The 53,573-nt window shown below is 38.3% G+C and overlaps 1 protein-coding gene across 1 annotated transcript; it reads left to right on the forward strand.

Annotated features, from left to right (window-relative positions):
* The first annotated feature begins 18,257 nt into the window (after positions 1-18,257).
* LOC145777891 (alpha-1,6-mannosylglycoprotein 6-beta-N-acetylglucosaminyltransferase A-like) lies at positions 18,258-48,173 on the forward strand. Its single transcript, XM_082589248.1, has 17 exons — positions 18,258-18,466; positions 20,265-20,378; positions 23,487-23,618; positions 24,195-24,268; positions 24,900-25,070; positions 32,086-32,247; positions 35,810-35,979; positions 36,781-36,918; positions 38,103-38,236; positions 39,091-39,212; positions 40,161-40,316; positions 40,556-40,687; positions 41,471-41,528; positions 41,962-42,044; positions 44,599-44,721; positions 46,664-46,854; positions 47,905-48,173. The coding sequence occupies exons 1-17, from the start codon at positions 18,340-18,342 to the stop codon at positions 48,032-48,034; spliced, it is 2,217 nt and encodes a 738-aa protein (XP_082445374.1). The 5' UTR covers positions 18,258-18,339; the 3' UTR covers positions 48,035-48,173.
* Positions 48,174-53,573: the final 5,400 nt, after the last annotated feature.

Genomic DNA, 53,573 nt, shown 5'->3' on the forward strand with positions numbered 1-53,573 from the left:
ATGCATTGGGCAAAAGCTTCGTTGGGGGGCTGTCTTCGAACAACGATTGCGCGCATATTGAATAAGATATAAAAATGAAAGTTAGCACTTCAATAAACAGCAACATGTTCTTTTAATTGGCTGTCTTTTAATGTTTTTATCATTGCAAATAAACTTTTGATAATGGTTTGAATTTGGTCAAGTTTAGGTGACCACCAGATGGAGCTAGTAGTATTTTGGGACTTGGTATTAACTTAGTTGGTTAGATCTATGCTTGTGCTTTTCAACGATAGCAAATCTTTTGAAATTGAGCAAGAAATGAATAAATGGGAGACGAATAATTATCGTGATCACGCAGGGCTTGAACTGGAAGACGATCGATTCGCAATTGATCACGCAGGGCGTGAACTGGAAGACGATCGATTCGCCATTGAAATGCATTGGGCAAAAGCTTCGTTGGGGGGCTGTCTTCGAACAACGATTGCGCGCATATTGAATAAGATATAAAAATGAAAGTTGGCACTTCAATAAACAGCAACATGTTCTTTTAATTGGCTGTCTTTTAATGTTTTTATCATTGCAAATAAACTTTTGATAATGGTTTGAATTTGGTCAAGTTTAGGTGATCACCAGATGGAGCTAGTAGTATTTTGGGACTTGGTATTAACTTAGTTGGTTAGATCTATGCTTGTGCTTTTCAACGATAGCAAATCTTTTGAAATTGAGCAAGAAATGAATAAATGGGAGACGAATAATTATCGTGATCACGCAGGGCTTGAACTGGAAGACGATCGATTCGCAATTGATCACGCAGGGCGTGAACTGGAAGACGATCGATTCGCCATTGAAATGCATTGGGCAAAAGCTTCGTTGGGGGGCTGTCTTCGAACAACGATTGCGCGCATATTGAATAAGATATAAAAATGAAAGTTAGCACTTCAATAAACAGCAACATGTTCTTTTAATTGGCTGTCTTTTAATGTTTTTATCATTGCAAATAAACTTTTGATAATGGTTTGAATTTGGTCAAGTTTAGTTAGCCACCAGATGGAGCTAGTAGTATTTTGGGACTTGGTATTAACTTAGTTGGTTAGATCTATGCTTGTGCTTTTCAACGATAGCAAATCTTTTGAAATTGAGCAAGAAATGAATAAATGGGAGACGAATAATTATCGTGATCACGCAGGGCTTGAACTGGAAGACGATCGATTCGCAATTGATCACGCAGGGCGTGAACTGGAAGACGATCGATTCGCCATTGAAATGCATTGGGCAAAAGCTTCGTTGGGGGGCTGTCTTCGAACAACGATTGCGCGCATATTGAATAAGATATAAAAATGAAAGTTAGCACTTCAATAAACAGCAACATGTTCTTTTAATTGGCTGTCGTTTAATGTTTTTATCATTGCAAATAAACTTTTGATAATGGTTTGAATTTGGTCAAGTTTAGGTGGCCACCAGGTGGAGCTAGTAGTATTTTGGGACTTGGTATTAACTTAGTTGGTTAGATCTATGCTTGTGCTTTTCAACGATAGCAAATCTGTTGAAATTGAGCAAGAAATGAATAAATGGGAGACGAATAATTATCGTGATCACGCAGGGCTTGAACTGGAAGACGATCGATTCGCCATTGATCACGCAGGGCGTGAACTGGAAGACGATCGATTCGCCATTGAAATGCATTGGGCAAAAGCTTCGTTGGGGGGCTGTCTTCGAACAACGATTGCGCGCATATTGAATAAGATATAAAAATGAAAGTTAGCACTTCAATAAACAGCAACATGTTCTTTTAATTGGCTGTCGTTTAATGTTTTTATCATTGCAAATAAACTTTTGATAATGGTTTGAATTTGGTCAAGTTTAGGTAGCCACCAGATGGAGCTAGTAGTATTTTGGGACTTGGTATTAACTTAGTTGGTTAGATCTATGCTTGTGCTTTTCAACGATAGCAAATCTTTTGAAATTGAGCAAGAAATGAATAAATGGGAGACGAATAATTATCGTGATCACGCAGGGCTTGAACTGGAAGACGATCGATTCGCAATTGATCACGCAGGGCGTGAACTGGAAGACGATCGATTCGCCATTGAAATGCATTGGGCAAAAGCTTCGTTGGGGGGCTGTCTTCGAACAACGATTGCGCGCATATTGAATAAGATATAAAAATGAAAGTTAGCACTTCAATAAACAGCAACATGTTCTTTTAATTGGCTGTCGTTTAATGTTTTTATCATTGCAAATAAACTTTTGATAATGGTTTGAATTTGGTCAAGTTTAGGTGGCCACCAGGTGGAGCTAGTAGTATTTTGGGACTTGGTATTAACTTAGTTGGTTAGATCTATGCTTGTGCTTTTCAACGATAGCAAATCTGTTGAAATTGAGCAAGAAATGAATAAATGGGAGACGAATAATTATCGTGATCACGCAGGGCTTGAACAGGGGCGCCGGAACGATTTTTGACTGGGGGGGGGCAAGATTACGAAAAAAGGGCACTTTTGTTTACTAAAAGGCCAATTTTTTTTCAAGTTTTAAGATAAGATATAGCGATAATGCTAATCTATCAGCTCACTATGTATTGAGTAATGATACCCTACAAGTGTCCGGTATACAAAGAAGGGCATCGTGTTATTTTATAATGATGTAACCTACTGTCAAGCCTTAAAGCAGCCTGCGGCCATGGCCGCTAAGTAGTGCTTGAATGAACCGCCGGTGCTACCTCCTCAATCGGCCAAGTTTGGCCGCCGGTCTCTCCTAGCCAATTATTTAATTTCGCAATACAATGATCGTGGATTAACTGTCGAAAACATGCAGTATCAAAGAGTGACGCAAAGTTAGATCAGCGCGTCATAATCGCCACTGTTGCATTGTGTGGGGAATATTTGTTATTGATGGAATATCCATCTGCGATCGCCAGCGCTGTAGGCTAAGTCTTGTTTGTAATTCCCGACGTTTATTTTAACAAAGTCTTAATCCGAATTGCTAATTTACATCGGCTGGCAATATTGTCGTTTTTATGTCGATTCGATGTTGTCGGACATTGAACCGTTGTTAAAAAGGAGAACAAAGTTAGTTGACATCAATGGGAAAACATTTTTTGATCATATTTTGCAAAAATTATGCTTCTTTTAGTAATGTCTTTTAGTAATGTACATCATTGAAATAGCTAAAACCTCAATTGCTAAGGCAACAGGATCAGATGTCAGTAGATTTAACAGAAAAAATATTTCGCACTTGCTAGTGCTTCGTCAGTTCTGATAAAGGGCAGTTGAAGCCTACAAGTAATGTTTTAATCATTGAAATACTTATTTTATTACCTTGCCGTCATCGTCAACACATGTCGAACGTTGTTTTTCGTTGCTAAAAAGAATTCTAGGGGAGTAGCGAACTTTTATAAAATCAGCCACATTGGAGACACTCGTGCGAGTGTCGTTTGAATAGTATTGGATTACAATCCCGATAAAGCAATTATTGCGTGGTGCAGCGATTCTATTGTAGGACGTCGCCCAGGCCCAGACTTCAACAACGCTAAGTGATCATTTTAGCATTGTTGCAAGTTTAATTCTATTTATTTGTGCTATCGTTATTTTTATTTTGTATTTTGGCCTCCAAGCACGCAGATTTGGCCGCCGAAAAGGAGCTCCCGTTAGGCCACGATGGCTGTCGAAAAAAAAACGAGTTTTAGGGCCTGTACTGTGTTGCAAAATTTTGTGCCGTAAATATTATTTTGAGGCAAAAATGAAAGATTATAATTAGGCTAAAAGCGAATAGCAAAAATTGTTATATTGCAAAATGTGCAGTAGCTTACATGACTTTAAAAGGGCACCATTGCCCCCCCTGCCCCTCCATCTGCAGAAAATTTGTGGGCAGGGGGGGCATTCGCCCCCCCTGCCCCCCCGCTTCCGGCGCCCCTGGGCTTGAACTGGAAGACGATCGATTGGCCATTGATCACGCAGGGCGTGAACTGGAAGACGATCGATTCGCCATTGAAATGCATTGGGCAAAAGCTTCGTTGGGGGGCTGTCTTCGAACAACGATTGCTCATATATTAAATAAGGTATAACAATGAAAGTTATCCCTTCAATAAACAGTAACATGTTCTTTTAATTGGCTGTCGTTTAATGTTTTTATCATTGCAAATAAACTTTTGATAATGGTTTGAATTTGGTCAAGTTTAGGTGGCCACCAGATGGAGCTAGTAGTATTTTGGGACTTGGTATTAACTTAGTTGATTAGATCTATGCTTGTGCTTTTCAACGATCGCAAATTTGTTTAAATTGAAAAACAAATCAGTAAATGGGAGACAATTTCCTTCTGGTGTGTTTCATTGCATTTCCACCCCGCATTTCCTCCTTCATAATAGTCCATTCCAATGTGTGTGACGTTTTATGACGTCATTATTTCGTCGGGTTGACCAACAGGGCGTCTTGTGGAAGAGCACCGAAAATTGAACTTAATTACAAACTGCCTTTTGTTGCCAATGCAATAATGCATCACATTTTTAGCAGTGTTGCCACAACCCACGAATAGATTTCCCAATGGCGGTATGGCCCCATTGAAGTTCCCCCAACACCACCACCAATTTCTTATCATCACTTTTCACCAACTTCTCGGTTCTACCAGACTGATCTTGATTTCTAAAAAGGTCTTCTTCTGTTTTTGGGACAATATTCCCGCTGCTTTTAAAAATATCTCTACAAAAAAGTCTTCGTTTGACCTCGAACCCTCTTCCAGTTATCAGGTGCCATAACTTTTTCCCATTTCAAATTTTTGTCTCCAACGACAATGTTTTGTCCTTTAGTTCCTTCAAAGTTCACAAAATTAGAGACAAAATTCTGAATTTGGCAACACTTTTTTCGAGTCTGGCACAAAAGTAAATATGGGAAAAATCTAGAACATCACATAACTCAGGCGAAAGAGAACTTGAAAAAAGAAAACTAATCGGGAAAAAATGATGGTTTGCGAAAATGAAAGAACTTGTATACCTGGGACTGGTATATAGCCTAAGTCCCCCCCAGCCCCCTTGGTAACTCATGACAAAGACAGGACTCAATGGACATTGGACATGGCTCTTTTGCCTTAATTGTGTGATGTTCTAGACGTTACCGTAAATATGCTGTCTGCTTCTGTGCTGCCATAACAAAAGACACAATCTCTTATAAAACATGTATCATAAAGCAATATTTTCTATCAGTTAAAAATTGTGTTGTTTGAAATCAGCTATACATTGCAATTTCAATTTATGCTCCATTTTGCTTTTGGCTTGATTTGGAGTCGCTGTCCTCTGGCAGTGACGGATTTCGAAAAAATTCTGGGGCACACCTATGTTTCGAAACATCAAAAATGTCGAAAAAACTTTTATACAAATCTGAAAGTTGTACAGTAGGCTCCGGAAACATTATGGTAAGATTGATTTGCCCAAATAAATGGACATTTTTGTCCAAATTCGCAACATTTTTTTTTTCAGTGGGAGAGCAACCGCCCCCATCTCCTACGGCTATGATTGGGGCGTGTCTTACAAGGCTTACAGGCCTTACAGGGAATTGGCATGTTTACGTGACTACTGCGATGCCAGGCATTGTTGGCTTTTTTCAGAAATTGGCAGACATTTTAGATGGTTGTCGAGTGTCGACCGTAATCTTAATTCTCAATTCCTAATCGTAACTCAAACTGTAATTTACAAAACTGGTCCAATTTGAACTGGCAATTCTGACAATGCCGGAAGGAAGGCGCCAATGCCTGACAATGGGTATTTAAAGGTGCCAATAAAATATAAAATATCCGCCTGCAATCCTTTTAATAAGTTCTATTTTGACCAATAGACCTTTTCCGCAGCCAACCAATGAAGCGTGACGTGGAAAACAACCCACTTCAAGAACTGAAATGAAAGGAGAGACTCAGGTATGTTGGCCCAGAAAAATGTAAAATTGGATTTGTGAACTCATCACAAAACATATGTTAAAGCGGATAGTAATGAAGAGTAGAGAATTTATCACTCTAGCAGTTGACATATTTTTGCATCAAATCAACTTTCTTAGGTAAGCTATGTAATTTTTGAAGTTTTCTGAAAAAATTAAAATGTGTCGTCTTGCTCACCTGTGCAGGTAATTTGGCCCACCATGGAAGGTAAGTTGGCCACGTAGCCAACATGCCCATCTCTCGATATCCTAAACAGCGGAAAAGTTCTTTCTCTTCAATTTTACTTTCTAATTATTGCTTGGTTTATACCGTATTCATGTATGGTTTATGTGGCGCCCGAGAGCTAATTTTCTCGGACGCAACGTGCGTCACCGTGACGTCATGTCGAATTCCAGAATCTTCCTTTCTAATCAACAAATACCGCGTATTTTCGGAATGCAGTTTTGGAATCAATCTTTGCATTGTGCCTGAATCGCAGCACCACTGTATTTCATCGACTAGTGAATCCACCGTTGTATTACGTTAGATGATTGCATGTAGAATTGGCAATGCCTGTGGATGCGCCTCTCCAATTTAAAACTAGAGTTCTTTGTAAGAAACTGCAACTATGATCCTGCGCTATACTATTCGAGACGATTCGAGGATTATTCAACTCAGACTCGCTATTACCGTATTCCTTTTTGCAATCAAGTTGGTTGTTTGATTTCTGCGGCTTCTAGAACGTAAAATGGTGAAATGTAATATGCAGAATTCTGTTCTCTGGAAGATGTAGTCGTAGATGCCGTTTCCTTTACCCAAAGTTGAAGTTCTTTTTGTTATGATAGAGTTTGTAATCAAGTACGCCAGCATGCCAGTATTTCGGTGGTGGGATTGTTAATAGTTCGGTGTTCTCGTTTTGTTATGTTTGGATTTCTGTTCTTCTGAAACTAGCAACCAGGTTAATAAACAATGCAGTCTTTAAGAATTCTATCTCGTGGTCAAATTCTGTTCCGTCAAGCCAGTCGATTGATAAGACAGTGAGGAAGACTATCGTGTCTTGGTCATTCCTCGCCAGTTGTGATTTCGGTTCTGCCCAGGAGTGTCGCCGTCAGCACGGACGGCTGTATATGAGCGCGCGAGCTAAACTACCGCGTCCGCTACAAAAATCTACTATTATAATGCAGTATTTCTTCTCAGTAAACTTTTTTTACATGAGTAGCTACACTAAATAAACTTTCGAAAATAACGAAGGCTGTATCAAATATCATGTAGTTTGAATGGCATGCCTTTATTCCTAACGATCTGGTCACCTTAACGACACTGATAGGTAGGACCTTGTTGCCATAATGCTACAAGTAGCCTATGACCAAGCAAATAAAAAGTTTTTACAAAGTTTATTGTAAAAGAACACTTCAAGAGTAATGAACAATGATATGTACCGGCACGATAATATGACGACAGGAGAATACGTACGCCTAGTATCGTAAAACTATCAAAACGCAGTGTTATCATCTCACAGGATGTGTAATATGCATGTACAATTGTACATATGTACAGAGATGTACGTATACGCCACAAATTCTACGCAGCAGACTTGCAGCGTAGACTTTTTGTTTACGCTTACGGCCACATTTTTTGGATAGTTGTCGCTTGAGGCTACGCCGTAAAGTTTTCGCAATTTTTTAACGCATAGCGTCAACGCATACTTTTGAATGTCTTTTTTTCGCTACTGGTCACAGCGGTAAACCATAATCTCTTCGTGGGAAAATTGTAACATAAGATTCCCGAATCCGTTCGTCTGCATGTAATGACCGAAAAAGAAACACTCCTTTGAAACGTCTATTCAAAATTGTATTTCTGTAAAATTAGCCACCTGGCTGTCGAAAATGGGATGCAACGCCGTACACCACTAAAACTTGTCACTACAGAACAGATTACTTGGATAAAAGACGGAAATTTTCGTCCAGCTGACAAGCACTAAGCAAAACAGTTAAATGTGCGACTAACTCTCAAGCAACCATTTCACGAATGACCAGAATAGATATCAATATCTCAAACTCACGTACGCAGTACTGTGACGTAATAGTGAAAGACATTGTCACGCAATTCAAACAGGTGTTCAAAGGTGGTGATGCCATGTTTCATGTTTAAACAGGTTTGATACAAGTCTTACGAACGATGGTGCAATTTTGGCTCATTTTTAGGAAAAATTCCATGACGTAATACGCTAAGATTCAGTAGACCTGAACGGTTTTTATATGACGTTTGATTAGGTGAACCATTGTCGGGAACATAGCGGCCCCTAGTTATGACAGTCTGACATGGCATAACTAAAAAAGAATTGACGACAATTGTGAGCCAATGAATAAAAACACATGATACACAAATTGTTTGAGTCACTCACGTTTAAGTTAATATGCAAATACAAAGGGCATGCAAAGAATCAACAGCAATAAGAATAATACACGACGATACATGAAATTGGTACCATAGGTACACGCTAAAATGACGCTATGTACAATTGTTGCGATAATAACCGACTGTTCTGGGCTCAGACAAGTGTCGGCCACCGCAGACAAAACCAGGCTCAAACCCTAACACTTAGGTGTTCTTTACGGGGGCGAGGCACGAAATATCCCTCAACACGTAGTCTACTTTCACTTTCCCTGTACTCTCATCATAGTTGCAGACGGCAACTTTGGCTCTACGAACCACAGGCTGCCCTTTCCTTGTGGGACCACCTCATGCACCCTCCCAAGTTGATACTTCCCACGTTTACCAATGTCTTGAAGAGAACCCACCACTACAAGTTGACCAGGCTCCAATTGTCGGCCATTTTTAACCATTTTTTCCGGCCCTGAAGCCCTGGCAAGTAAAAATCGATCCATTTACTCCAAAACTGCTGAGAAAGTGACAAATTGAACCGATAATCCCTTCTTAATTGGTCACGATCATGTGGTTGCCCAACAGCACAGTATGGGTCTAAGTATGGGGTCAAAAGTGAGGCAGGGGTGATGACAGTAAAATCCCTAGGGTCGTCACTCAAAGGTACCAAAGAGCGTTCGTTCACGATCCGAACAGCACTGCTTGTGTACGTAAGCAGTTCAATAAAATTGGGCTTGCGTATTGAAGAGTCCAAAATGTGAAAAAAGTACTTGGTCATATCGGCCATGAGACCAAATCTACTCAGCCGAAATCTAGCCAAGAGATCTGCCAGAGGGTTTAACAAATCAGGACACGAAAACATTACATCATTAACACAAGTTCCTCGAAATTCAGACTTGCCATCGTAAACAATACGCTTTTTTAATTGTGACGTCACAAAGTATGGTAAATACCATTCAAGTCCTTTTACATTTTCTGCTTCACCAGCACGCTCAATATAGCCATTAGATTTAAGATCTTTCATGGTGTCAGTAAGGAAATCACGAAGTTCAGGTTGTTTTAAAGCCTTCTTCCTTAAAGCAGCAGCTCTATCTGACGCTAACACAAAATTGTTAGGTAGATCAATATCTTCCTTCAACGGAACAGGTATCTCAAATCGACCATCTTTTAACTCAATATTCGGTTCGACAAGTTCTCTAGCCAAATTGTCATTGCGAGACAATTCACAGGTTTCATTTTGCAAGGTCAAATCCTGAATGACTTTATTCAGGTCTGCTATTTCATATCACGAGACTCAATTTTACGCTGAAAGCCAGAGATGACATCCGACTCTGAAGACGTCTGCACTCTGCACACATTTGCAACGCTTTCATCTAAGGGTGACTTACCACCACAAGCCAACCAACCGAGAGGAGTGAGCAAAGCATGTGGTTCACTACGATTCTCACCAACAGGCTCTTCTTTAGCACACATCAAATAAGCGTTGTCGTTTCCAATCAGTACATCTACAGTACTACAATCATTCAAATGAAACATATTCACGTCATGAAAATGACGGAAACCACTTAAATCTTGTTTATGCGGTAAAGTTTTAACATCGTCAGCCCAAGCTGGGTTAACCACCGAGGTTATATCACAAAACAGTTCATCTGTCTCTAACGACTGGATGTTGAGTTTAACAAGGTTAGCACAAGTAGGTTTCTGACCAGCCAGAGTACCCATTTTAAACGACGCTTTATCATACGGTTTAAGACCAAGTTCGCACACCAAATCACTCGAAACAAACGTCAACTGCGAACCAGGATCATGCTGACAATACACCAACTTCGATTTGCCAGTTATTGGATTCAAAACACGAGCAGCAGTAACGCGGTTAAAAGCTGCTTTAACATTTCCAATCTTAACATTACGCACAGGAACTCTGGCACCAGCATCATCTTTGCCGATCGAATCCAGAGAATCACGTGACGTCACATAAAAATCATGCAGAAGAAAATAGTGTTTCCTATCGTTGTTAGGCCCACACTTACGACAGTTGTTTGCATGAACGCAATCCCTAACCATATGCTGGCGCAAACAATTCAAGCATTTGCCAGCTTTCACAATAACATCTCTCCGATCTTTAGGTGTCAAGCTCAAAAATTCTTTACAATTAGACAAAAAACTATATTCAACTTGACCACGTGACGAACAACAAATGCATGCCGGTAGGTTTTTACGTCTGGCTTCACCACCGCGCGGTGCGCCAACAGCAGTCGAGTACTGCGAACTCCCTGACATCACATTATCATGGGGTTTTACCGACGTCTGCCTAACCGGACATGAAGGCAATTTTCCTTTGCCAAACTTTTTAAAATGCTGCAACTCACCAGAATCGCCCATTAGCATAATGCTAAAATCAGTCGACTTGCGCGTTTCCTCCCGTACTACAAATTCAAACAAACTCTGAAAAGTAGGCTCATCAGTGCCACCATACTGATCACCTAAAAAGTCAAGATAACGCTGCTTAGCGTCAAACGGGAGTCGCTTAGCCAAATCCAAAACAAAACGTCCTTCCAATTTGTCACGCTGACCATAAGCTTGCGCGTAAAGCAGACATTGCGACAATTCATCTTTAAACTCTTTCAAATCACTGGAAAAGATCGAAGTCAATTTGCTACCGTAGCGGTACTTTCTAATTTCCGGTTCGGCGAAAAGACCTCCACGAACTCCAAAACGCTGGGACAAGCGAGCTAACGACATTTCTATCCTGTCTTCCTCTGACAAGCCAGGAGTGTCAGAAACCAAATTAGCAATCGTTTGCGCAGCTGTTCTAACACAAGCTGCTTGTAACAAAGTCAAACGAATCCCTTTAAAGGGCGAAGCTGCCATCAAGGCCGTAATACGATTTTTAAAGAAGACAAATGGCATATTATTACCATGGTAACCAATCAAGGCCGCCTTATCGAAAAACGTCCTACTATTTTGGTATTCAAAAAAGCAATCCTGTTGTTGAGAACTCGATTTAGCGGGAGAAGACAAGCTATATCCCTTAAGGGGCTGATGGGGCTCAGTCACATGCCCAGCCCGATCACGATCCTCACACATGTTAAAATCAGGAGACGCGACACGCCTCTCACAACCACCCAAATTACGTGTAGCTGGGCGATCAAAAACTAGCGGCGCAGAAAACTGTGAAGGGGGCAAAGCATTACTGCTAATGGCGGCCCCGTGACCTGTACGCTCTGGGGGAGGAGTTTGGCTATAATTCGCAGGCCTTGGCTCTACAGCCTTCGGAAGACCCTTAGCCGCGGCCTCGAGACCTCCTGAAACAGCTGGAAAACGTGTGGATTGCACTGGTCCACTCACGGACTGAACAGGCGTCTGGAAAAGGTTATGTAAATTAAACTGCGATTGATGTTCACTTCTGGAATGGCTAGAAGAGCCCTTCTTAGAACTACGCCGGGAGCCCACCTCTGATCGATATTCAGCCAAAGCTACCTCTTTACGTTGTTCAGCCCTCAACTGTGCGTCTTTGAGTGCGAACTCAGCAGCTCTCGCTTCAGCTTTCGCGGCGGCCTCAGCAGCTTTTGCCTCAGCTCGTATGGCCTCAGCTCTCGCGGCGGCCTCAGCAGCTCTCGCTTCGGCCTCAGCTTGGATCTGGAGCTCCTCTCGTCTTAGCTGTAGATTAATTGGTGCAACTATCCGAGACGAAGTCCTAGACATCCTAGTGCTTACATTTGAGGCGCTATCCTCAGGATGTATGTCAGCATCCAACATATCTGAGAACTCACTTTCTTTTTGTTCGAAGTTATTTTTTAACGAGTTAAATTCGGGATCTACCCTATCACGAAGTTCTGCCAAGATTGCAGAGTTAAAGATTTTACTCAAAAGAGCTTGGAAATGCCGTAAATCCTTTTCCAAAGTAGATAAGTGAGATCGAAAAATTAACAGTTCCTACTTATCACTCAAAGAACCTAGGGCTACAGAAAGTTCTCCAATTTGAGTCAAAATATCCCTTCTAAGATGCCGGGCCTCTCGAACTGACTTAGCCTCATTGTTACTGGGTCCCTCCCCAGAATGGCTTGCCCGACCGCAAAGAACATCATCAGGCTTAAACTCAGTCGAGTCTACGGCGGTCGAGTTCCTTTCGCCACCGAGTGTAGACATTTTAATTGTTGGAGCTAAATTTAACAATTAAAAAATTAAGTTACACAAACACACAAAATTAAGTTATAAAAACTTAACTGCAAAGACCGTAAAAAATACAAAAAAGAATTTAAATGCACAATACCGTAGTTGTACGGGTATATGAATGAAGTCCAAAAGTTCCACAAAACTTGCTTGGATTCGTTCACTTGAATCTTCAAGCACAGATCGATTGTCTTTAATCTTTTTTCTTCAAATGAATGTCAATGTTGTTTTTTCTTCAGAACCAACAAAGAAACGCCTTTAATTTTTAACTTGAAGTTCTTCAGTACCAACTGAGAAGAAAAGTCTTTAATTTTCTTTTGCTTTTGTAGACTACCAACCAACAAGATCTTTTTTTATTATTTCTTTGCTTCTGTACCAAACACTAGACAGAGTAACGTCTTTATTCTTTTTGTGCTTCTATTGCTTCTTGCCCTACCAGCTAACAAGTCACGTCTTTTATTTTTTATGTGCTTCTAGTGCTTCTTGGCCTACCAGCTAACAAGTCATGTCTTTTATTTTTTATGTGCTTCTAGTGCTTCTTGGCCTACCAGCTAACAAGTCACGTCTTTTATTTTTTATGGTCACAGCGGTAAACCATAATCTCTTCGTGGGAAAATTGTAACATAGGATTCCCGAATCCGTTCGTCTGCATGTAATGACCGAAAAAGAAACACTCCTTTGAAACGTCTATTCAAAATTGTATTTCTGTAAAATTAGCCACCTGGCTGTCGAAAATGGGATGCAACGGGATGATGGACCACTAAAACTTGTCACTACAGAACAGATTACTTGGATAAAAGACGGAAATTTTCGTCCAGCTGACAAGCACTAAGCAAAACAGTTAAATGTGCGACTAACTCTCAAGCAACCATTTCACGAATGACCAGAATAGATATCAATATCTCAAACTCACGTACGCAGTACTGTGACGTAATAGTGAAAGACATTGTCACGCAATTCAAACAGGTGTTCAAAGGTGGTGACATAGGCGTAGCCAGGGGGGGCGAACGGGGCCATGCCCCCCCCAAAATTTTCAAAGTTTGGATTCCGAAGTTGAACCCTTTGTTGAAAATATAATATAATTTGTATAAATTTATATTGTTTTCCAAGACATCTGGCTATTAACACCCCCCAGGACTTGTTTTAGACACACAAAAAGACACCAATAAATTTTGCAAATCGTAAATCGCGCAAAGTTTACGCGATTTACGCTTCTTTTAACTAATGTTTTGGCTTGTGCTTACCAACTATAGACGAAATTTCCGTCTTTATCTCAGTAATTTGTATTGTGGTGACAAGTTTTCTACTGCGTAGGCTAGTGCATACGCGTTGTACTAATTTTCGACAGCCGGTGGCTATTTTTTGCTGAAATACAATTCTTGAAAAAGGACGTTTCAGAAGAGTATTTTTTCGTTTCGGTGTCATTGCATACAGACAAACGGATCCGGAAAATTTGTGTTACAACTTTCCCACGAAGATATTATAGTTTACCGCTGTGACCATTTGGGACCCCTTCTTTTTTTACTTTATATAAATGACTTACCAAACTCAACAAACATGATTGTTAAACTATTTGCAGACGACACCAATCTTACGATGAGCGACAAATGTGAAATAAATTCGCAGAACAATGTGAATGCCGAAATGCAAAAAGTTTACAACTGGTTGAAGGTTAATAGATTATCGTTAAATTTCTCAAAAACTGAATATATGCTAATAACAAATGAAAAACACATAAAAAATTTTAACATTAACATTGGTAACACAAGCATTCAACAAAAAGATCAAATAAAATACCTTGGTGTTTACATAGATAACAAATTAACATGGAAATATCACATAGATAAATTTTGCTGAAAAGTAGCAAAAGATTCATGGGCGTTGCTAAAACTCAGAAATTATGTCAAGACAGACACTTTAAAAGGTGTGTATCATGCTTTGATTTACTGTCATTTGCAATAGACAATATTGTATATCAAGTTGGGGAAAGGCCTGAGACAGTGTAGCCTACTGGATCCATTTTTAAATTACAAAAAAAGGTTATCAGAATAATTACGAAACAAAATTACTATGCTCACACTAATTTTTTATTTTTCAAAATGAACATCTTGAAACTAAAAGACATAGGCTACATAACATTGAAATAAAAAAAACATATGTACAAAGTTCATATGAATCAGTATCCGTCTACGTATTGTGATTTATTTATAAATGCTTCATCCATTCATCAGCATAACACAAGATATCAAACAAGCAACAACCATTTTATAAATAGATCAAATACAAAATTTGGCAAAAAGTCCATGCAGGTATTGGGACCAATGGTCTGGTCAGAGGTTCCAAGTAGGCTAACAAACTTATCATTTCATTGTTTCAAAAAAGAGATCAAAACGTTAAATTTACAAAGCTACAGTGCATCGTAAGTGATATGTTATGGAAACCAACTTGTCAGTTTCGTATGCAATATAACATGTTCAGTCGGAAACTTAATTGATTAATCTCTGCTTGCTTCTTGGAATTTTGTGTTTAGGCCTACGTTATCTTAAATATGTTTTTTTTTGTGCGTATGTTGAAGTGAGGGAACGTTTTAACGTTTTATTTTTATTTTTCTTTTGTAAGCTTATTTTAAATGGCAAAATCGTCATTTCCGTAGGGTGGCACTTGACTTGTAGACCGTATGGTCGTCTCGTTGTCTCCCTGTCTGTATGAGAACTTGTGTAAATTTTGCATTGTGTATATTATTTGCATTTTTCAAACATGTAGCCTACCTATGTTCCTGTTACTGACAAATAAAACATTGATTGATTGATACTTAGCCTAAGCTACTTATTGTAGCAAATAAGACAGTAATTCTCACTTATTATTATAAAGACACGGTAGGCTACTAACGCAGGAAAAAATTTCAAGTTTATCAGAATTGTAGACCAACAGCATTTTGCTTTCACACTAACACAGTAACACACTACCGTACCAGCAGTTCTTTGAAATGCCATAGCTTAAGCGCAGTTACGAAAGCCCATTAAATTCAATTCAAATAAATGGCTTATCATCAGTGATGTACGCGCATACAAAAAATATTGACGCTGTCAACGTAAACGCAAACGTTCGAAAAACCATACGCCGTATGCGTCAACGTAACTTGTAAAAAAAATTGGCGGCGTCAGCGCATACACTAGCGTAAACTCTCATTTTGTTTGCTAGGTGCCAAACATTCACACGGTAAACAAGTTTTATTTTGAATTTCCACGAAGAAACACAAGCATCTGAAAGTGTTCATCTGACATTTTGCTGCATTTTGGTTTCAATATGTCTTTGCCCATTGAAAACATTCTTTCAATTGCAGCGCTGGAAGGTATTGGCGTGTTGTAGCGAAAAAAAACATTCAAAAGTATGCGTTGACGCTATGCGCTAAAAAACCGCGAAAACCTTACGGCGTAGCCTCAAGCGACAACTATCCAAAAAAAATGTGGCCGTAAAGCGTTAGCGTAAACAAAAAGTCCACACCGCAAGTCTACGGCGTAGAATTTGCGGCGTATACGTAGCCTACATCTCTGCTTATCATTGTATCACTTGGTATGTTTTTTCATATAAAAGTAACTTGAATAAAATATAACAGTCAGTTCCTTGTTTTTTAACGTTAATTCTACGTTTGTACGAAGATTCTAGCCTACTGACTGCTAAAGAAATTGTTTAGTATTTACAAGCAATTTGGTGCTTGCCAATGAAGTACCGGGTAGTCAGTGTGATTGTTTTCCACGTCACGCTTCATAACAAAAAGCTGCCGGAAAGGTGTGCTGTTTGTATACACCAGTGGTTCTCAACGGGGCAGTACCGCCCCCCGGAGGGCGTTTTGATTTTGCAGGGGGCGGTATGATTACCTTGGCTTAAGGGGGCGTTTTGATTATTAGGGGCATGGCTGCCTAAAGATACGGCCAGATTTGTCACATAAATTAAAAATAAAAATTAAAAATCATATTTTCTCCTTCTTTACTGTTTTCCCCAGATGACAGTTTTAACATCATCAGATGTTGAAAAACAAAAACAATTTGATTTCGAAGATTTTAGTCAGACTGTTACTTTTTCAACAACAGTCTGATTGAGCGTTTTTCAACTTATTTTTTCTCATTTGCTTCTGCTTTCCCAAGGCAACAAAGAGCTTTTATATCATTAAGAGACAGTAAAAAGTAAAAACATTTCAAAAAATATCAGTCAAACACTAGCAGTAGCGGTAATCAAAATGTGACAAATCAGGCCACATCTCCAGGTGGCCATGTTAGGAGGCAGTCTGGTATAAGCCATCAATCATCAATCATTTTATTTTTCGTCATTAACGCGTCCGGGACGAAAAACGATTTCGTCACATCATTGTCTGGATAATCTACTCTACATGCTCGCACGATGGCCAAACAATTTCTCTTATACCATCGTCGTATTTGATTGACCAACCGTTTTGTTTACAAACGCTATCTACTTAAAATTTAAATTCGGTGATTTTTCAGTATATTGTATATCACAAAATCTGGTGAGTTCCATTATGACGTAACCAGTAAACCACTACTACTAGTATACTGTTTTCATGCTCGCAAATATAGGCTATATGTTTGCTTTTCTTAGATTTTTATAAATGATTGCTGATGAATTATTTTAGATTTTTCTTAAATTTTAGATTTTTTAGATTTAGCCTTTCGTAATTAATCGTTTTTGTTGGGGGGGGGGCGGTAAAATTTCGCCAGTTTATAAAGGGGGCTTTGGGCCAAAAAAGGTTGAGAAACACTGGTATATACTGTGGGCACAGGCTTGCCAGATTGGCCCTTTTTAGAGGTAGTTGGCCCCCAAAAAAATTGTTTGGCCCCTTGGCCCTTTGTTTTCAATATTTGGCTCTTTTTGGAAGCAGTTGGCACATACTATCAAACTAGCTGTTGTTTTCCGACAAAGAAAAATAAATTGAATTGAATAGCTATTTAAATAAATGTCTTTCGGAAATTGAGACTGACAATGTTTATGCCAATGCCAAAGATTCGAGTGGAAACACTGCAGAAGATGAAGATTTGGAATTGTTCTTGTAGAATGTAGACTGTGTTGTTGTAACGTTATTGACGTTGTTAACGTTATTATGTTTTATTAGCAACGTTATTAACATTATTGAACAATTTGGCTCTTTTTTACCCAGTTTGGCCCTTTTTTCGACATTGTTTGGCTCTTTTTCTCAAAAGCTGTCTGACAACCCTGTGTGGGCAAGTCATTCTTCAATCAATCAAGAATCAATCAATGGTTTATTTGTCAGTAACAGAAACATATACTTTGCCGTTCTCTACATGTTCGCGCCAGGAATGAAAAATAAATTGAATTGAATTGAAAAATTGAATATAGCACATGTTTGAAATATGCAAGTACCGTAATATACACAATTTGTTCTTTGTAGATTATGAGGAATGCTGGTCTGATCTTATTAGGTAAAGGTGAGTCCCATACTTGAATCCAAGCCTTGTTGGGATGAGAAGAAAAGGTTCTCATTATACTACTGTACTGTAAGCCTTCACCACTTACAAGAATAGGGTGACCAGTTTCTTTCTCTCGGCCACCTTTCCTTCAGCAACTTTGCCCCCCAATTTATTACATTCTGGGTAGAGGGGAACAGTCTTCTTCAACAACCAGCTTAAGCCGAGGGTCGAACCAGGAAACCTGATTGGAAAGCGAGAGCCTTATCTGCTGTGCCATCCCACCGCCTGATATTACTGTATGCTTAACAGTACATAAAACATTGACATTACGGTCTTACAACAATTTTAGGTTGGTTGCTTAGTAATTTGTTTTTGTACATTTAACACTGTCAACAATAAAAATGTGTTAAAGAAGAACTGGCTGGCTTTTGTATATGTGTCTGTGGGAGCAAAGTTGATTTGAGGGATGCAGAAGTGCAGTTTATCTTTCGGAAAAACTGTGCGTATCTTCCCTTTACGGCTGGTTTTGATATGTATCGTTGTCATATTGGTCTATATTGGGACATTCATTTCTTCAAATGCATCAGTTAAAGGTATTATATTTGTTTTCTTCAAGAATGCTAAAAAATGTACTTCGAAGTATGTATAGTTTGCAAATTAAGATCTGTTTGTTTAAAGACAGTATGGTATCTTCATTTTTTCGTAAAGGTGCAGAAGTTGTCAAGTGTGATATACGACTTGTGTTTGTCTTTTAAGCATACGGTACATTATACTTTGTAAGCTATTTCATAAATAGGAGGATGTTTAATTACATAATAGCAGTAGCGTACGGTGACCATTTTGTGTGGTGTTTGCATTTTTTAGAAAATTTTAAACACAAGCTTGATTTGCACAGTAACTATATCAATATATCCAGGGCTGGATTTCAGCCGGAACGGTCCGGAACGCTGCTCCGGAAGCTCGATCAAAAAGTTGACTTGTCCGGAACGGTGTTTGGAAGCTTAAATATTTTATGTTCTTATTATGCTTTGCTCTGTTTAGAGAAACGTTAAGATGGTGTTTGTAATTTGTATCATTCATTTGATCCGTTATTGTGCAACCTTGAGGCAGCTTGACTGTCTTAGCGTCACACCCTTACGTTTACACTCCGACGTTTTATTGATCCGGACCCTATTACGTCACAATTAGTTTTTCTGTACTTTTCCACTTTTATTACTAACTGTTTCTCGCTGTTTAACACCACTCAGTACGGAATGGCCCGTTTCGGTGAGTCCGATTCGGTGAGTCCGATCCCTTAACGGGGGATTTTTTCAATTTTTTTTTTAAATTATCGGGTACCGTAGCCTAATTATCATTGCCGTTTTAGGGGTTTGGGGTTAGGGTTAGAGGTTAGGAACTCACCGAATCGGACTCACCGAATAGTATCAGACCCGAGGACACAGTAATAACACACGGAGAAAACAAATCATTGAAGTGACAAAGAGATTGCGCTTAAATGAACGCGAAGCTGTGAGGAGGCTTCTTGAATAATATGTAACTTCGAAAAAAAGATCCTAGAGTCTTCAAAATGTGATAACGTCACTAAAATCCATTCCAATTTCATCGAGCGAGTCTGAGCGCGGATTTTCACAAATGAACCTCATACTGACATCTGACCGTGCTTCTCTACACAGTGTAGGCTAACTGTTTCAAGTTTACCCTTTATACGAATGGTCGGTCCTCCACTGAGAAAGTTTTCACCAGCGAAGTATGTTGGATCCTGGTTGCACCAGGAACGTAACTCTGTAATTGAGACCCAAAGTCGCCAAAGGTTTTATGGTTTTGAATACGATGAATGTCTTGAACCATTGCGGAACTTGTTTTAATTTTTTGTGTTATTGTTTCACTAAATTACGAATATTTGCATTGAACAACGTTATAACATCTATAGATTATGATACGGTACCTACTTTAACAACGTTTTAAACATGTACATCAAGTGTATTTTTCAAGTCTTATAAGGGAATATTTCTGAATCTCTTCTACGGCACCTAGTGGAAAGTAAAAAACTAACGTTCGGGAAGCTAACCTTCTGGAAATCCACCACTGAATATATCATATCAGTTTAATTTGATATGATCTGAACAGCTATTGTCATTGAGTAAACTGCAAACCTATTGTGTGTTTAAAACCTGCTGAAAAAAAGTGAGCACCCAAAAAGATGGTCATTGTACACCACTGCGTAATACATAGTACAGCACTTTTAAAATAAGATTTTTCATGAGATCTTTCATTTTTGGAAACTTAGAAACACCATATTATACTCTGCACTGGGTTTTCTGCATTATTTTTGTATCTGTAAAATGACCATGTTTATAGGCTACAAAATACATGTCCTGATTTTTTGATTAGATAAACTCACCAAGTCAAATCTAATGGAGGATTATGACGTTTTAAAACAAAGTCAAGTTATTATTTCTCTATTAACGGATGACAAAATACAAATAAATGGAACCAACAGATCAGGTATGGACTTATGGATATTCAGTAATGCTGTCTGAGTTGGAGTGCAACCTAATTTGTACCATGAACAATTCGTACCGTCTGTTCGTCCCTTGAAAAGATCGAGAGAAAAAATTAAAAAAAGCCGAAGTCATTGATCGCAGTTTCCGCAAACATTTTAAAGGGGTTAGGGTTGATCGGAGTTTCCGCAAACATTTTAAAAGGGTTAGGGTGCTTCTGCAAACAAACAAACTGAAAAGATCGAGAGAAAAAAATAGAACAAAGCCGAAGTCGCTGATCACAGTTTCTGCAAACATTTAAAAATTTCAGATAATGATCCTAAGAGTTTGCCGAAGTCGATGATCGCAGTTTCCGCAAACATTTTAAAAGGGTTAGGGTTGATCGGAGTGTCTGCAAACATTTAAAAAAGTTAGAGGTTAGGGTTAATCGGAGTTTCCGCAAACTTTTTTAAATTTCTGGTAATGATCCTAAGAGGTTTTGCTTGTTTGCGAAAATTTTTAAAATGTTTGCGGAAACTGCGATCAGTGACTTGGCTTTTTTTAATTTTTCCCTCGATCTTTTCAAGGTACGAACTGACAGTACAAATTGTTCATGGTAGGAATTAGGTTGCATCCTCTGAGTTGCAGAGGCCATAAGATTTAGATATCTGCGTACCAGTGTTTGTTTTCTGGTTGCCATTTTCATAATACAGTTTGCAAGTTTTTAGATAGTCATTAATCATATTTCCATTTTCTGAAAATTTTAGCGATTTGTTTGTATGATAGCCTACTGTAATTGTGGCCTTGAAGACAAGTCCATACTCAACTTTAATCGCACTACCTGAAAGGGAATCAAACAGACAGGCTATTCGAGTACAAAAAATACGCAAATAAGCTCACTAAATTGAAATACATTTCCAAGCAAAATTATATACATTCGGAAATTGAACTGAACAAATCTTCTCCACGTAAAGTTTGGGAAGTCATTAACTCACTGCTGCCAAATAAACAAAAATCAAAGCAAACAATCAATTCCATTAATATTGATGGAGTGTCATCAAACAAACCCATCGAAATGGCGAACCAATTCAATAAATTCTTCTGCAACGTTGGAAAAGAGATCTCTGACAGCGTTCCGCATGCCAACGATAACAACTTCACATCCTACCTTACAAACCACATTCCTTCTTCTATTTTTCTTGAACCAACGACTGGCGAGCTCTAAAACCCAACAAAGCAACTGGCTACGATGACATTTCAGCATATTTCATACAGATCGCCTCCGTGATTATTGCCCTGCCCTTCTCAAATCTTATCAACTATTCCTTTCAGTTCGGTATTTTCCCTGATACATTTAAACTTGCCAAAGTTGTACCCGTCTTCAAATCTGGAGACAAACTTGAGGTAAATAATTATAGACCTATCTCCCTTTTATCGTCTTTCGAAAAATTTTTGGAAAAGATCATATATAAAAGAGTCTCTTCCTTTCTAGAAAAACATTCTGTCCTTGCTCCAACGCAATTTGGATTTCGGTCTGGCTCCTCTACTTCATACGCCGCTATTGATATTATTAGTGCCACCTATGAACACGTAAAAAGCAACCTGTACACAGGATTGGTTCTCTTGGATCTCAAAAAAGCCTTTGACACGGTATACCATCCCATTCTACTATACAAACTCAACCACTATGGAATCCGAGGTACAGCAAACGATTTATTCTCCTCCTACCTAAAAGACAGAATGCAGTATGTCGCGATTAATGAACAGGAATCTGAACAGAGATGCATAACACACGGTGTACCTCAAGGTTCAACGCTGGGTCCATTACTGTTTTTATTGTACGTAAACGACTTACCAAACTGCACGTCTTCTGTTCCAAGACTTTTCGCAGACGATACCTGCCTGGTAATTAACGCTCCTAATCCAACCTACTTAGAAAAGGAAATATCGTCTGAATTACTTAACATCAAGAACTGGATTAATGCCAATAAATTAGTTATCAATCCTTCCAAATCAAATGTCATTGTGATCCCTCCTAAAAAATGCAGCTACCCAGAAGATATCAATGTACTTTATAATTGTGCTCAGATCGAACAAGTTAAGTTTGCCAAATACCTTGGCATTATTTTTGACAGTGGTCTAAATTTTGAACCTCATATTAATATGCTCCACAAGAAACTTTCTATATCTGTAGGGATATTGTCGAAACTCAAATACATTCTTCCAAACAAAACATTATTACAATTATACTACGCACTGGTACATTCTCATATCGTATATGGGATAACGATTTGGGGTTCATGCTGCAAGACACAAATGAACAAGCTTAGCACCTTACAAAATAAGGCTGTCAGAATAGTAGCAGGTGGCAGGTGGTCTGATCATGTCACACCTTTCTATAAGAAACTTAACATACTCAAGCTTAAAGATTTGTACGAACACGAAATTGCTAAATTCATGTTTAAATTTGATACGGATGTATTGCCCCTGCCTTTCGCACACTACTTTGAAAAAACCAAACTCATGTATAATGCACATCTTACTAGACACTCTTCCAATGATTGTTATTTTGTCCCACATTACGCCTCATCCCGACTCCAGCGCAGCATTAAATATGCCGGAGTGAAAGTCTGGAACTCCTTACCAACGAGCTTGCGTAAATTGTCATTTTATTCTTTTAAAAAACAACACAAATATTCACTCATCGCCAAATATTAGCACGATTAATTTTGTATTACCTTTATGCCACCGATAGACTACTAAATATATTTCTCTGTGACCATCTTCTAACACCTTGTCTCAATTTTCGTTATTGAATTATACTTATCGCAATTTTAGAACTTCTATTGAATCTGGGGTATCTGCTTGACTCGAAGATCCATGGTCTCTTCGCAGATTCCCGTTGCTGGAAATTTCTTTTTTATTGCTGTATTTATTGTATTATATTTATCTACAACGAAATAAATCAATCAATCAATCAATAGTTCCACTGTTTTTTTTTTTAAACAATTTTCCTGTATGTTTCATATAAACTAATAGAAAAGCTTGATTCTTTCAAGATTTCAATGTTTTTTGTATGACTGTATTTTATGATGTAGTGATAAATTTAATGTGCTGTTGCTGTACATTCCAGATGTAAAACTTGAACTCACAAAGTTCCTTCAGAATATGAATTCAAGAATAAACAATTTAGAGAGTAAGATAAAAAGTCTCGAAAGTGAAATCCATGACAGGAGTGTTGCTTTACAAAGCTTTTCTAAACCAGGTATTATATCATAGCCTACTATCTAAGTTTCAAGAAATTAACTATAGTTTCCAGTTTTAGTTTGTTTAATGGTTTTGTCTGTGATATTTATATGCATCAAGGTACTCTGATGATTACCATCATCAGCTTATTGTTACAAATTGAAATTGTAGGTTAACTTTCCTAGATTTACATTGCTTCAAACCATGTAGGATGGTCATGGTCATATCCCAGACTACAAAATTCTTCGTTTTTACACTGAGGTTAACTTTTGAAATGTTGACTTGTTTACTCGTAATGTAGGATTTTGCTGTCTGGGGTAGTGCTATTATTTTTGCATATTGTAGTCATTTCTGTAATGAATATGTGTAAATGTTTTGTAGTTTCTATCGTTCATGATAACAAATCTAGTCAATAGGCCTATAGTATGGAATTCATCTTGTTGGTTGACTTAAACTTTTGCACAATTTCATTGCAGTTGTAAACAACTGCATCTTCCTAACTTGTTGCAAATAAATTTAAATGCATGATACGAATTGATTAATTCTCACGCAAACTTGATTCCGCTAGGTTATTTAAAACATGCTTTTTGCTTAGAACCTCCAATATCCAGCTCTGATTGTACTATCCCATCATTTGAAGGCTTTTCGGCATGTAAATCAAAAATTAATGTAAGTGGAAATTGTTTGTTGTATGCTTGTGGAAGATATACGTATTACCGTATGTGCTTTGTTGCACAACACGAAATTGACCATAAATAAAACTTGATTCAGGGAATCACCTATTGTTGTTTAGGAATTTTATTCATGTTTATAGAAGGCAACATTGCTATAGTTTGAGTGTATATATATTAAAGAAATGACTTTGGTCTTGATTAGCATTAGTTTGCTGTGTGTATTTATATGTTTTTGATTCATTCTATCTCTGCAATAAGTACACTTTGTGTTTTATAAACATATTTAGAAATAATAAAAATCATCTTGAACAAAAGAAAGTTCTCACTGTTACATTCTTCCCACTCTGGGATATGGCAGTGAATCTTGCATGTTTAATGCATGTTTAAGAACTACAATATTAGCAATATATTTGACAAAAACTGCTCTTCACATATGAGAAAAAACTTCAACGAGTGATAATTTACAACAAATTTGAAAGGCAAGTGCTTTGAGGAAGCAACCTTTCTTTCATATTAGCTGCTAAGGTAGTGCAATACAATTACAAAGCTATATAAAAAAAAAACTATTTTTTGTTGGAGATTTGGGGTCCTAACCATATTTAAATCTTAATGATTTTAATCAACAGTGGATGCGAGAAAAATGGAACTCTGACCCTTGCTATGCTGGACTTGGGGTCGATGGATCTGATTGCTCCATCATTAGATACTTGGGAGAAATCGAAGGCTTCTGTCCTCTCATTACTGATTACAAAGATGCTCCTGCCACTCCTGTAATCACAGAACCAGAAAAGCCGCTCGTGAGTACCATGTAGCCGGTTTTTACTTTTATGGAATAAACAGGTTACATCTATTCGAATAAAGTGTTCCGAATTTATGTGTTATTACATGATCTTGATATTTAAAAATTGCAAGTTTAATTTTTTGTTGTGGATAACGGATAACTTGACAATAGAAATGTTTGCCCGCTATGACTTTACAATATGCATTCAGTGTTCACTAATCGATAATGTTTTTGCATGTACTTCTAGACTACCTGTACTGGTCACAGGTGACGTATTCATCACGTGACCATACCACAGTGGACCCAAAGGAATTGCGCTTTTTCAGTTTTTCAAAAACTAGACAGAAGAGTGAAGACAGAGAATTCAGTTCATTTAAGTTTTCTTATGAAAAAAAAAATATATTGTTCAGTTTTAAACTTTGAAGGAAATTGTGTGCTTTGTAGAAAGGTAGGCTACTTTTTTTTAATGTTTTGTGTGCGTGACTGTGATGTTAGCACGGCAGTAGCCATGGGAAAGCTTTGTGAGAATGGAACCTATGGTAGGCTACTGTTCGGTACAAAAGTAGCCTATGTACAACTTTATGTACAAAGCATAAAACATTATTAAGAAATACCACGTTTTTGATTGTTGACAGTGAATACAAGAAGGCTTGCCGCTTGCATTGAGTGACATTGATAACAGCACAGCAGTAAGGCATGCAAGTTTGCAAGAAGTCAAGTTTTGGAAATAGGCTAGCCTACATAATAGTAGTAAGCAGTTAGCTATGGTATTTTGTAATTTCCGCAAAACTAAAGCATACAGAGTTGAAATCAGTTAAAAAGTGATGTTTTCAATTCAGCTCTCTTATCACAGCAGTTATATATATGTTAGACTAATTTAGTCATTCAATTTACAAATAAAGACACCTGATGAATTGTTGCAGGTTGTGTAGCTTGGTACAAATTTCGAATTATGGGATGTTGCTCTGCTTATGGCTGTAAAAGTGGCCATGATAGGCATAAAACACCAAAAGGTGTGTCAAAGCACAGTTTTCCTTTTCAAAATCATGAACTGTTAGAAAAATGGATCTGTAAACTTTCTCAAAGAGATTTTGTTCTAAGCAAAAGTTCTAAGGTGTGTTCTTTGCATTTTACTGATGATTGCTTTGGGAGTTTATCAGAAGATTCAAATACAAGTCAAATTAAGAAGAAAGGAACTTCAGATCTCAAAAGAAGGTGAGCCTCAGATTGTACAGAAAAAATGTAATGGTCTTATGTACAAAAGATGTCCGCATTGAACGTGGATGGCTTAAAGTACGCAAGACTCAAAGCTTAGTTTAGTTCAGTTTATTGGTTTTGTTGACGAGAGAGAGGGAAAAAAACAAAACAAATTATTCAAAACACAAATAAATTCGAAGAAATAAATAAATTCTAGTTAATTATCTTTTAAGATTTATGTTGCTGTGCTACCTCATATCTTATTTTCTCCATATAGGACGTTAAAAGTAGTGTTAATCATGTTGGGCCTACCAATTATATGCAGCCCTAGGCTTATTGATTATGAAATTGAGACCTTCCATTGAATGTTTTGACTCATAGAGTACCGGTATGTATTGTTTAGCCTATCATGAAACTCTAATCTTAAAAGAGATGCATAGCTTTTGTATTGTCACTTTTACAGAAAACTAAGGAGTGATGCATTCTGATTGCCAACATTATTTCCCAACTGCCCAACTTACATGTCCAGTGAGTCACCACCCAAACGATTCAAAACTACTTCTGCCAGTGCCAGACACAAACAAGATACTGAAATTGTAGAGAAAATGAGCAAATTATTTTTAGAAAAAGACCAGGTGAGGTCAATTGAAGACATATACAGTATGAGCGAATACAGACAGAACAAGCCATACCATTTGAAATTACTGCGTTGTTGAAAGATGACATTTTATTTCTTTGTACGTATTGTTGACATGACTGCTGAAATTCCATCTTTAAGCATGGGGTTGCGGATTTTTGTTGATTTGTCATACGAGTGCTTTTTGAGTACCGTAGTAAAAAAAAAAAGAACAATGTTAATATTGCAAATGACACAATAAGTCGTTTCAGTGAAGTCACAAACCTGCTTGCTGACCTAAAATGTCAATTACCGTCTTGTCACACAACTAGCTTTGATGATGTTCTTCATGATTTTACAACTTCTTTTGAAGCATTTTTTCTGATTGTAAAAGAATAAATTTCATAACTGCAGTCTTCGAAATTAGCCTCTGCAATCGGCAATTGCTGAGGTGATTGCCGAGGCAGATGCATGAATGGCACATTAGCCTCGGCAATAAAAATGCCGAGGCCACACAAGCGCTTGTAAGGACCACAAGATTACAAAAATAACCCTAATTTTCTTGGACCACACCAGACAAGGAGGTTGATTCAATCTTACTATTGCTTGATGTTTTTATTTGGGTTACTTTCTACTTCGCCGGCGCTTAGACACGTGCCCAGCTGGGAAAATTGAATCTTTCATAGAAATATCACCCTATTTGCATTGATTCAACGCCAGTAGACGTCAAATTATTGTAAGCGTTTACTCCTCATCGCGCTTCGCCTTCCGTTATCTCGTCCAGCTGTATCAGAAACGATCGCGTCGCTTTCACAACGAACCACACAACATCAACAGACGTCGAATACATGTAAGTAATAGGTTAACGCGTTAACCTTTAGATTGAGCTTTGTTAATTGCGGTTTGTGATAGATGTCTGGTCCATGTCTGATTGCATAACAACAACAGGTGCAATTTTATGCGCTAACAATGCTCATGTGAATTATAAAAAAGGTTGGCAACCTTATAAATACTGGCTTAATTGTTACGCAAAAGTTATTGTTTCATTGAATGCTTGTTCTTTACCAGTGTCATTGCCTATATAAATTATGGTAAAGAAAGATACAGTTAAAAAGTGGAATTTACCTGCTATAGGTTATGAAACAGAGGGGACCGAAGGAAAAGTTAGTGTAGTATTTTGCAAAATTTGTAAAGAATTTTATGACGGAAACAAATCGGAATTAGAAAAGCTACGGGGCCCAGTTAAAAAAGTAGTACAAAATTTGCAGCAACGGGACCAACTCATGAAAAAGTTCCAAATGGCCCATTTCTTGGCTTTGAACAATAAATCTTTCAAATTTTACAAAGAACTATATAAATTTGAAAAAAAACGTTTTTAATGCTGACTTGAGAATTGGATACTCTACTGATAAGGCTTGTAGAGAAATGATTCATTTTTTATCCAACGCATTAATGCAAAACGAGGTTACTGTGCCTTTAAACAGTAAAAGCAAGCAATATTTCAGTATTTTGTACGATGGGTCGTCAAATGCCAAAACTATGGACAAAAAGAAGTTTTCGTCATTAAGACGTGTTCTTTGGGAAAACCTACCTGTCACGTGCTATCTGTCGAGGAACCAGAGGACCGTAATGCGAAAGGTTTGAAGGATGCATTCGACGAAGCGTATTGAAGGGGAACTTCGAATTTCCGAAAAACAGCCGACTGATAGGCATTGGGTCCGATAGAGCCAGCGTGAACAAGGCCGCGTTCAACTTGCAAAAGGCAGAAGTAGGCGATCATTTGCTTTTAATGTTATGCATTGACGAGACAACCTCATCCTCCGATGCAGCATCTGATGATTCCGATTCTGACTAGTTCTTTATCAAACAGTATTTGTGTTGCTCGCAGTATTTCAATTGTGCCGAAATTATGTTAGTGTAAACGTAAATCGAGGCAATCTTCTCGCAGGGAGCTATTAATTTGTTACCGGCACCTGGTTGAGGAATTAACGCTAGTTTATGATAATTCAACGTCGCTAGATGTCGAATTAATGTAAAACTAATGTAAATTTCTTATTGGGCGTTGTTGTTACGCAATACGTAAATACAACCGGTCGGGAAAATTAAATCGATTTGTGCTGACTCGAACGTTGAATCAACCCAAAATTAACATATTCCCCCCCCCCCCCCCCCCCGTGAGTTATTTAACATGAATTATCGTAACAGCGTGCGTATCGCGTTGCTCGCTTTATCGCTACTTTTGGTATTATTACATCACAACAAATCAAACAATGCGGTCTTGATAGACTACTTTAGTATATTTTTTGCTTCTCGTTTTACATGTTGTGGTAGCCTACAATTTTTTCGTAATAAACGTTCACAGCAATTGCCGAGGCAATTTCAACTTTTGCCATTTGGCCTCGGCAACGTTTTTGCCGAAGTAAAAATATGCTAATTTCGAAGACTGTAACTGAAGCTTATTGGAGGTTTTACAAACCGACGAAAAAACTCTAGATTAACCACTGTTTTTGCATATCTGGTATGGTCAACAAGTGCAAGTGCTTACAGAATTCTTTTAAAAAATGAAATTTTAATTTTGCCTTCAGAAAGAACACTTCATTTTATCACACACAAACTTGGTGCACCAACTCAAAATGCTTCTGTTAAATATTTAAAAGCACGGCGTTTTGAGTCTAATGTCAACCTCATGCTGGGTGAAATTTACACAGTGAGCAGAATTGAGTATGCATCTGGAAGGTTAACTGGGCCTGACTAATGGAGGGAAAGTTGCTTCCACTATTCTGTGTTTTATGGTGTCTGCTTTATGCGGTAAATTCCAAGATGTGATAGCAAGATACTTATCATTTGGATACACAGAAACTTAAACTTGCCATGTGGGATGTCTTACACTTATTGGCTGAATCTGATTTTTATGTTGTATCACTCTGCTGTGACAATCATCCTGTGAATCGTTCGTTCTTTAAAAACGTCATGTGTGAAAGTGTTCTGAATCCGATTGTTTCTCATCCAAAATCACAAAAAAGCCTTTGTTTTTATCGTTCGACTCAGTGCATAATTTTGCTCTCCCAAACGAGCACCCCCGTCGACTGAAATCAAGACACCCATTCGTGCCAGCCGCTCAACTTCTTATCAACGAAGCTGATGTACAAGACATCTCTGCGGTTGCTTGGGCGGACCATAAATGGAGTTCTGAATGGAAGTCAACCGCAACCGGACTCTATTCGTTCATCGCCGACACACGCCCCATCGGTCTAACACTACCAAGACAGGCATGGGTGCGCCTCAACCGTCTCCGTACGGGCGTCGGGCTTTTCCGCTCAACCATGCACCAATGGGGAATGGGCTCTTCCTCCTGTGAATGTGGTGCCGAGGAACAGACCGCAGACCACATCATCAATGACTGCTCCATCTTCAAGCAACCTAACGGAGCGGAAGGTCTGCGTGTCATGGATGATGAAACCAAAAACTGGCTGCTCTCTAGTAGCCTTCCAGTGTAGTCTGGGAACATCGTGAATCTGGGGTGGTAAAAGGATAGACCCTCGGCCCCAGACGCTCACACGACGACGACGAGTGCATAATTTAAAAAACATTTAGTCCAGAGTTTAGATTTAGTAGAGTCCAGATTTGGTTGGTATCGTCACATGTGTGGGGGCAATTTTTTCATTTCTGTACAGCTGGTTTTACAGAACGAACGAAAGATCAAAGCTATTTCTCTTATAAAGTTTTCTAATATCATTGTGTTATTATATCTGATATCCATGATATCATCAACAATATGATCGGCAAGTTTTTTAATTGTTTTATGTCCAATTATGTTCGTGATCTATCGCAAAGCGGTAGATCAACATCGTGCCGTAAAATTACGAAGTTGCGTGATGGATACTAACAACAACCAGAGAGGCAGAGATGTGACTTTATAATTTTGCTTGACTGCTTACAAATGTGCTATTGAATTGGTTCAATATTGGTAGTCTATGTCTATTAACGGACAAGCGATATTTTGGGCGTCGTCGTCAGTGGAATCGTACTTCGAACATTGAAAAATTAATTAAAGCTATACTAGCACAAAAGTTTCAACCAAGAATGCGATGGGAATAATTCAGTGATAACTTTTTTTAACATTGTTCTGCGTAGCCTACCTTGTTGTTTGTGTTGCATCAATGTCACAGTTGTCACACCTTTCCTTAAGGCTTAAACTCACGTTGCATTGCAATTTTCTGTGCTGCTTAACGTACTAAAATTAATAAACAAACATTTGCAGCTAACTCTTTGCTATATTCTACATGACTCACGCCTAAAACAGTAGCCTACTGCGGTTTTGTTTGTTCGGTAATTACGGTTTTCGTCGCATGGGGCCACTAGCGTATTCAATAAAAACCTGTGTCCAGTACAGGTAGTCTAGACTCTAGAAGTACATGTGTTTTTGAAACGACTTATTACTATTGGAAAATGACCATTTTGCATGCAGAACTTTCTTAAAAATACAAGCTACGATCGCATACCGTAGTTAGTTGCAACAGCTCTCGTGCGGTATAATTAACCTTTTGCAACAGCGCGCAGATGTAGGTTGGCACGAAATACTGCAACGTTTCAAGTAGACTTTCCATAAGAGTGCAGTTATATATTTTTTTATTATTACGACTATCACCAGTTACTAACCACAGACCAGAGTTTTCACACGAATGCGGGATGGCATAACCCAGACAGCAAATCAATCGTTTTTTCATTGAAAAACGGTTGATTTGCTGTCTGGGATACGATTCATGTTATTGAACCCAAGACGTGTTGACATTTGTCATTATTAGCAATCGTGACTGTGTGAAACAGCATCTGCTAGCTTCTGGTTTCTATCGAAGTCTGTATCCAGTTCAACAAGTTCAGTTGAACTAAGCGAGTATAACGCACTTTGCTATAAGTCATGCATTGTCATACTGTGCTGGTTGAAAAGCCAAATGGATCAATTTTAGGTTGAAAATGCTTACATATGGAAAATTGGAAATAGTATCAAAGCTTCCCGGCGGATCTGACGAATTATCACATTGTTCGAATTATCACATTTCCTGCCTTCATATAATTTCTCTCGTAATGGCACCTTTTTTCAGATATTTTAAAAATAGTTTCATTAACTTTTTTGAGGTTGTGTGAGTTTTCTTTCTACTATTTTTGCTTGCATGGGCTATGAAAAGCTCACATGTCTTTATGATTTTGTATCTTTTAGTTGAAAATACGCGAAGATTTCGAAGAATTGTACAGAATGTTTGGAGACGACTTTCATTACAAGTGGATCAGGCAACGGATACATCGAATGGAAACGAAGTGGATTGAAGCCGCAAGAGAATTATCCAGCAAACCTTTTTTCAAGAACTTTAAACAGAAAAAGGTATATTCTATATACTCGCAATTATAGTTTAAGTTTCGTTAAATTTTTAATTTAAGGTTTTATTTAAGTTTTAAACTTTTTGTTAGCCTTGCTTTGAAAGTAATTTTTGCTTCATCTTCATCAACTAGTGGTGCCACCGTTAGTAGATAGCCTCCACATACGTTCCATTCTGTCTTTCACTGTTTTCATCCCAGTGACACCAATCTTTTCTTCACTGCCATCCCGCCATCTTCTTTTCGGTCTCCCTCTGGTTCTTTTCGCGTATGTCCAACTGTTCACTTTGTGGTTATTTTCGGAATGGCCCGATTCGGTGAGTCCGATTCGATGAGTCCGATCCCTTAACGGGGGATTTTTTCAATTTTTTTTAATTTATTGAGTACCGTAGCCTAATTATCATTGCCGTTTTGGGGTTAGGGGTTAGTTGTTAGGGTTAGGGGTTAGAGGTTAGGAACTCACCGAATCGGACTCACCGAATAGTAGCAGACCCGGTTATTTTAGCCCATTTCTTGTCTGTTATTCTTGCTGCATGTCCCGCTCATTGCCACTTTAGACTTGTTGCTGATTTAATGACGTCTTTCATATGTGTTTTGTTTCTGAGAACTTCAGTTCTCCATTTTGTCTTTTATATTTATATACAGTAGAACTTGGATAACTCGTCTTCGGAAAACTCGTCAGTTTGCCCAAGTCGTCAATGATTGCCAGGTCCCGGCAGAAAGCCTATCTTTTGTACACAATCAAGTTCGGTTAAGTGGTCATCGCATAATTCGTCAATTCGATTAAGTCGTCACTGTTTTTCTTCCCCTGGGACGTAAAATTCGTCTAAGTTGTCATCCACCCAAATGCTGGCGTGGCATTTACAGACTCTTTCGAGAAGAAATTACTGTGCTAAGACGTGTGCACGCACACACTCTATCGGGCCAGACGCACATGCGTGGAGTATGTAGGTCTGGTCGATTGCGGGTGTGCGAGCACCGCGCACGTGCTCTGTTGCCGATAAGAGAAGCGCTGTTCACCACGTGCGTGATTCATTTGCGACAATACCGTTTCGTGTAAACAAAAGTTGCAGCAACGCAGGATGACGAAGAGAAAGGTAAAGTGCTTAAACTTACAAGCTAAGTATGAAATTGTAACGAAATTCAAAGAAGGCGAAATTAGGAACAAGACTAAATTTTCTGAAGAACAAGACCTACCAAGGACGACGTTGAACACCCTCCTAAAAAATGCAGAAAAAATTATTGCGAATTATGAATCTGGTAAGAATAGCACCTCAAAAAGGAGAATACCACTATCGCATTTAATTAGGTCGCGGAGCACCATGAAATTAATGCGACACGAAAAAATGGCAAAATTTGGCTGTTTGCATTGGTCGTCAGTTCGCGTAAGTCGTCACTTTTTCTGTTCCCCCTAGAGCAGTGGTTCTCAAACGGTGTGCCCGGGCGCACTGGTGCGCCCCAGAGGTTATCTAGGTGTGCCCAACAGCATTCCTAAAAAAGTATTCTAATAAGAAAAACAAAAAGAATAGTTACCATATTAGATCAATTTTCTTATCTGCTCCTTCCGTTTAACATCATTATTACGATAATTTCAGATAATTTCAGGATAATTTTCATTATTTCGATAACATCATTATTACGATAATTTATGATAATTTTATAAAGAAGAAAAACGAGAATGTTATTGTAACTCACTGCTTTCTGCATAGAGAGGCCTTGATGTCAAAAACCTCAGGAGAGAATTTAAGAGAGGTCTTAGATGAAGTTGTTAAGATGGTAAACTTTATAAAAGTAAGACCTGCAAAATCGCGGCTATTTGAAAAAATCTGTACCAATATGGAATCTCAACACAAACGATTACTTTTACATACCGAGGTGAGGTGGCTATCAAGAGGCAAAGTGCTTACTCGTGTACACGAGTTAAGACAAGAACTTCTTGTATTTTTTGAAGCAATGAAGCAGTCACATTTTTGTGACCTCTTGCAGTGTAAATTTTGGATTGCTAAATTACAATATTTGGCAGATATATTTCAGCATCTCAATATTTTGAACACCAGTATGCAAGGGAAAGGGCAAAACGTTCTTACATCCACTGACAAGATAAAAGCGTTTCAGAAAAAATTACACGTTTGGAAAAGTGCAGCGATTAAAGGTAGTTTAGAAATGTTCCCATTGGTAACTAATACTTGCAAAACTGAAATCCTTCCACTTGTAATTGAACATTTATCAACTTTAGAAGAAAAAATGAATTTTTACTTTCCATCACTTAACACTGCGCAATATGACTGGATTAGAAATCCTTTTTTAGAAAGTACCTCTGCATATAGTTTAACACTGACAGAAGAAGAAGAACTGGCAGCTGTGTCCACAGATCGTGGATTGATGATGAAATACAAAGAGTGGTCTCTTGAAGCTTTTTGGATTTCTATCAGAAAAGAACATGTCGCGATATCTAAAAAAGCACTGACTGTTTTATTGCAATTTTCAACGTCATATTTATGTGAACTTGGCTTTTCTACCCTCGCCACAATTAAGTGTAAAAAGAGAGGAACTCTGCAATGCATCGATGAGGAAATGAGAGTTTGCCTCTCAAACATAAGACCGAACATTGAGAAAATCTCACAGGCTCATCAAGCACATGTTTCCCATTAATAAAAAGATAATTTCTTTATTTTTGAGTTTTTTTTATTTGACTTAATTATGACATTTTAGTGCATTTTTATATAAAGTGTGCCCAGAATTATTTGTAGTATTGTAAGTGCGCTTAGACTGTAAAAAGTTTGAGAACCACTGCCCTAGAGTGACGAGTTATCGAAGTTCTACTGTATGTTTAATATTATTCTTTTCATGTTTCTTTGCACTGCTGCCAGCTTTCTTGTTAAGGTGTTGTTGTGAGTGACCACGTTTTTGCTCCAGTCCATATATTAATGTGGCTCTGTCCATGATTTTAGTTCCAAACTATTTAAAATATTCTTACTCTTTAATAAAGTGCGTATGGTCTGGCAGTTTTGATTATTATTTTGTGTCTTTCGTCTTTAGTTGGTGTGTGAACTGTGTGATGACCCGCCCACAATGCAGCTAGGCTGGCGCACTTCTGCTAACTTCTCATCGACTTTAAATACAGTACAACCAAGAAATCTTTTTCAAGACCTTGCTAACAATATTTTCTAATCTTTAAGCTACTTTTTTTGTCTATTTGCTACTTATAAGGCGAAGCCAAGAATTGCCTAGCACTCACTGGAACGGTGTCATGTGTTGTATGATTGGCGGTTTACAGCTAGCGTTCCAGTTACACTGGTAAGGCTAGTGAAACGTCAATTCTGCCTACACTAGCAAACCTCCAGCCTTTCACTGATAGCTACTTGTGGCTTGCTTTCTCTAAGTTTTTTTTCACTTGGTTTGTACTGCGCTGAGAACAATGCTATCATGGATCCAATCCTGAAAATTATTATTTATTATTAAAATTAGAAAATGAAAACTATTGTTGTTGTTTACTACACATTCGCTTCGTTTTCAACCTTTAACCAACTTCATTTTCAAAACAGAATTTTACCAAGTTTTTTCAACAGATTCTTATCCACCCCGGGTTACTGGCTGACGAGGTGGGCTGGGAGATACCGAAAAATGCCTTCAAAGGCGGCCCGCTCGGCGAACTTGTTCAGTGGTCCGATATCATAGCATCAGCATATGTACTTGGTCATGACATCACCTTAGTGTACTCCAGCATGGAATTGAAAAAGTGAGTTGGCATTTGACAGTGTAAAGAGATTGTAAGGCAAGGTCATGTGGAGGCAAACTACTATTTTCGGCTTTGTCAAAACATGCAACTAGGGCTAATTCGGAATGGCCCGTTTCGGTGAGTCCGATTCGGTGAGTCCGATCCCTTAACGGGAGATTTTTTCAATTTTTTTTCTAAATTATCGGGTATCGTAGCCTAATCATCATTGCCGTTTTAGGGTTAGAGGTTAGGAACTCACCGAATAGTAGCAGACCCGGCTAATTATTGGATTATTCTTTCATAGTGCAATCAACAGCCAATTTTAGGATACTGATGCTAGAAATAATATACACTACAGACATAAAGTATCTTTATTGTGGGAGGCTTTGATATTGCTACAACCGGTTACAACTGCAACTGAGCAGAGGTAATTACAATAAAGATTGCAATAAACCAGAAGCTACATGATAAAAAGCAAACAAAGCTGCACCTTCACAGCCGAAACATCTTAGAGTGCATACTGCATAATAATACTGCATATATATGTCTTGTAGAGTTGGTGAAGATGTGTTTCGTTGTTGAATTTCAAGTCCAAATGTGCATATTGGATCGCCATCCAGCTTTGTTTTAAAACGTAGCTTTTCGATTATAATCAAGAGATCTAAGATTAGTCCTTTTTCATTAACCATTGATCCACTCAAAAAAACATACCGCACTTCGTTCGAAATGATTTAGGCACTGCGCCTAAATGTCGTGGACCTTTGTACCCTTCAAACGTCATCATTGAAAACAGGGACAGTGACTGTGTGATATTACGTTCAGGTTGCTTGATCCTTACCTCGCCACTGTGACGAGCATCAACTGTCCCATCCGCACCAAGCTCTTTGATGTCATGTACTCTGATATCAGTGCTGTCAAGATGTTGAAGCGGATTACGAGTAATAAGTTTCGTCTGTTACAGTAAGTTGATCAGTTGATCTTGCACGGCGCGTTTAACTTTTGCTATTTACATTGAATTGTGGGGGACTAGAGTTGTATATTGCAAATGAATTGTGGGGGAATAGAGTTGTATGAGAGAAGCATTTGATTTTTTTATTGAAATTAAACATGGACATTAAACAACATTTGGTCTACGGTATTAAGATCTACAGCAACAATCTACCGTATTCTACCACAACAATCCAGTTAGATGTGTACCATTATATAGCTAACGGCGATATTGATCAATCAGTTTCGAGATATTTTTAAATATATTTTATCACATTTATCAATAATAAACTAATAATACTCCTTCGGAGAACATAACACAAGGCCTACCAAGCCTCACTTTTAAGCTTTTTGATGATTTCTACGCTCTGGGATTCTCGTGCGTCACCTGAGTCATGGTTGTGTCCCAGGTTTGGTAAATTTTATAAACGTTGTAAAATAGCAGCTTGCCGTCAAAGCACTTCACAAACAACCTTTTTATCGATTTGTCGTGTTAGTTCATTTGCAAATAACTTATTTCCGCAGCATTTAATGACAAACAGGCACTGCACAACCTCGGGCATCATGTAATTTGTAAAGTTAACATCATATAACATTTAAATAGCCTTCTTTTCATGATAAATGTCCTGCGAAGAGATTACTCAAAACTTGACAAAAGTTGTACCTTCATTTACGTTTTTACACTGCTGCCTTGGCTCATGTGTAATTTTTTCTTGGCACCTTTGCTTTTGTGGGAAAATAACGCATTATTTTTTGCTTTGTTGTGTTCCGAGTATGATTGGTATTGTAATACGCTGGACTCATTAAGGAAAAAAACTGCGCTGGTGTTCTATTGTTACAAAAGATTTTTCAAAACAAAATGTTTTCAAATGGTTAACAATTTTCTTCCCAAGTATACTGCAAACGTAGCAGCAAGTAGACATGTCGTGTGTGGTTGTAAAATATGTTTCTTTATTGGTAATTCATCATGTTAAATTTTAAAACTGAAACTTACTTGTTATTTGATGGAAAAATACTGAGAAATGTCACCAAAGCTTGCCCAGTGGTCCATGTCGTAGCGGCACTGATTAACCCAGAACCAACTATAGTAGGCCTATTTACTTACTTTAATGCTGCATAACCACAAGATCATATGTTGGCAATCATGTACGTTGCAGCTGTGAGTTGAGAGTGGTAGACAGCTTTGGAACAGAACCCGAATACAATCACCCTCCTTATGCCGCTCGAAGGAAGAAAGTGTCAGATTGGGGCAAATGGGACCTCTTCCCAAAGCAGTTTAACACAATGTTTCGTGAGTAAGATGTTTTTCAATGTGTCACCGATTCTTTGCATAGCCCGAAATAGCGCATAGCCTGTTCTTTGTCAATTGTCACAGGGTTGTCATGACCTACCGTATTTTCTGGGACCATGTGTTGTGTTTACTCTCAGACAGCAAATCAGTCATGCAGTCGTCTGATTGACACGTTGTATCAACGTAAAAGATGACTGACTTGATGTCTGGGCTTTGACCATTTTGACAGCTGCTTTGTTTTCTCGGAAACAGGTTACGCGCTACATTAACGGCTTTAGGTAAACAAATATATTTGCTGTACCGTTTTCACAAATGACATCATGTCTTCTACACTTGCACTCACAAGCCCACGAATAACAGAACGTTCAAAAGAAAGACGTTTTCCTTGATTTCAGTATTGTTCAGCAAAAATCATGTTTAGTGATTCCCTTTCCCTGTATCTACCCGGCATTTAAAAGTAAATTTCTGCCTTGCCACATCTTGTTGATGTAGTATTAATAGTCGTTTTTTGGGGGGGGGGCCGACTCCACAGCCCTGATTGCAATCGTGTTCCATACGTCATTAAACTTCAAACTTTGGGAAAAAATGAATTGACTCTTGTTTTGGTCATAACAATAATACGGATGTGGCCACTGTTTGTTGATGTTAGTTTTGCTAGGTTCTTGTAGGTTGGCGATTGTAGTAATTTGGTCATGCTTGTGTACAATATTTGCGTATACTGTACCTTAGCGCTTTTAGTGAAATTAGCATTGCTGTGAGTCATACAAATTACAGTAGTGTAGTTGTGTTTATTTAGTAGAAGCAGCAAGCTAAACACTCTTCCGCCTTCTTGTAATCGCCTACTCTTCTCTCAGCTCATACTCCTGACAACACCTTCCTCGGCTTTGTAATCGAGACCATTCCTTCCGCAGAGAATGTTACTTCATCCAAGGAAGATATTGCTTTAGTTTATGGCAAGAGAAATTTATTCTGGAAGGTAAACTACAAACATATGCAAATACTGGAAATGCATGGATACATGTATTTTAGCGGAATGGCCCGTTTCGGCGAGTCCAATTCGGCTAGTCCGATTCGGCGAGTGCCCTATTCGGCGAAAGCCCTTTTCGGCGAGTTCCCTATTCGGCGATTTTTTGAATTTTTTTTTAAATTTTTGGTTACCGTAGCCTAATTATCATTGCCGTTTTAGGGGTTGGGGTTAGAGGTTAGGGTTGGAGTTAGGGGGTTAAGGGTTAGGAGGTTAAGGGTTAGGAGGTTAAAGGTTAGGGGGTTAAGGGTTAGGAGGTTAAGAGTTAGGGGATTAAGGGTTAGGGGGTTAAGGGATAATGGGTTAGGGGGTTAGGGGGTTAAGGGGTTATTTGAACGTTTAGCGACGTTAAAACGATGTAAAAGCGGCAATGATAATTAGGCTATGGTACCCAATAATTAAAAAAAAATTCGAAAAATCGCCGAATAGGGAACTCGCCGAAAAGGACTCTCGCCGAACCGAATTGAACTCGCCGAATCGGAATGGCCGAATAGTAGCAGACCCGTATTTTAGAGAGTTTTGTGTCATTTAATGATTTGTTGAAGTTTTAGATTTGTGATCGCTCATAGAGGAAGTGCCTTAGTGCCTGATCCTTTCTATGACTTTAGCATCTTTTCAATACGTGTATTTCATATATTATTTGTTTCATAGTAAAACACTTGAATTCTCATGATGACACATGCGTTTTATTTGCGTTTCTTACTGTACAGTATTATTAAATATGTTAATACAATGACCAAGTCGAAAAACACAAAAACAACGAAGAAAATAAACGACACTAAAATCGACAATAGCCCGCTTTCGTTTTCACGTGAATATACGTGGATCTCCACCAAGACAACTGCGATCCTTCTCTGTGTTTTCTTCATAAAATTTTCATTTTTTTTCATAAATTTTCAGGATAAAAATGCGTATTTAGACGCTATCCAAGAAGTGATATCATTGCACGGCACTGTAGCCTCTGAGGAAAGCGACACTCCTCTTGTTCCTTCATACGTGGTCAACCATGGTGTCCTTCCAGGGGAAGAACTTCATGCCCTTCTTCGTTCCGCCAAGGTTTGTTGTAAAACGAACCTCAAACAAGTGGACCGATGACATCTAATGTAAAATATTACACGTGTCTCAAAAACATTGGCAGTTGAATAGCTGTGTTGGTTGAGATTGAAGGTTTTTCCTACACCGCGTGTTTAGCAGACTATGTAGGCCGCATTGGCTGTTACGTTATATTAAGTGGCTGTTTTAATCTACTTTCATTCTTCACCACGTGCAAGTGACTTCATTGAACGGTTTTATAGATATTTGTTGGGATGGGTTTTCCTTACGAAGGGCCGGCTCCGCTGGAAGCTATCGCCAATGGAGCAGTTTTTCTCAATCCTGTGTTTGAAAAGAATTCCGTGCAAGCTGAAAAAGTCAACGAATTTTACAAAGTACGCTTGAACTACAAACATGCAACAAATTAGTCGTTTTTTATATTGATTCAACGTCAGCAGCTGCTTTTTTACGTCTTCAAGCTTTCGCCATACAATTTATCTACCTTTGTCTTTGTGTGGATCAAGTTACCTTATATGCTCGATACCTTTGTGTAAAATCACTCAAAGTGCACTGAGTCGTAAGCTAGAAAAAAATTCAGTCTGCTGTGGTTGACTGGTGAGAGCATCTACCCAACAGTCGAAAGGGCGTTGGTTGACATCGCTTGAGAGCACACGGCTGCGTCTTAGCAAGACAGCCAATTACGTTACACAATAGAAGCAGCTGAGTCGACGACAATCCAATCGTACTGCTTCTACCTGTCATTTTGCATCTGTAATAAACTTATGTTGTACTGCATGCAGTTTTACTGCATATAATTATCATAATGGACGCAAAATATATTGAATGCGTTTCGTCATGTTCGAAGCTGCTCAACTTTTCGTCTGACTCTCTTCAGGAGCTTGTCAGAATAAAATCAACCAAAATGTGGTCAGGTATTTATAGATTACAAGGAACCTATTGATACCTTATCACATTTAAGTTGAGTTTATTCTGATGACAAGCTCCCGAAGAAAGTCAGGTGAAAAGCGATGTAGTTTCGAGCAATGACAAACTTTCTTCTCGCCATATTTACGTTCTGTACTACCAATCAACTCTTTGGATGTGTTTTATTATTTCAATTATTTCAACTTTGAAAAAAAAAATGTTGCAGTCAAATAGTTTTTATTTTTTCTCTGCAGAAAAAGCCAACGAGTCGACGACTGTCATCTCAACATCCTTATGCGGAAAATTTCATAGGTACCATCTGAAGTGTTAACTTATTGATTTTGCATTTTTGTCACAACAGCATATCTCGTTACCTAGAAAATATCAATGCCAAATTCCACTGTCATCTGCTGCGAAAACGCTTATCGAAACTGGCACGCAGTATATCATAATCTGGGAACCGTGTAATGTCGCAAAGTTTCGATACGTTGAGATTGTTTTTTTACTGGTTTCATTATATTTTTGAGAAAAAACTTTCAATATCCGTCGGATGACACATCACCACGATACCTTTCAAACTGAATTTGAACGATCAGAATCTACTGGACCTGTTTTGCGTAGTTTCCGTTAAGCCATTTGCATGGTACATGGGCAACTTGATTGATGTCAAAGCAACAATAGCTGTGCAACCACGTGTTATCTTACACCCAGACAGCGTTCATGGATGTTAATTTTTTTTACAAAGGTGCTCCCCACGTCCGCATGGTGAACATTAACGACCCTTCGTCTGTCAAAAAGGTCGTACAAGAGGTGCTATCGTCTCTGCCGGTAAGTATGCAGCCTTGGCTGACCTGTTCATTTTTTTGTTTTAAACCTAGGCCACGGTTCACGGTTTACACCAATTAATATCCAGAAATTACATTTTTGCTTGACATATTTTAAAACTTTGTACTGTAGTTTTGACAAAGATTAATTTGCCGGCTATTTTCATAGAACATATTTTCGTTTGTTAGCGTTGTAAAGAGTCGTACATTGATTTACTGCAGACGTTAAGTCAATGTAAAAATGGCGGATTTTACTGTCTGGGGTAACTCTGATTTACGGAACATTATGATTTTTGGCTTTAAAAAGGTGGAAAGTCGCCTGTGGAGTATTTTTGTTTGCGAAACTATTTAAGAAACCATTGTTTGCTTTTGAGATATGATTTAACCATAGCTTTTAGGGTATGACATCATTTGGCAATGTTTAATACAACCTACTTTAACATCATAAATTTGGTGACTTTTTTAAAACTCAGTTTTGTTAAACGCTTTTGAATTCTATTAGTTGAGTAGGCCTATTTTTTTTTATTAAAGACTTGAGTTGAAGAACTGCTAAAAACAAAACTAGCTAAAGTTTATTGAGTTCCAGTAAGGATAGGGGATCTCCTGACTAAGAAGCTGCAGGCCAGCGATTCTATAATATTGATTTAAAAAAATACTGAATTAAGTCTAAAGTTCTTTCAACGTTGTTTAATCTTTTGTTTCGATGCAAACACCAGCGTGTGTTTTAGCGAAATTAAGCCGTTTTTCAAATCAAATTTTGCGCGGAGAATTAACCATTATACTACATATTTTTGATGATAACTCAATTTCCACAAAATCTGACTTAAGTAGTTCTGCAACTCAGATCTTCAATTGCTCAAAGGTGATGCCACTGCGTTGTTGACTAAGTCTGCTGCACCAATTGGTGTTTCAGGTGTAAATAGCAATCGCGGTGTCAGTACATCTCAGACTTTACCCCCTGTTTTCAATGCCCCTGGTTCATAACCATACAATATTTTACGCGGTACTGATGAGTCCTCGAAAGCCTAAACCGCTCACCACAGTCGATGACGCCAATATGTATCTTGTTTTTCCTTTACATTCCCACCATCAAGTTGAGTTTATGAGGAAACGAGCGCGAAAGGAAGATGGCAAATTTATACAAGATTGGATTGTAATGTTAGCTTTTATTCAACAGAGAGTGCTTTCAGCTTAGATTTGAGGACGAAAGCATCAAAACTAAAACAGGAAAAGGAACAGAAAATTTTACTCAGTTTAATGGAGTACTTCAGTTTAATGCACAGAGCAGAGACAGCATCGACTTAATAGAGCAAACTGCAAGGTTTAAATTTAAATTTTACTTCTGCAGGGTCATAGCTAACTAACGGTGATTCCTCTCTTTAGCAGACAACACGATCGGTTGACGTGTATGGAAATAGCAAGATGTCAACCACCGTTTCCCAGCAGGAACCCTCCAGTCATCTCACGTTGCATGATGAATGTAACGTGAGTGTGTTGGCAGGTACTTTCAAGTTTGCCTGTGCTACCTGTGCTGCCTCGTCAACTCCTTCCGAATTACAACATTTCATACGTGGCGTGCTCGTTTCCAAAGAACGTCCCAATTTCAGATTATTCCATGTTTTGCTCAATCATCTTGAGTAGATATGTTGTTTTTGTTATTATCGTTCTCAAGTTTGATAACCCCTTGTACTTAAATGAGGATACGTGTATCTCCTTTTATTGAGGTAGAAGGGAGGACTTCAAGACTGTAACTTCCGTGTTTTGTTGTTTACTTTTGCAATCAATTATAATCAATAGCTAGGCTGGGCTAGTACAACTTTGCATATACAGATTAATGCAAAAGTGAGAGAACTTCTGTATTATATTGAAAGTATAGAATTTAATTGAATGGTGAATAGATCAATTTATATTGCATCAGATAAAATTTATGCAGATTAAAAAGGCAGGTTGAATTAAAGCATTAGAGAAACATGTTCTCGTACCGTGCTAGACCAGCTTTTTAGACAGACGCTGTTGGGCAGGAAAGGATTGCTTCAAGGTGTTCAAAACCTAATCAGTTGTTCACTTTTAGCCAATCTTTCAATCTTCTATCACTTTATGTTTAAACGCAGCCATGGTAAAGACAGATTGAGTTGAACCTAATACTAACATATTGCCAAAGCCATTTTGAGTTTTTTTTTTCGTTCAAATTCATGTTTTCATACAAGTGCCAGTCTCATAAGTGTTTATTGATTTACCATTTGCAGATGTTGAATCAAAGTAAAAAACAAGTGATTTGCTGGCTGGCGTCCGTAAGCATAGGTCGAATTGGTGGCTCTGAAATTTGCTTAAGCTTCGCCTTAAAACGTCTTTACAATCATTTTTGGTTCAAACAAACTTTTTCAACTCGCCTACAAAGTCCTTGAAAAACGCCGTTAAAAAACTATACCTTGTCTCAGCTCGCAATAAATAAATATAAAAAGGACCATCTTTTGTTATCTGGGTTCATGTTTGTCAAATAATTTCAATCAAAACATAATTTTTTAAAAGATCCACTGGCAACTCTGTTTTTACACCAGGCCAAAGGTTTCATGCCGTACGAGTTCACTGCCCTGGGAATGCTTGAGAGAGTGGCTTTTCTTTTGGAAAAACAAGAATTCTGTAACAAAAGAAAATCCTGGCCACCTTTGTCATCTATGCAGGTACCAATTTTTTTTTTCATTTTAACTTTAAACGTTTGTCCTTTGATCATGAGTAATTTGTACACTTTGACGTTCGTGTGTAAAAATATTGTCAAATTTAGCATAGTTCCCAAATTAAGCGCCGTGTCGTTCTACTGGTTTTATATTAGCAGGCGAGATGTTTACAATGGCATGCACACTAGAGCAGATTCAATCAAGTCATTAATAATTCAGGTCCACTGGTACAAATACCTTAATCTCCAATCATAATGATACGGAACGAACAATGGCATCGGAAAGACACTAATTTTGTATCGCAAACGCTGAAGTCGACTCTGGTCATTTTCTTGCTTTGAATAATTCATCGCATCCATTATCATGACCTTGCTTTCAAAACGAAAATAGGGCCTTCATTAATATTTTTACTGACAGTTATCGATTGATTGTAAACTATCCCATGACGTCTTTCCGAATGATTTCATGACGAAATCTATAGTATCGTGAATTCAATGCTTGAGACCATACGCAGAAAGTATTTTAGAAATACTTTCAGCTAAACATAGTTCAAATAAGTCAAGGAACTTTTTTAAGTCAAGTTTCCAACGTTATTGCTATGATGTGATTTTCATCATCTTCGAGACAACAATCGTCGACGAAACCTCATTGCCCTCTTTGGCACGAAATGTTTACTTTATCCAACTGTGTTCAGTTAAAACCACGTTCTGCATACTACCCTCGATAATAAGTAACGGCGAAAGATGACGTCCTTATGCCTTGCGACATGCCTCTGTTTCCAGTGGAAGCTGGACCCCCAACTAGGTGTTCACCACTTACCACAATCAACTACTATTTTCTAACCCAGCTCGCAAATGTCAACTTTTGCAATCTGGGTGCTTGCAAGAGTCCAATTGTAAACGCTACGTGAATACAAATGTCCACTTTTGAATTACATTCCGGAGATCTTGGCTGTATCTAGATTCTAGGAGCATAATTATGAAATTTGTCTTTTTTCCGTATCTTTTCGCATGGCTTTATCATTTTTCTTTTGTTTGCATTATTTTACATCAAGTAATGATTTGTTAAAACGCAAAAGGTGAGTGGTTTGTTCTTCACCGATCTCCAAATCATCTCCCCTTGACAGCTAAATCTGTCATGTTTACATTGATTTAACGTCTGCAGACATTGCATGAACGTAAAACTGACAGATTTTGCTATCTGGGAAACGATTCTACCGCTTGCCACGTCCTTATAGCAAACTAGTGAACCAAAGTTGTTCTTTTACGTGTCTTCAACGTCTGAGACAGTAAAGCGATGCGAAAAGAAAAGCTTTTGTCGTTTGGGGAATGTGCTTGCCTGAAGTACCCTCATCTCAATGCTTTTATTTTCAAAAAAACTTTCCCAGACAACAAAATCCGTCATTTTTGCTTTTATTCAACGTCTACGGATGTTGAATCAATGTAGAAATAACCGATTTTCCTGTTTGGGTTATTGTCAATTTTCAACTTTGCAATCACCACCTGAATATCCAAGACGTAGCATAGCCGTTTATTTTACGTAACTGTGTCACTTTGATGTTCTCTGGCAGGAGTGTCTACTTAACATTTTATCGCTTCAAAGAGCTATACTCGAAAATACAATAATGTACTTTGTTATTATATGCCTCATTACATGACACAGTGTTCAATTCATATTTGTTAAAATTAGCCTTTTATTTGCTGCCAGTGAAACAAGTCAAACAGTCATCACACAAACATACATCAATTATGCAACAAATATTCTTTGAGTGAAAAACTTCTGAAAATGACAGCTTTCATCTTGTGGATTACGAATTCGAAAAATCACCTAATCAGAAACCCGCTACCAAAGTTTCGGACACTTTTCTTTCATGCGATGCATTTAGTGAAACCAAGTTATGTGCACGAAATCAGACCCGCGCAATGGTTTTTAACTGCGTCTTTTTTAGGTGGTTGTGTCTGACCAAACATCGACTTGCTCGGCGACTTGCGCAGCCAAGGGTCTGATGTGCGAACCACATTTCTTCCACGACTTAAACCAGAGAGCAACTTTTAAGATGTTGAACTTGGAGTGCGAAAATTTCTCATCCCCCCGTGATGAGGCGGAAGAGATCGATTATCCTTCTTATGGCGGCAAAACGTAAGAAGCCAATTATTTTAATCAAGCTTTTTATGATTTTGCTTGGGATTGGTCGTTTAAAACTGCTTTTAAGGTAAAGGTAAAGGGGGGTCCCATACTTGATTCAAGTGTCGGGTATGAGAAGATAAGGTTCTCATTGTACTAAGCCTTCGGCACTAAGGAGAGTAGGGTGGCCAGTTCCTTTCTCTCGGCCGGCTTTACTTCAGCAACTACGCCCACCCAATTTATTACACCCTGGGTAGAGGTGAGCGGTGTTTTCAACAACCAGCTGAAGCCGGGAGTCGAACCAGGTTTGCATAATTGGAAAGCCAACGCCTTATCCGTTGCGCCATCCCACCACCACAACTGCTTTTATAATAGACAAATTATAAAGTCAGCAACAGAAGAGGAATACCAGTTAAGGGCTTTCATAATGTGAACAAAAATATTCGACCTTTATTGCTTTTTTACTGTGTCTGACTATCCCAGCCTGGAGTTGGACTGTAGGCTGCTCTGAATGGCTTGAACCACAACGACCCACAGACACAGACCTTGTCAACGTGCGAACCCATCGTAATGACTGGAGGCCGATGTAATTTTGAATTGTAGGCTAAATATACTTCATATCTCTTTGAAGTGAACTGATAGTTTTAAGAAACCAAAATGCCAAAGTATGATCATTAAATCTCACATTACTGTGAAACGTCTAGTTTCACCTTAACAAATGACATACGTTTTCCTGTTACCAATGTTGCCGGAGATGTTCTTCGGATTTCCAATGCAAGTGCTAAGACAAAATGGACACAAACACTATTTTTATTCACTACTACTACTAGCCTACTACTCAGACTATGGATTTATGTAAGCGATTTTGGCTGCTATCAAGCGTAGCAGATCGGCCTCTAGTCAAATTCGAAGTTGGCATGGCCTGGATATATAGTTGGCCATGGTCGGCATATAATGTGAAGCATGGATTATTCTTGTGTGGTACGTTTTTGAAAATAAAGTATGATCTAGTTTATTTCGAGGAAATGTGGTGAGTATGCGATTTTTAAATACAATTCTTTTCAGGTGTTACATCCAAGGCAATTTCAAATTGTTCAGTTGTGCTGGTCGATACACGAACACTCGTCGCATTTGTCCGTGCAGAGATTATGTCAAAGGCCAAGTCGCTTTGTGCAAAGATTGTTTTATTTCATAGTTTTAATTCTTCAATATTCCCCCTTTGCCTACATATTCTTCCGCCTAGCGCTACTTACGAAGAATTAAAAAAAACTCATCAACGGATGCCCAAGGACCAACAACATTCATTTGATTTATGAAATTTCTTTATCCATGACGTAGGAATCGATCCATATTGTGATGTCAATTTCATCCTTTGTGCATGCGGTCGCCATATACAATGTCAACTGTGTTGTGGTGAAATTATTCTTTATTTATTTTTCTCTTTTTTATTTGCTTTTTTTTTGCACGCACAAAACATGCCTGCATCACATTTCCCTTGCTGATCATTCTTTTTCTCAATAAGGAATCAGCGTAACATGATTGACGTTACTTTCATGTCTGAAGACATTTTCAATCAATGTGAATACCAGAACGCTTAAGGTTTATGTTCTAGCTTGCAAAAAATCAGTCTTTTTATAAAAAAAAACAGTTTTACTAACTCGTCTATTATTCTCGCTGTCTTTAACTGTTTTGTTTCAAATGAAGTTGCTGACGAGATAACTGTGTGTGGAATCGGTTGACTGTATTCTGTAATTGTTGTTTAACCAATTTTACTGACAGTGAATACAACCCAGCCAGTAAATCAGTCATTTTTTGCATTAATTCAACGTCTGCAAACGTTAAATTAATGTAAAAAATGACTGATTTGCTAGCTGGTAGTGCTTGTCGCATCTCGACAACATGGAATTTGCATCTGTACATCCAATCCCACTGTTACAAGTGAAAATATTATTTTTTTGCCATCGTTTTAGTACTTTTGCAGCTCCCAATGAAGTCCTGAATCTCATGGCAGCGAAATCCGTCAGTCTACAGACGTTGAATCAATGTAAAAGTGACGGATTTTGCTGTCCTATCTGTAATCCACAATACTGATCTTTAGTTTGCCCTGGTGAATTTCTTCTTCATCGTGTTGCCCAACCAAAAATTCAGTCTCTTCCTTTTTTCAACGTCTGCAGACGTGGAATCAATGTCACAACGCCCGATTTGTTAGTTTTTCAGGTCGTGCTTTTTGGTGTGGATTCAACGTTGGATAGATGTTATATTTTTATTGCGGCCATGCATGTTAAAATCTCCGTCGATTCAACAACCGCAAGCTATCGTTGTCGTGTGCCGTTGCAATTACTGACAATAACGTGCCGGAGGCTCACAAATCAAATCTGACGTAACGCACCTAGCATACTCAAAGTATCGTCAGGAAATGCACTTTGGGTCCAAATGTCATTGACATTGTTCACGATATTTTTATGATATGGATCCCCTAATAGTCGATCTACGCCAGGGTGGTCCAACTATATTTTGTCACGGGTTATCAGAAGTAGCTCGGTTCATTTCCCGGGCCAATGTCGCATGCAGGATCGGTAACCTAGTCGGTAATGGCTGCTGGCTAATTAAGCATACGTAAGGCATATCGTGACAGAATGGAAAATATGCGAAAGAATAATAAAAAAGACGTTAAGCGAAGCAACACCAGAAAAAAAATTATTGCGTCATTTATAGTTAATGCGACGTCTGTTGTCAAGTCAAGGTGCTTCAACTTAGTTGTTCAAAATCCGCTTTTCAACCTATTTAAATACACACGAAGAGCAATAACTGCGACAAAAAGGTTGTGAGCCAATAAAAGGAGTCCGCGAACGTGCAGTTGGACCACGCTGATCTACACTTTACCAACTAAAACTGTAAACAAGCCCTGTGTTTTAAACCTGGACCTTTGGAAGCCTTTGCAAAAATTTTTATTTAAAACCAAACATGAGCTTGAGAGTTTAACGTTGTGAATGAATCAGATTGGTCTTTATGAACTCAACCAAACAGTGCTTTTAGCAACGGATAACTTTGCCGTGCATTGTATTAAACTTTTGACGGTATATTTCCGTTTACTTTTGGTGAGTATAAAGCAATTGTATGCTTTTTTCTAACTACTCAGACAGCAAAATCCATCGTTTTTTGCTTGAGCCAGTCTGCAAAATCCGTCTGCAGACGTTGAGTCAATGTAAAAATGATGGCTTTTGCTATGTGGGTTGTTTATCACTCGCTTATTGATTGTACCAACAGCAGCCGTGGAAGGACAAGACACGTTAATTTTGAATCTTGCCGTTATGATGAAAATATTTTTGCACCACTTTATATCGATTTCATTCGCAAACGTTTTTAGTTATGACAGGGTTAAAGAATCCTTGCTGCATGCAAAGGCACACAAATTGTAGAGGATGGCCTCGTTTTTGGCCAAACGGTTTTTGAATAAGATCGGAAATTTTCCGATTGGTTTTGAGAGGGACGTGAAATTCCGCTGCTTCTGGAACTTTCCGTCCCGGTTCACGACCAACTGTAATAATATGACCGTCTGAGTTTAGACATCAGTTTTTGCAGCATAAATGTATTGTTTTTTGGAATAGAAAAGTCATAAGCTGACAGGGTGCTGTGTCGTAGTTCTTGAAGTGTTATGTGCCTTGTTCTCTTACGCCCTGCTGTCTGTCCCATAAGCTATATGTTATGGATTATTCAGTATAAAGTTCAAATTATATGTGTAGCCTGTCTTTAAACTATCGATGCACTTTAGTTCGAAAATACATGACATTTTTCAAGTAGCCTACGTGAAAGGTTTTTTTACTACCACAAAAATCAACCGTGTAGAAAGTATCATTGGTCGCATTCAGTGTTGCCAGGCGTAGCTTTGACAGCTTGTGTTGCAATGCAATATGTTGGATTTGAATTCATGTTTTGAAAGCTCGTTCTACTGAATGAAATGGCATTTAGGGAGAGATGATCATGACAACTCTTTCTTGCATTCTTTTTTTTGTGCATTGTTTTTGTGTTTGAGTACCTTGTGAGATCTACTCTTTTTGGCCATGATTCAACATTTGCACACGTTGAATCATTGTGAAAATGACGTATTTGGCTAGTTGGATATGACTCGATACACTATCTTAGCATATGACGAAAACATAAATTGATCTGAAGGTGAGGATTTTTAAAAATGTGGTGGATTTTTGCTGATGTTTGCTTGTGTTGTGTTTCTTGTGTGTTTTTTCGTCTTTATTGAGTGCCTTTAATTTTTGCGTTCTATTGCACTCGATTTTGTGCTACATTTTTAACTGGCTCCTTTTGCAAAACAATACTTAGTCTGGTTCTGCTTTCCTTAAAAGTAACCGCTCTCGCTACTCTGAAAAAAAATTAACAGACGCTACACGCTACTGTTTGTCATGAGCTGACACCAGAAGCTGTATTCAAGTACCTTGTGAGGTTGATATGACAGTTGTTCTAATCAGATTGTAAGTTGACCGTTCGCCACAAACGTCGGGTGCAGGTCGTCGATATCGTTGGAAGTAAAAACCAATAATACGCTATGGACTGGCCTTAGAGGATATCCAAAGCCAGGCGGATAAGCTTTAAACACTTAAATCTTTTCCACCGACGCCAAAAATTGACAATTCTGGTAACAGTTTTTGCTACGCCAGTGTTTCACACACAATTTCACTAAAACGGCGTTCATTCTTTTCCATTTCGAACGGGAAAGTTGCCATTTGCGATTGAAATACATGTAGCGTCCATCTCGCCACCGCTACAGCGATAAAAATGTATCGTCGCTACTCAAAAAAACGTAGCGCCGCTGGAAAAGCTAGCAGGCTGCTAGCCAACTCTGGGCTTAAGTTTTCATGGGACCTGGCTAACAATAGCCCGAAATTTCCGCTTGATATTTTGTGCACAGTTTTTTTATAATGTTGGTCATTGTTATTATTGTGCATGCTTTTTATATGCTGACAAGCAAAGAATCTCTATCAAGATTCTGGCTTGTCTCAACCAGTGCGGTGACCGATTCCTTCCTTGTAGCGATTGTCGTTAGCCATTTTCTTCACAAATTACTGTTCGCAGTTCGAAATTCCAACAAAATTTTTGAAATGAAAATTATTTAGTATGTATTCGAAACTTACTCACCCACACAAAGCTGATTGCTGATAAACATTCCAATTCGTAAATATAACAGAAATGAGTGACAAAGATCGGTGAGACTGTTTTAAGAATTGTGTTGCTGTATAACATTTCAATCCATTATTAAAGATACAATTTTGGTAAAGATGTGATTTTCTTCAATCATAGACAGATAAAACCAAGCAACCACACGACATTTAACATAATACATTAAAGTATTATGCATTAAAATTAGTAGTAATAAATGAATAGTATTATGTATTAATGTATTGTGTTAAATGTCGTGTGGTTGCTTGGTTTTATCTGTCTAATTTTAGAGTTGTTTTGCAAAGTCATTTGATGTTCGTTTTCTGCAATATGTTGAATGCAACTCATTTGTGATTTCGTGTACCTCGGTAAATGTTTTTTTCTTGTCTATGAGCGCAGTTTGTATAGTTGCTAGAACAGTATCTACTTCGCACAACTGTTGTTTATTTCCGTGAAACTGTTTTGGCCGTGGCACATTGTTTGAGTCATTGAACCGTTCAAGCCGCTGCTTACTTGAAAAATAAACTTTCTACCGATAAACTGCAGAACAGCATTGCTGTGGAAACTTTTTTAAACAACTTTGCAAGGGGAAAACCTTGCTGTGTCTTTGTTTTTGGAACGTATAATAGAAGCTGCCGTTGCGATGCACGCCACCGGTAGTCCTCAGAAATTCGGTCTTTCTGTTAATTGCATCAAAGCCACTTCACCAGTGACGTAACTAGAAAGAAAATTTTTAAGGCGGTAAAAACAACTGTGGGGGGGCAACTATTTTAACTTTTGAATTTGAATGCAACGAAACGTTTATGAAACGTCATTCAACATGTGATACAATGTCATCACGACGTTCAAATAGCACTAAAAACCTGTTGTTTTTAGAAAGGGGGGAAAAAGATTAACATTTTTGGAGCGATTGCTCCCCCAGCTGACTAGACGACCAAATGGTCTTTCGCTGCTCCTGGTTAATCAGATTGAATTTGCTAACACTGAACGTACTTATGCTTTCCTCTATGTTCATGAACTGTTTGTTATTGTGATGTAAGCTTATTGTGTATCGTACTGTTATAGAATCTGATTGGCAAATAAAGTCATTTCTCTCTCTCTCTCTCCCAGGCCCCCGTGGCTACGCCCTGCACTGTGCTAAGTGTGCTTGTCCCTACAAGTTCCAATCTCTAATGTAAAACGTATTCCAATCGCTACACTAGTCATGGCTGAAAAATACCTTAATTCCTTAAAATACTTGTTCTTTGAAATGTATCTCTGGTAAGCTGCGTTTATGAATAATCATATTTTATTTATCGCTTATCGCAACGACAAAGTACGTTGCACATGCAACGCAACTAGAAGCAGTAAATTTGGTCGAACTCTAGCGAAAATGTTAACAGTTTAGTTTAAAAGCTTTAACAGTCTCACATTGCGTAGAGTAGGCTTCACATTTTGAAGTTGATGGCAAGTCTTTGATTAACAAGAAATCATTTGCTTGAGAGTTGACAGCCATCATTGTCATCTTGTGGTTTATTCTATATTAGGTAGGGGCATTTATGACATATGGTACCCTTACCCCAAAA

Source organism: Aplidium turbinatum, chromosome 10 (assembly GCF_918807975.1).
Source record: "Aplidium turbinatum chromosome 10, kaAplTurb1.1, whole genome shotgun sequence".
In the NCBI taxonomy this organism is placed as follows: Eukaryota; Metazoa; Chordata; class Ascidiacea; order Aplousobranchia; family Polyclinidae; genus Aplidium; species Aplidium turbinatum.

Bases quoted from the DNA above. Each gene is read 5' to 3' on its own strand.
- LOC145777891 (XM_082589248.1), top strand. From the start codon at position 18,340: ATGCAGAAGTGCAGTTTATCTTTCGGAAAAACTGTGCGTATCTTCCCT. The intron at 32,248-35,809 runs GTATATTCTATA...TTTTTTCAACAG, and splicing joins AGAACTTTAAACAGAAAAAG to ATTCTTATCCACCCCGGGTT. The intron at 46,855-47,904 runs GTAAGAAGCCAA...AATTCTTTTCAG, and splicing joins CCTTCTTATGGCGGCAAAAC to GTGTTACATCCAAGGCAATT.